Source organism: Cnephaeus nilssonii, assembly GCF_951640355.1.
Source record: "Cnephaeus nilssonii genome assembly, chromosome: 2".
Taxonomy (NCBI): Eukaryota; Metazoa; Chordata; class Mammalia; order Chiroptera; family Vespertilionidae; genus Cnephaeus; species Cnephaeus nilssonii.
In genome coordinates, this window is record NC_137073.1 from 105,426,821 (window position 1) to 105,497,640 (window position 70,820).

General features: G+C 44.9%; 3 protein-coding genes across 11 annotated transcripts; all 3 read left to right on the forward strand.

Moving 5' to 3' along the window:
• Positions 1–330: 330 nt before the first annotated feature.
• LOC307105033 (uncharacterized protein C5orf34) lies at positions 331–18,857 on the forward strand. 3 transcript variants are annotated; one of them, XM_079780422.1, is made up of 13 exons: positions 331–598; positions 2,512–2,745; positions 2,885–2,974; positions 5,348–5,991; positions 7,614–7,715; positions 8,920–9,043; positions 11,975–12,066; positions 13,830–13,899; positions 14,533–14,700; positions 15,219–15,313; positions 16,711–16,809; positions 17,608–17,648; positions 18,552–18,857. In XM_079780422.1, the coding sequence occupies exons 2-13, from the start codon at positions 2,551–2,553 to the stop codon at positions 18,737–18,739; spliced, it is 1,908 nt and encodes a 635-aa protein (XP_079636548.1). In that variant the 5' UTR covers positions 331–598; positions 2,512–2,550; the 3' UTR covers positions 18,740–18,857. The 3 variants fall into 3 exon arrangements, with proteins under 3 accessions (XP_079636548.1, XP_079636549.1, XP_079636550.1); XM_079780423.1 differs by lacking the exon at positions 331–598 and adding an exon at positions 615–2,066; XM_079780424.1 differs by lacking the exon at positions 331–598 and adding an exon at positions 615–1,753.
• Positions 18,858–21,105: 2,248 nt separating this feature from the next.
• Positions 21,106–33,799, forward strand: TMEM267 (transmembrane protein 267). Of its 7 annotated transcripts, none has more exons than XR_013814515.1 (4): positions 21,848–22,431; positions 25,030–25,417; positions 29,966–30,393; positions 32,937–33,799. XR_013814515.1 is itself a non-coding variant. In XM_079790522.1 (4 exons), the coding sequence occupies exons 2-4, from the start codon at positions 25,082–25,084 to the stop codon at positions 32,952–32,954; spliced, it is 588 nt and encodes a 195-aa protein (XP_079646648.1). In that variant the 5' UTR covers positions 21,848–22,431; positions 25,030–25,081; the 3' UTR covers positions 32,955–33,799. The 7 variants fall into 7 exon arrangements, 6 of the variants coding, with proteins under 6 accessions (XP_079646647.1, XP_079646645.1, XP_079646648.1 ...); XM_079790522.1 differs by having other exon boundaries at positions 29,966–30,199; XM_079790518.1 differs by having other exon boundaries at positions 21,854–21,946; positions 22,257–22,431; positions 29,966–33,799.
• Positions 33,800–39,122: 5,323 nt separating this feature from the next.
• Positions 39,123–51,015, forward strand: CCL28 (C-C motif chemokine ligand 28; the record flags this gene model as incomplete). Its single annotated transcript, XM_079780325.1, has 3 exons — positions 39,123–39,186; positions 50,560–50,686; positions 50,802–51,015. 3 exons carry the CDS (start codon positions 39,123–39,125, stop codon positions 51,013–51,015), a joined length of 405 nt encoding a protein of 134 aa, XP_079636451.1.
• Between the last annotated feature and the right edge of the window lie 19,805 nt (positions 51,016–70,820).

Sequence of the window (70,820 nt, forward strand, 5' to 3'; positions counted from 1 at the left end):
TCAGAAGAAAAGGTCTCCGCCTTTGGCCAAGTTCTTCCTCAACAGCGTCACTGAGGTGTAACTGTCGTTTAGATTACTGACATGAGCGTCACTGCACTGACACCCCCGCGCGGGGAGCTCGCCGGCCCCTCCCGACGCTCGAGCCACAGGTTTCACCACAGACGGGTTGAACCGGGACCCTGTGGGGCACCGGAAGTAAACCCGGAAGCGGCGGGGACCAGATTCTGGGTCGGGACCCTCTCCACCTAAACGCCTTCCCTACTTCCGGGTCCTCCCTTCTCCGAGCGCGGCAGGGGCGGGACTTCCGGCCTGGCTCGGCCCGTGGGGGCGGGAAGGTTTGAATCGCTGTTGTTTGCCTGTGTTTTCTCTCCGGAGTCATCGCTAGCGCTCCCCCTGGTCAAGCTACTCGGACCTGGGACCTTATCGCCCTGCGGTTGTGATTGTTTTTCATCGAGCGACTTCACTGGTTCAAATTAAGAGCAGTTCCTCGAGAAGCGGCCGTGGGCAGGCGCAGACGCTGCGGTTCGAGCCGCTTGGCAAATCCGAGCGCAAGGGCCGTTGATGGGCCTCGGTTCCACGACTTTTCAGCTCAGCTGCTGTGAGTTCAAAACGTTGGTTGCCTTGGTGAATTTTTCATTGTAACTAGATGAGGCATTTTGGAAAGGTCAGGTTCCCACTGGTGTCAAGAACAGACTTACGGCTTTTTGATCGTCAAACAGACATAATGTGCTGAGTGTTGAAAACAAACAGGAGTAAGACAGTTGTGGTTGGAAATGCGGACTGGGGCGGATTTAGGCTGTGCCAGGAACTTTATACATTCTACTATTTCTTGTGTATGCTTTTTATTTTTTTTAAAAATCACACCTCATTAAGCTGTTTATAAAAAATACATAAATAACTAGGCCAAAAATAGAGACATTTTCCCAATTGTTATCAGAAAATGTTTTCTTCCTTTTTTATATGCATCTGTTTATTTGTTTTTTTGTTTCCTGAAATAGCAAGTGGACATCATATATACAGGGTGTCCCCCCAAAAAATGTATACACACCTTAACAGCTGATAGCTGAAGTGTATTTTAATAAACACTGCCTTTATAATTATTCAAAGTGTTTGTGTACATTTTGGGGGACACCCTATATATGGCTATGAATATTTATTGCCATTTAACAAGTATGTAAGCAAGTGATGTAAAGTGGTTGGTATGGGCTGGGTTGTGGAAAGTTACCTATGACAGCAATACTGGAAATGGATTGGAGGCGGAAGAAGCTGGATAAAGGTCCCAGATAGTTGCAGGAATTGAGGGGAGAGTTAATGGCCTGAAGCAGAAAAGGAGGAGCCAGGTTCATGAGAGACAAAATCAACAAGACTTGTTTTAAGAGTGTGGAGGGAAACAGAATGAGAAGTCAAATATTGCTAACATTGAGATACCATTAACTCAAACTGCACATTCAAGAAAAGCAAGATTTTTAAAATTTACTTATTCATTCATCACTAAGTAAATCTTTGTTCCACCCTTATTATTTGCCAAGTATATGTGCCAGGGGTACAACTGTGAATAAAACAAATGAAGTCTCTGTTCTGATGTAAGTTTATATCCTAGTGGGAAAAGACCAAAAAATAAATAAATAAATAAAATCAGTTCTGACAGTGATAGATGCCATGAAGGAAGAAGATGACATGGATAAAAAGTGACTGGGAGATGGTTGGGAGCAACTTTTACTGAGCTTCTACAAAGTGACATTCATAATACTAGGTACTGTCATATGTGTTGTCATTTGACCCTCACAACAATCCTGTCACTATCCCCATTTTACAAATAAGGAAACAAAGGACCTGAAGCTTATAGCTAGTAAATGGTGGGTTTGAATGGAACCCAGCCTCTAAGTCCATTTCCATCATACCTGTATGGAAAGCATAGGTGAAGATACAGAGTCACTTTAGAAGTGGAGAAGAGGAACTTGAAACAAGTGAGATGAGGATGAAACTAAGACCTAGGAGGTTAATTAGCGTTTTCAGTAGTGACATGAAGATACTTCTTTAATGCTGGGCTAGGGACAAAAATCCAGGTATGTATGCTTTTCTTTTAGACCTAATAGTTACTTTTGGTCTGCCCTTTCCATGTGTTACAAATGATTTGCTGTATTCTTATTGCAAAGGTGGAATTTGCTTGTTATTCGAAATGCGATACTAAATATATAATTTTCTGAAATTGAACTTCAGAAGTAAAGCTACTAAAATTATACAGGCAGTTAGAACTTGGTGGACTGTGTTCTACCTCTGTGTTATGTTTCCACCCTGGAGTAAAGCCTTAGGGGTTACTCAAGGCACTCTTTCAAGGATGTTAATTTCAAATCATTTAAGTGTGTCCAGTAAGATCAATTTTTCTCCAACAAAAGTAAATGCAATGGCAGTATGTTTTACTTATGGTCTTAGGAAATGCACCAGCTTATCTGGGTAGAACTTTTGTACGTTAAGAGAACTATTTGTGCTACTGTTCCCTGTTTCGCTCAGTCTCTGCCTTGGAAGGACATTTTATCCATAGTCATAGTGATGGCGGCTGAAGTGCGAATGGTGCTTTATGAAGACGATTCCGTGCAAGTGCAATATGCTGATGGCTCCAGACTGCAGCTTTCTCCCTGTGGCTCTGAATTTTTATTTGAAAAGGCACCTCCTGTTTCAGCACATCCTTTAGAACAACCAGAAAGAATTCGTCAAAGGACACACTTTGTTATTAGCACTTACCGAGTAAGTAAAGACGACGCAAACACTGCTCTTTCAATGCTGTTGAGGTGGACGGAATATGGAAGTCATTGGGATGCAGGATTGCTCCATACTAAATGGATTTTCAGTCATTTTTTAAGATTACATTTCCATCTTTTTGTAGGAACAACTACAGAGAGCCCTAGATTTTCGAAACTCTTTCGCCACTTGCCCTTTTTTATCTGAAAACATTATACCTCCTGAAAGAAAAAAGGTAATTTTTTAAAACTAATTTTTGTAAGATTTGAGGACAAGCAGTTAGAAATAGGTAGTTTAATATTTAGCCTTTTTCTTCATGACACTTGGGAATAGACATGTTGCTGTGGAATGAATGCATAGTCACTTAGCATTCACTGCACTAGAGTTCTCATGTTCTGTATACTGATTGAGACACAGAAGTTACATAATTCATTACCCCGTCTTTTTCTTTGTAGCTAGAGATTCTATGTAGAGCTTTTCAGGTTGGTGACTTTTTCGTTCTTGGAGGTGTGAAAATTAAGAAATTATGTGGATATTTTTAGTAGCTTATGTATATTTATCTGCTAATGTGTAATAGAGATATGTAATTACTTAGGGGTATGCAAATTTTATTCGTTTGCTTATACTCTATTTTGAACTTTTGGGAATAATAATAATAACTGTCATTTATTGAGGGTTTACTGTGTGGCATGAACTGGGAGTGATATTAAAAATATTTGCTAGCACCAGTATGCCTTGGGTACCTGCTGACCAAAATGGGAGTCCAACCAGTCAGAAAAGGTATATTGGCTGGATACAGCTCCTTTTGACCGGAGCTAAGTCTCAGAGTTTCCCTAACTTGTCCCTAGAAAGTTTCTGAGTGGCAAAGTCAGGATTTGAACCCCGTCTGTGTGTCTGTTAACTACTTTCTGCTACTGTCATGTTGCTTGCCTGCCTGTTGAGTGGTTTTCTATTACATTGTCTCATGACAAAGAAGCCTTGAAAAACTGTAAGCTGGAACTTGGTCTACAAGGCTGTTTTCCCTCTGTATCTTTAGAGTGACTGTTCATTGAAAATGGGTATCTTGCTGCTGATGCTGCAGTTGGATTATCAGATAGTGTAATTCTAGAAGATGGAACTTTTTGAGCCCTCATCCTTACAGACCAGCTTTACCTTCAATGAATAATGCCCTTAATCTTAGTGTACTGACATAGCACTGTAAATTTAAGAGGCTTTCCGGCAATGGTTTTTGTAAATTTCAAGTTTTATATAAATGGAAGTTGAAATGTATAGCTGTTGGCAAGATTAACTAATTAAGAGACTTATTTGGTACCTGTTATTTCTACCTTACATGAAAAGATGCAGCAGAGTCTGTTTGCTATTGATCAGCATCCATATTTACCTTTGAGTAATTCAGTTTTTAAAAAGGTTACTCTTGCCCAGCCCACATGGCTCAGTGGGTGAGTGTCAACCTATGAACCAGGAGGTCATGGTTCAATTCCCTATCTGGGCACATGCCTGGGTTGTGGGCTTGATCCCCAGTGTGGGGCGTGCAGTAGGCAGCTGATCGATGATTTTTCTCTCATCATTGATGTTCTTATCTCTCTCTCCCTCTCCCTTCCTCCCTGAAATCAATAAAAAAAATATACACTGAGTGGCCATATTATTATGATCTTTGGACACATAATAATCTGGCCACTCAGTGTATTTGTATCTCAAATGGGTACCATAAGTATTCTAGACTTTTGCTGGAGATCAACCACTTATTTGCCCTGAGCTTTTTATCAGCCAGTGCAAAGGGGAAAACTGATCAGGTGCACGATTTGTAGTATCTTTGATATCAAATAAATGAGGTACTCAAGAGAAGTACACTGAGTGGCCAGATTATTATGCGTTCAGAGATCATCATAATCTGGCCACTCAGTGTATATTTTAACAAGTTCCTCTTTAAGTCACCGGGAATTTATTTTAGGGTCTGGTGTGCCAGATGCTGTCTAGGACAGGTACTTTAGTCCAGGTCATAACGCTTTAAGAGAACATTTCCCAAGTGCTGTTCAGTCGTTAAGTACCATTTATTAAATAACTCTCCCCTCCCCCTTGTTTTGAAACCTTATGTTGTCACATGTAACATTTTAAGATATATTGAGTCTGTCTCTGTATTCTCTGGGTTGTCCTGTCAATGATTTTTATGCTAGTTTCATATTGTTTGAGTTAATATAGTGCATTATAGTGCTATAGACATTGATAGCCTTTTTGAGAGTAGAATTTTGGGAGGGGCTCAAAATCTATCTCTGATTCATTGTACATTTAAAAAATATGACTAACACTAGATATACTAGTAATCAGGATGATTTTTTTCTTCTTTTCTCATATTTTTTTTCAGTGTGTGTGTGTGTGTGTGTGTGTGTGTGTGTGTGTTTTATCTCTCTAAAGGTAATCTTAATATCAAATATTCTCTGAAAAGCCATATATAGACTGACACCTGGCTCTGTCTTTTTCATTCTGTCTAGATAGTAAAACACAAAACTTTAAGAGCATTCTTACACAATATGTAGGTATCAGATGTATGGAAAATTTGGTCTGTTAACAGAAAATACTGACCATCTCTTTCCCCTCCCCCTCAACTCAGCGTATCCTCATCGACATCCCAGAAGTGAGATGGCCCAGTCTTGATACTGACGGTGGCATGATATGCATGCAGAGCGGCGCCGTGAAGATACCGTCTGTAGATGGACATGCATACCTCTGTCTGCCCAAATCTCAGCAGGAATTTACAGTACATTTTTGGTGTAAAGTGAGCCAGAAGCCAGGCTCATCTACAGTATTGTCAGAAAAAAATAATCAAGCCCCAAAAGAACAAGTAGGAAAAGCAGACAAAATCCGTGCATATGGAAGTTTGCCAGGACATAGACGGAAGAATAAAGAAAACGAACTTCACTGTCAGATCGTGAAACCCAAAGAACCTTCAGAGAAGAAGCCTTGTGGAAACAGAAGCGAGGGGAAGGAGGCACTGCCTTCGCCTGGTCCCAAGCACAGCTGTGTCCACGCGTGGGTAGAGCAGCGCTGCTCTGTGGCCTCCTGTCCAGAGGAATGGAAATACCCTCTGTCTTTAGCACTTCGCTTTCATAATAAAATCAGCAATATGTCTGGAACTGATGTAAATATCACCCAGAGTACAGTGTTAACGTCTGCTGCTTCAGAGGAAAGAGGAAAAGAGGTTTCTGTTCTTCCCAGGGCCCTGCTGCTCAGCTGTCCTGTCCCACACCTGCACAGGTAATGGAAGAATGACTGACTTGTCAGAACCTGGCCTCCTATAGATAATTTGTCTTTCTAAATCATCTGATACCAGTCATAAGGAAAGTTCATTCAGTTAATCCAAACCTTGTTTAAAACTGATAGTAAATAATTTGCCTAGCAAATGCGTTGTTTCTTAACTCTGTGTTCATGGAATGAATGTTTATGGGAGGCCGACTGTACTAGATACATCGTTAAGCACAGAGACTACAGAGATGACTGAGATACTCAGTTCCCGCTTTCTAGGAGCTTAGAGTCCAGTGAGGGTCACTGTCGCTGAAAAGATTATTGTTAAAGTGTGGTAAGGGATGGCCCAGGGACCTGCACGGACCCCTGTGGGAGCATCTGCTACCACTCAGTGGAGCCTGTCACCATGGTTGCTGGAGTGTAGCTTTGACGAGTTTATGATCATGGGTTCTTTCTTTCACACTTGGCCTCCAAGGCCATCTCTTCTTTGGTTGATGTAAATATGTCCATTGTCAAAGGGGTAGACATGGAGGGCTAGGTAAAAACCTTTGACCTCCACTAACAGATGAATAACCTAATGGTGATAGATTTGTAACAGGAACTTTGCATAAGTAGTGCAATAATAACAATAATAGCTAATGCCAAGCACTCAGTATGTGCTGGGCATGGTGTTTCATCCCCATAGTAACCCCATGAGGTAAGGACTGTCTTGTATCATCCCATTTTGTGGAGGAACATGAGACACAGAAATGTTAAATAACTTGAGCAAAGTCTCACACTAGTACTTGCAGAATTAGGGTCTGATCCCAGGTAGTCTCTAAGTATATATCTGTTACGCAAATAAAATATGAGAATGGTTTTCTGGCGTGTCATGATTATCTGCTTAAGATAGGGAAATTCAATGTAATAAGTATACATCAAAAGAGATTGATGCTTCTAAATCAACAATTTTTCAATAACTTGCCACTGGCTCTAGATTGAAATCCATTACCCTTAAACATGGCTTACAGGCCTTGCATTTTCTGGTCCCTTCCCATATCTGTAGTTCTCCACTCGCTCACCACTCTACTCTCGCAGGCCCTGGAAAGTTTGCTCAAGCTATCATTTGTGCCTGCTCTGTCTTCTGGCAGGAACACTCCTGCTAACTCATGTTCGTGTCCAGGTCTCCGGGTAAGCCTTCCTTCCTGAGGATGGTTATCCCGAAGTCCCTAGACAGGATAAGGTTCTTACACAATCCTATAGTGTTCAGTAATTCCCCTTTCTTGATGTCAATATTTACTGTCTAGCATCTCAGTGACCATGTTTACTTTTTTGGGGTGTTGTATCCCCAGTGTATTTACAGTGCCTGGCCTACCATGGAAACTTTAGTAAATATTGGTTGTTCAAATCCTAAATTTTAAAGATTACTAATATTGTTAATTTAGGTAATTCTGCTGAGATTCAATAGTGAGATTATTGAAAATGCATGGAAAATAAGACTCATTTTAAAATTTAATGTACTTTCATATTTTTACTTTTTTGATCTAATTAATTAAGCAAGGAATAAATCTTATTACAGTCGTACTATTTTGTTGACTTCTCAAGGTAATTTTTTGAGCAGCCAGAATCCATAACTTGTATTTTATCCTTCACAGGTGGACTTTCTGTGATTCACTTTCACAGGGGCAGTCTGATGAAGAAGAATATTCCTACTCTGAACTAGTGAAAGTGGTTTGGTACAAGGGTATTACGTACAGGTAAGGCACCTGTGTTGGAGTTGGAGCTGTGTAGTGATGTCACAGGGGAGGGACTAGCCTTGCAGATAAACTACAAGAGAATACAGTTTGCAGGGCCACCATGCCCCTGTGCTTGGTCAGGTCTCAACACCCTAATTGTATTCGGACACACAGGGGTCTTGTTCCTAATTCACATTAATCATATTCGCAAGATTTTTGTGACAGCTCCAAAGCCAGTGAGGGTTTAGTTTGCTAGTGAAGGAGATACGCATGGCAGCTATTTAAGCCACGCCTTCCAAGCATGGGGGACCTAGTTGTCTGAAATAGTCACATCAGAAGGTGCCTGGTGAGCATGGAATAGAGACGTTAGATTCCTAAGGGAGATTTCAGCCTGCATTCACTCAGCAGATATTCACTGAGCGGCTGCTTCCATTGAATAACCCTACCTCTCCAGGGACTGGAACACTCAGATGAGAGGTTCACTCTGTACACAGTGCTGACGAGTACTGTGAACTGTTTGTTCTCGGGGTTTCCTTTTCCTGCACGAGGGCCCACTCGTTACTGACAACATACTAGTGTTTTCCATACATGTTTCAATAAAATTGACTCAGCTTATATCTTTGTTCCTTATATACCCAATACCTTGATTGTATGTGGCTACTCCAAGTCCAATGAGTCACCTTGTCTTAGGGATAGCTCCTTCTACACATGGCTAATCTCATCATTAGGTATTGATTCTGCTAGTTTTATTATTAAAGAATAATCTTCTTTTCAGGTTCTAGAGTTGTTGTATTTAACTCCTATGCAATGAGCACTGCTTTGGTGACCATTATAGACCAGCCACTGTGATCGGCTGGGGGGATACCAGGGTAATAAGGCAAGATGCCTCACTTCTAGAAGCTGAGCTTAGTTACTGAAGTAGATATACCCACCAATTCTGGGTGTTCTATTCATTTTTTTGTCAACAAAAAAATAATTTAGCTGGCTGGAGGAACAGAGTATGAAATTATCCATTTGCTAGATAGGTTAAAAAATTATACTACTTTACCTTTCTTTCTTTCTTTCTTTCTTTCTTTCTTTCTTTCTTTCTTTCTTTCTTTCTTTCTTTCTTTCTTTCTTTCTTTCTTTCTCTCTTTCTTTCTTTCTTTTTTTTTTGATAACTGACCATGTATGTTTTAATCTCAATTAGAAAAATACTTTTTTAATGATTATTTCTTTTCCATAGACTTACGCATAAAAATGTGAACTCAATAGAGATTTATCCTGGAGATGGATCTGTTTTCAAATCAGAAGGAGCTTATTTTGGGAACTATTTTACATACTATTCCATTCAAGAAGGATCAGAAGAGGTAGGCGGACAATCATATCTCCATTCAAGATTTTTGATCTATAGCTGTTTCTAAATAATTGTGAATATATTTGGGAAATTTGATCTCTATAGAACATTGCTTGCTACTACTTAGTCTGAACAATCAGTGTAACCTTACTGCCAGCATTGGCACAATAGCTGTTAACCACCTTGTTTTTGCTGTACTATCATCCTGTATTCTGTCTTCCATTTACCTAAGCAATTATGTTTAAATCAGAAGTTACATTTCTTCTGTCATAGAACTTATCAATAGGAAATACTAAAACTAGCAGCATTACTTTGAATCAGTATACTTCTTTGAATTAATATTTGCCAATTAAAAAGCACATTCTTTTTTCCCTAGCATGTATTGTTTGCATATTTTAAATACCCCTTAACTCCTAAATCTTTATATTCAACTAAAAAGTTGAACAAGATTGTTTCCTGGTGTTGAAAATAGTGAAGCATAACATATTTAACATGTCAGATCAAAATGTAATAATGTGGATATTTTGTTAATAACTCTTAATTTGCTCAGTCTGACATTTGACATCACCCATTTAAAGGTATCACCACAGTATCATGTGGCTTTGCTTTGCAGGATGAAATAGAATAAAAGCGTTGTTGTTATTACAGAGTAGAGCATGTAAGTGATAAGATTATCAGAGATGCTAGAGCCTGGGGCGAGTGTGGAATATTGAAAGAAATTAAAGTGATGTTTTTCAGTAGTTAGAACAGAAATAGAAAATTGCGGGGGGGGGGGGGGGGTCCAATTCAGGGCCTATCAGGGGAGCCGGCCAGCAGGGGGGAGGGACCGCGGAATGTTGGCTGTGGGAGTGCACTGACCACCAGGGGGCAGCTCCTGTGTTGAGTGTCTGCCCCCTGGTGGTCAGTGTGTGTCATAGTGACTGGTCAACCAGTCATTCGGTTGTAACGGTCGCTTAGGTTTTTGTATATATAGACTAGAGGACCAGTGCACAAATTTGTGCACGGGTGGGGTCCCTCGGCCTGGCCGGCGATTGGGGCTGATCGAGGCAGGTCGGTGGGGGTGGGGGGGACTGCGGGAGGTCGGCTGTGGGAGTGCACTGACCACCACGGGGCAGCTCCTGCATTGAGTATCTGCCCCATGGTGATCAGTGCGTCATCATAGCAACCAGTCATTCAGGCGACCAGTTGTAATGGTTGCTTAGGCTTTTATATATATAGACTAGAGGTCTGGTGCATGGGTTCGTGCACCGGTGGGGTCCCTTGGCCTGGCCTGCGCCCTCTCGCAATCTGGTCCCTCGGGGGATGTTGGAGGGCCAGTTTCGGCCTGATCCCCGCAGGCCAGGCCAAAGGACCACCAGTGCACTAGTTCATGCACCAGGCCTCTAGTAGTGATTATAAGACACTCTTAATTATGATTCCAAATTTCAGAGATTAAATTGTAAAAATAAGTATTTTAGAACTGATGCAATAGGTAGGATAGCTGAAAGAGAAGAACACTTAGGGAACTCAGTGTCCAGTAGAGAAAGACATAAATAATTAAAATGTGATGTCTTGAGTGCCTACCATGTGCTAAGCACTCTACTGATAAATGCTGGGGATACCGAGGTAAACAAAACAAATACAATCCCTACCTTCATGAAGCTATCGCTATTCTAGAAGGGAAGACAGACATGAAGTGAAAACTAAATGAAAACCAAGAAGCCGGAGAGAGGGCACTGTGCTTGTGGACATAACTAGGGGATTTCACCCTGTCTGTGGGACCCCCACATGGCTTTCCTGAGACTGAAGGGAAAGAAGGAGTTAGTCAGACCCACAGAGGTCATGGAGGAGGGAACCGAGTAGAGGGAACAGCATGTGATAATTGACATACCAGAGGTAAATACAAAGTAGAGAAGAAAAAGCAAATTTTGACTTGTTAAAATTGAGATGTCTGTGATATTCAAGTATACAGTCCAGGATAAAAGGACAAAGATTACTTTTTGAGTAGCTACTATACTAAATTCTGATGGTTAAGTATGAGCTGTTCTCTCTTGTGGTTCAAAAGAGATCTCTTCTACTTTTTAGTCCTCAAGCCTTATTTTCCTCATCTAAAAATAGGCACCTAACCACATATTTATTCAATAAGTATTAGCCATTGCTATTATAACTATTATGAAGGAGCTTGTGGAGATAACCCAAGAAGAAATCAGGAAGCCAGAAGAGAAGGCTGCAGACAGAGTCCTGGGAAACACTAGCATTAAAGAGTCTAACAAAGAGGAAATTCAGAAAGAATAAGTTTTTATAATTCAAGAAACCAAGACTATAAATAATATTGTCTTCCATAAACTTTAGTAATAGTTATTCCATTAGTAAAATAAAACAAAATGATAGATTCGTTCGAGTAAAACAATTTTTTGATGTTTAGGTTTTGGGTTTTTTTGGTCTAAAAGGAAAAGCTTATGTGATGTTTCCTGCTAATATGTAGGCAAATTTGTTTGTAACCACATTAATTTTTTTAAAATATATTTTTATTGATTTCAGAGAGGAAGGAAGAAGGAAAGATAGAAACATCAATGATGAGAGAGAATCATTGCTCGCAGACCCCCTACTGGGGATCAAGCCTGCAACCTGGGCATGTGCCCTGACTGGGAATTGAACCGTGATCTCCTGGTTCATAGATTGACACTCAAGCACTGAGCCACACCAGCTGAGCTTGTAACCATGTTAGTTCAAGTGTGCCAAGATTTAAATTGGACAGTAAGTTATAGGCTATGAGAATATAACTTGAATAGAGAGGAAAAATGGAAAAGCATCATGAAATACCTTTAGATTATACCTTTTATGACCTTTAAGTTAAAATAACTGCTTCCTTTGTCACTATGTAAATATGTAAATACAAAATAGCTAATTAATAATGGCCAATGTTTATTATTAATGAGATTTTTCATTTCAAACTAATTTTCAGAGGGAAGAGAAAATGTATTCAGTAAATAATCTTCCTCCAGAGAGACCAGGAAGTCTGTTCTCTGTGTGTTCTCTAATTAAACAGGCCACCAGGTAAGTTCTTCACATTCAACTGAATCAAGGGTTATGTTTGAGCCCTAGCCAGTTTGGGTCAGTGAATAGAATGTCAGCCTGTGAACTAAAGGGTCATGGGTTCAATTCTGGTCAAAGGCACATGCCCGGGTTGTGGGCTTGACCCCCAGTGCGGGGCTTGCAGGAGGCAGCTGATCAATGATTCTCTCTCATCATTGATGTTTCTATCTTTCTCATCCTCTTCCTTCCTCTCTGAAATCAATAAAAATATATTTTTTTAAAAAAAAGAGTTATGTCTGAGAACTTTGATACCTTTTCTGATGGTTAAGATAAGATTAAGAATTTGTAATTAGCCTGGCTGGTTTGGCTCAGTGGATAGAGTGTTGGCCTGCGGACTGAAGGGTTCCGGGTTCGATTCCAGTCAAGGGTATGTACCTTGGTTGCGGGCACATCCTCAGTAGAGGGTGTGCAGGAGGCAGCTGATGGATGTTTCTCATCGATGTTTCTAACTCTATCCCTCTCCCTTCCTCTCTGTAAAAAATCAATAAAATATATATATATTAAAAAAAAAGAATTTGTAATTAGCCCTGGCCAGTTTGGCTCAGTGGATAGAGCGTCCGCCTGCAGACTCAAGGGTCCCAGGTTCGAATCTGGTCAAGGGCATGTACCTTGGTTGTGGGCACATACCCAGTAGGGAGTGTGCAGGAGGCAGCTGATCTATGTTTCCAACTCTCTATCCCTCTTCCTCTCTGTAAAAAATCAATAAAATATATTTTTTTAAAAAGAATTTGTAATTAAAAGAATACTTCCATCTTTGAAACGTAAAATGAAATATGGAGAAACATTTATATGTGGCAAGCAAGTGCTGGAAATAGGTGACGTCTCTGGGTAAATTTTACATCATTATTGCTCCCTGGAATCAAGTGGAGGATTTTATGATACATTTAAAAATTTTATACTTCTTTATTATCTTGAGTAATAAAGATTTCTGAATGTGTACAGAAGAGAAGTATTGTTTGGTTCTTTGGTTCATATGTTTTTTAATTCTCCTAGTTAATTAATCTGTAGCACTCAGAAGAATGAAAGTGAATTGTTGGATTAAATGATTTATTTGTATAAACTATGTCTAAGCCAGTTCCAACGTAGATTTGAAGGAGCAGATCGGTAATATGATTTCCTAGGACATTTTATTTACAACCCACCACTCTCAGACTATGCTAACCCTTTTAGGCACTGTGAATCTATCACCTCATAAAAAGGAGCAACTGAAAATTCTATTTGGAGTCATTGCATTGCTACAAATTCGAGAAATAACCTTAGGTAGGTAAGATTAGCCAAAGGGCCCTAACCGGTTTGGCTCAGTGGATAGAGCGTCGGCCTGCGGACTGAAGGGTCCCAGGTTCGATTCCAGTCAAGGGCATGTACAGGAGGGGATGTTCAGGAGGCAGCTGATCGATGTCTCTCTCTCATCTGATGTTTCTAACTCTCTATCCCTCCCCCTTCCTCTCTGTAAAAAAATCAATAAAATATATGGTTTTTTTTTTTTAACAAAGGAAGAGCTTAACATTTATTAAAAAAAAAAAAAATTAGCCAAAGGGAAACAGTAGTGGTTCCCTTCTAAGGGCTTATTTTTTTCTGGAAGGAGATAGGTCTGGACATATTTCAGTGGAAATGAACTTCTTGACTGAGATGTCATACAGCAGTTAGAATGGTTGCTAGAATTGGAAAATGCCATAATAATTTGCAATTTGCAAATGCTTAAGTTGTGTATTTCATGTTCACAGGATTCTTCAGCACTGTGCCAAGATGAGGCTCTCTTTAAGCCATAACTATCGTATATGCTGCTGGAAAATGGTATCTTAAAATTCTTTCAAAAGCAAGATAATTTTGTTTTTATTGTCTATATTCCTAAATTCAAATTACTTTCATCTAAGTCATGTAAGAAATTCTTTGTAACATTAATATTGATTTATTCAGAAAAATATCCACTTAATAGATAATCGCTGCAAAATGAGGCTTTTATTTATATTTTATTGTATATAGTTTGGTTTTGCTTCTTCTTTTAAATGGAATGGGAAGGCCATAGGAATTAGTTGGATTTGTATGTAAAAACATAGTTATTGTAAACACTGCAGTCTTCTACTCTCTTTCCATACTGTAAAAGTACATTCTTTAATGCTGACTTGGAGGAAGTTATTCTCAGACTTTGATTTCTGTATCTATACTAATTTGGTTATAAGTTTATATGGTGCTGTAGTTCCTAAGTCCTGTCTATGTTCTCTGTAAAGTTCAGAGCAAATGGTGGTTTAATCAGCTTGTAATAGACTGTTTTGGGCATCCACTTGTGAAAAAGTTAAACATACATAAGGATTCTACAATATTCAACTTCTGCATAAGAATCTGAAAGTTGCCTCAGAGTTCATTAATCATTTAAATCTTATAAATGGATAACTCTACTTCCTCCTATTTTTACTTACTTGGTTTTAGGTACCTGGGATAAATGAGAATATGCTGCCTTTGCTTTTGAGAGAATCATTCATACCCAGTGTGGGAAGATTTCTTGCTTATTCTGATGACAAAGTACATGCCATCTTTATAGATGGCATTACTCTAACCCTAAATTGGAAATTTGGCTCTTTTAATGAAAAAAGACAGGTGAGTATACTTCAGACTAAAATCTATTTTGTATTGTTTTTTGTTTTATCTATGGAAATACTGTGGCACTTTTTTTGTTGCCCTTCTATCTCAATTTCTTTTTTTAATCCTCACCCGAGGACATGCAGAGAGAGAGAGAGAAACATCAATCAATGTATCTATACTAATTTGGTTATAAATTTATATGTTGCCTTTAACATGTGTCCTGACCGGGAATCAAATCAACAACCCTTTGGTGCATGGATGACGCTCAACCAACTGAGCCACCCAGCCAGATCAATTTGTTTTTTGAAGTATGACATCTTTCAAGAGGCTTTATTGATCTGATTAGATTTCCTAAAAAAATCAAATAGGTGTGGCAAATATTTATTTTTGTAAAGAACTCTCTACAGAGAGAGGGACTAGTATTTTTTAAATTGTTAAGTTAGAAGAGGGTTTTGTTTGGGTTTTGGGGTGGTTTTGTGTTGTTTTTTTAGTTTTAGAATGATAAAACTTAACTTTCCTCCGTGTCTCTTAAGATAAATCAAGGTCTCAACTTAGGTTGGTGTAAGTTAACTTTTCCTGATGGACACGATCAGTTAATTCAGATTGAACACCCCGGACCATATGAAAGGTACTGAAAAGTAATGTAAAAATTATTTTCATTTTAGTAAAAAACTTTTAATTGACAGAGTGGAAACATAAACAATATCTACATATTTTGTTTTAGTTTTTACATGTGGATGTGAATAAAGTCATTTCAACAGGTTCCAGAGTTTACTGTTTTATTGGCATCTATAATAACAAAAAAGATTAAGTCAGCTTTATTCATTTCCATTTGTATTTGAAGTGATTTTTCACCATAATGAATATGTTAGATCTAACTGGCTTGCTGGAGAAGTTATTGTTAGATGTGTTAACCAATTAATCCCCTAACCAATTTGAAATAAGGTTTGCAACCACAAATAACTAAACTTGTATATTACTATAAAGTAGAAAAAATTAATGATTATTCTTAAAATGGAGATTCTTGAAATCAGCTTTTCATGACTGCTTTCTTTTAGTTTATGTAATACGTTTTTGTAATAATTGTACTTGTGATGTTCTTAACATTTTAGGATTTTACTTTGAGAATTATAATGTTCACAAAAGAATTGCTTTTTTTTTATCTCAAATTTATTTTTCTGTTGAGCTTTATTGCATTTTGGTCTAAATGCTCCAATACTCATTGCTAGTTTGAATAATTTGCCTCAAAAAGACAGTGTGTATTTAGCAAACATTGCTGTTTGTTTTAGCCAGTCACTTCAGAATAATCATTTTATTAAAATTGATATTTGTTTTGCATATTTGGTGAGTTAATATGTAATTATACATATAGGTGTGTGTGTGTGTGTGTGTGTGTGTGTGTGTGTGTGTGTGGTGTGTATACGCATTAATGGGTGTTTTCTAGTTTAAATTTTAAAAAGCAGATGCTCACTTAGTCTTATATGTAAACACATGTACATGATAAATTTAATGAAATTCATTTATTTTGAAAAACTAAAAGGAGAATTTAGACATTTGAATTTGAACTTTGTTCTGACTCTTAAATCTCATCATTATTAATCATGAATGTGAGTAAATCATTTTCTCCTTGATGAATAATGAAAAAAGGTGCCTTATTTCCAATGAAGCCCTAGCTGGTTTGGCTCAGTGGATAGAGCATTGGCCTGTGGACTGACGGCTCCTGGGTTTGATTCCAGTCAAGGGCACATGCCCAGGTTGTGGGCTTGATCCTCAGCAGGGGGCTTGCAGAAGATTTTCTCTCATCATTGATGTTTCCCCCTCTCTCTCCATCTCCTTCTCTGATATCAATAAAAAAAAGATTTAAAAAAAAGAAGATTCAGAGAATTTCTCAGTAAATGCCTTACTTGAAAATATTCTCTTTATCCCTTTTCCCAAATTGTTTTGATTTTTCAATCATTTTTGAAATTTTTATAAATAGAATACAAGTTCATTTTTCAAATATTTCTTTTAATGTATTTAATCTAGATATGTGTCAACAGTAATATCATGGTGCAGAAGACTGACCCAGACTAGTCAGAGAGAGATGCCCACACATCCTTCATCTTCTGTTCTTGAAGAAAATTGGTATTTGTATTTCTTTTAAATTTAATCTGTGTAGAAGAGCCAACTAATACTCAAAATTAAAATGTCAAATGGTAGGGGAGGAAAGGGAGGGAAATAAAACTTATTTCTTCGTTTGATTAAAAAAATAAATGTGGGGGGAAAAAGTCAAATGGTAAACTCTAAGACTTTTTTCCCCCAAGAAAATCTTTTCTTAATTAAATATATTTAACTCTATGTTTTTGATAGCTTAAGATTAAAAATAATTTTTCTTTAATCAGATATCTAATTTATTAGGTTTTTCTGTTTAAAATTCTAACCTTTGTGAAAACAATCAAGTATGCTTATTTGAAATACTAGAGGCCCAGTGCACGAAATTTATGCACTGGATCGGGGGTATCCCCTCAGCCCAGCCTGCACCCTCTTACAATCCAAGACCCCTCAGGGGATGTCCGCCTGAGTGATCGGGCCTAAGCCAGCAGTCAGACATAACTCTCACAGTCTGGGACCTTTCACTTCTTACCACCTGCCGGCTCACTGCTCCTTGGCGCTGCCACAGAGTTGGGAGAGGCTCCCGCCACCACCATTGCACTTGCCAGCTGTGAGCCTGACTTTCTGGCCAAGCGGTGCTCCCCCTGTGGGAGCGCACTGACCACCAGGGGGCAGATCCTGCATTGAGCGCCTGCTCCCTGGTGGTCAGTGTGCATCATAGTGACAGGTTGTTCCGCTGGTTGTTCCGCAGTTCAGTTGATTTGCATATTAGGGTTTTATTATATAGGATTGTGTATAAAAAAGAATCAGATAACTACCTTTTCTCCACAGGTGTGTGGCTTCTGAACTTGAAAAGATACAGAAGTTTAACTGTATCCTTTAAACATAATGTATTGTCCTGCCTAATTACTCCCTTTCCATTCTAGGTTTAATTCATAACCCTATAGTTTATATTAATCCACACATATATTGTGGAGCTTCAATAAATACTTAAGATATTTGAGAAGTAGCTTGTCCGTAGAAGGTACATGATATTGAAGATTTTTGCATGTTCATCGGTGATATTGACAAGTATTTTTGTTTTCTTGTAGTGTCTTTGTCTGGTTGTAGTTGTCAGGGTAATGCTGGCCTTATACTTTGAAAGTATTCCCTCCTCTTGTATTTTTTGAAAGAGTTTGAGAAGGATTGGTATTAATTCTTCCTTAAATATTTGGTATAATTCACCATTATCTAATCTGGGGCTCTTGTTTGTTGGGAAGTTTTGATTCCTGATTCAATCTCCTTCTTCTTACTAGTATTCCATCTGTTCAGGCTTTGTTTGATTCAGTCTTGGTAGATTGTATGTTTTTGGAATTTATCCATTTCTTCTAGATTGTCCAATCTATTGGTATATAATTATAATAGTCTCTTATGATCCTTTGTATTGTGTTGTATCAGTTGTTATTTCCTCTTTCATTTCTAATTTTATTTATTTGACTTCTCTTTATTTCTTGGTAAATCTAGCTTAAAGTTTTACTGCGATTTTTATTTCCTCCCTTTCACCAAACCTCCATCCAAACACACACCTACATACTCTTTCCTTTTCCCTTTACTCTGGTTTCTTCATCAATGAGGAATAGACTTGATAAATTCTGAAGTACCAATTTTATTATGAATCCAAAAGATCTTCCCCCCAATGGAGAAATCCTATTTTAATATGAAGTCAGGCTTTCTGCCATTAAAAACACTTGTATAATGAAAAATGTGGGCAAAAACTCCTTGACTAAGCAACTTAGTGTTACTGGAGAACAGTGGTGTCCTAAACCAGATTTCTAACAAAAATGAACAGTCTTTTGATTGTAAACCAAACTATTCAGAAAACTTGCTAGAAGAAGTTAATGAAAAGAGAGTATCAGTGGCATTGAAAAGAACCTCTGAAATTATTCAGGATATTGATTGTCTTCTATCAAGCTCTAAAAAGTGAAAAATGAAATTATTACAATATATAATTAAATTGTAAGGATGTTTCAAATCACTGGTATAAAATTACTAGAAAACAAAAGAATTGTATATATGACTTCTGTACAATAATCTGAGAAGTGACATTTAACTTTGGATGTATTTTACCTAACATGTAAATTTAAAATGTGTATTTATAAAATGCTTTATTAATAAAGAACTATTTTGAAATTTTGAACTGTTTCTTATTTCAGGTTTATGAGAAAAAAAATTATGAACATACAGCTTTATCTTGTGAAGCATTGACTATTAATCAAGGATTTTTTAAAAATGCAGTATTGTGTGCATTTGTCATTTGCTGTTTAGTCTCTCTATTCCAAACAGTTTTTCAATTGAACTATCAGAAGAGAATTAGATCTTAAAAAAGAAAAGTAGGTAATATTGCTCCAGGCTAAGAACCAAGTACTTCAGCAATGACTAAATGTCATTTGAACTGTCTCGGGAACCAGATATGTTCATTTCTTTTGAACAGCTGAAAAGACTTATTTTACAAAGTGTGTGAAACTAAACGAGAAATGAGCTTACCAAAAGGGCTATTTATTATACCTTGTCTGTTGGGAAAGAATAAAATCATACATCTAAAAAGACTTCAAGTACCCGGCCAGTGTGGTACAGTGGACGAGTGTCCACCTATGAACCAGGAGGTCACAGTTCGATTCCAGTCAGGGCACATGCCCAGGTTGCAGGCCCAATCCCCAGTAGGGAGTGTGCAGGAGGGAGCCAATCAATGATTCTCTCTCATCAATAATTCTATCTCCCTTCCTCTGTGAGATCAATAAGAACATTAAAAAATAAAAAATTCAAGATTATACCAAATATAACCAGAAATGTTCTACTTCGGATTACTGGAAAAAAACTAGCTTTTTTCACATAAAAGGGAAAAAGTAACAGAGAAAACAAGGAGAAATGTAGAGAGCAAACAAAGCAAGCTGAGGGTAGTACATTAGGAGGGGTAATGTCAGCGATATGAATGGGCACAATGCTCTCTCTTTAGTCCTTTCTTGCTGGGTTCCTTGCCACCTTCAGGTCTCATCCCAAATATCGTTTCAGAGGGGCCTCCCGGTTATTCTATTACATCACCCTAGTCATTTCCTTTACAGCATATACTGTACTTCAATTGTCCAATTTCTTTGTGGTTTCTATCGTCCACTAGAATTTGAGCTCCATAAAGTTATTCTGTAACCAAGCATAGTTCCTGGCATCCTGAGAGCACTCAAGTCTGTGTTGTACAAATGAATCAGTGCCTTTGGGAAGTTGACTGACTACAGAGGAACTGTGGTCCTGTTTTGGTAACGGAGCCATCTATGTTGTTCCTCAGCTCTAGAAAGCCTAGACCTGTGGTTGGCAAACTCATTAGTCAATAGAGCGGCAAACTGCGGCTCACGAGCCGCAGTTTGCCAACCACTGGCCTAGACTACAGTAAGAAATGCACCATGCTAAATTGGTACTGTATTCAGACAAAAAACTTGTCACCATGACTCAAAGCACTCAATGTTGTGGTTAATGTGTTTGGTGATATTTTCAATTAGCTTTTATGCTGTGTGGATAAAATGTGTAATTTTCCTTCTTAGTTGACTCTTTAACCTTTAGCTAAGAACCAACAATGTGACGAGCCAAGGACAGTTCTATAACTGAGATACTGAGCCATGCTTTAAGATTCTGTGGGAGGCCTATGAATTTGCTCAAGATTGAAGATTCTATGGTCCCTTTCAACGATCCTATATAATAAAGAGGTAATATGCAAATTGACTGTCACACCCTCACACAAGATGGCCGGCAGGGGAGGGTAGTTAAGGGTGACTGGGCCGGCAAGGGAGGGCAGTTGGGGGCAACTGGTCTGGCAGGGGAGGGCAGCTGGGGGCGACCAGGCCAGCAGGGGAGGGTGGTTGGGGGCGATTGGGCCGGCAAGGGAGGGCAGTTGGGGACAATTGGGCTGGCAAGGGAGGGCAGTTGGGGGTGATCGGGCTGGCAGGGGAGCAGTTAGGCGTGGATCACTGTGGCAGGGGAGTGGTTAGGAGATGATCAGGCAGGCAGGTGAGCGGTTGGGAGCCAGCAGACCCAGATTGTGAGAGGGATGTCTGACTGCCAGTTTATCAGGCCTAAACCAGCAGTCAGACATCCCCCAAGGGGTCCCAGATTGGAGAGGGTGCAGGTTGGGCTGAGGGACAACACCCCCCCCAGTGCACGAATTTCATGCACCGGGCCTCTAGCATGAGTATAATCCCCCTGCTGCCCTTGCTTTCCATCTGACAACAGTTTTGAGAAATGAGGTAAGGAGGAGAAAGAAATGTTCCTCTTTGAACCTCTTTGTTCGGGCCAGTACTTCCTAGAGCCAAATGTCTCCCTGTGCGTTCTTGGTGCTGAGAGAGAGCACTTGGAGGCAAGCAGACGGGCATCTTGTGGGCCTCGTTAACTAGGGTCAAGCTAACCCAGTGGCAGTCCCTTTTCCAAAGGAGCATTCGGCCACGCCGTCCACAGGGAAGAGCAGCAGAGCGGCGAAGAGTCATTATCCAGACATCCCCAGGGGGCGGTGAAGCGCCGCGGAGGAGCGGCAGGGCGGCCGGGTCCCTCCAGGGCCATCGCAGGACGTGAGGGATACTTCTCCCCGTTCGGGGTCCTCGCGGCCGCTGGCTCCCGTGTCCGGGCACCAGGCTTGCGCGTTCCGCGTCGGTGCGGTTCATTCCGCGGCCCGGCCTCCCGGCCGCCACTCAGGTCCGCGGCACGGCGCCGGCTAAACCGGAAACGAATCCAGGTTCGACAGAAGGAACCGACAGGCACTGGTCACTTCTCACCCCGTCGTCCTACAGGTCTCCTGGGGGGACAGGACGGGCCAGAACTCGAGGTCCCCAGTCCCTCCACCAGAGCGCATTCGAACAGCGGCTCCAGCTGGCTCGGATTGGCGCCGCATCCCGGCGTGCTCTCGGCGGCGCGTGGGCAGGAGCCGCTCTGGCCGCGGCGGCGTCTCTATGGTCCGGGCGAAGCGGGGGGGGGGGGGGGGAGGGGCGGGGCTTCCATGGATACGGCGGCTTCCGCCGCGAGAGCCCAGGGTGGGTGCGGCTGCGCTGCAGCGAGAGACCGGTGGGAGGGGGTTGCGAGGGACGCTGCGAAACTTCGTCCTCCGGTGGGAGGCCCGAGGCGGGGACCACCTGAGCCTGAAGTCTGGACGGTCCAGGTCCCACATGGGGAGGGCGAGCGGGTGCGGCCGGCGCGCGGACCCGAGAGCCAGCGGGGTGGCCGGCGGCCGGGGCCGGGACCCGCGCGGAGCGCCCTCCGGCTTCGCCGCCCCTTCTAGGTCCCCCAGGAGCCCATCCCTGGCCTCGGCTCCGCGCCCCTGGCGTTTCCCTGGCCCCGGGCGGGGGGCTGGGGGTCCCCGGGTCTGATAGAGCTGCCCATTGCCCTCGTTACTGGCGGCAGAGCCCCCGACGCCCCCGGGTCCTTGGAGGCGTGGAGGCGACGAGCGTGACAATGCCCCTTCCCTGCAGACGCCGCGGCTTCCTGCCCTAGTTCTCAATCCACATGTTAGCAGTTACCGCATCGCACCCACCTGATGGAAGGATGACTTTGGGAATCAAGTTGAAATAGGGAATTGTATGTTTTATTCGTCATGGTCATAGGCTCCAAACATTTTATATGCGGGCTGTGAAAGTTTCCGTGCAAGTGAGCACCCTTTGTGTTTCCTTGCTTTGCAAATGAGTCTCTTTTGGGTGTTGTCGCATTAAAGAAATATAAGCTTCGCAGCAACTCCAGTTCGGTGGAGAGGACTTATTTGTGAAGCATAATAAAGACAGTTTTCCCATTTTAGGTTGTGCTTTTACTTGGGGCTTTTGTAAATGTGATTGGGGAGAAGAAGGGGGTGAAGTAGATGATATTTACATTGGGAATCTGTTAGCTCTGATTTGTTTTCTTTTTTGGTTTTTTGTTTTATTAGCTCTGATTTGTTTTCTTTTTTGGTTTTTTGTTTTATTAGCTCTGATTTGTTTTGGCAGAAATATGTCTAAGAAGTTATTGACAGTACATAACAGTGTATAATTAAAGTAACTGCTAATTAAGTGTTTGTGGAGTTAAGGGAAGGGAAGATGACTGCGATATATACTTTGAAGGCCCCATAATTGATGGCATTTTACCGTAATGGGCAGTTTGGCTCCTGCAGGTCAGAGAGAGAAATGTGTGATGTGGAAACTGGCTGTTATGGCAGAGAAGTCCTATCCAATTAATATCTTTAGTTGTAGGCTGAGGATTGCTGACCTGCTTATCCCTTTTATTAATGTAATAATGAAATATTTATTAAGCACCTCAGCACATTAGATTTTATGCATGACAGGTTTAAAAGAAAATTGTAATTACTACTCTTAAGGAACCTGCCCTCCCCTCTCCCCCCCCCCCCCCCCCCCAGTTGAGCATGTAAAATAAACAGAAGGCTCTTTTACAGTTTAGGAGGCTCCTGGAATCCATTTTATTTGTAGGGGGAGGAGCAGGAATTAGAAAGGGGTAAGAATAAAAATGGGTCACTTAGGTGTCCTGGTCAGAGACAATAAATAAGAGGAAGTACACTTATTAAATTTATCTATCTCATACTGAGAATCTAAATATCTGCACCAAAAAAAAAATAAATTAATTAAAAATAAATAAATATCTGCACCAATAGTTGGAGAGGAATAGATGTCAGAATTGTCTGTTTCTGGGACCACCATACCTTTTTAAAAATAGCAACTTTTTGTTACCTACTGCTGCATAATGAATTACTCCAAAACTCAGAGGCTTAAAACAGAAGATAGTAGAAGATAGTTCCTTTTGTCTCCATCTACCCCTCCCCCCTTTTTAATCGATTTCAGAGAGAGGAAAGGAGAAAGAAAATATATATATATATATATATATATATATATATATATATATATATTTGTTGTTCCATTGACTGGTACATTCATTGGTTGCTTCTTGTATGTGCCCTGACCCAGGATCCAACCAACAACCTTGGCATATTGGGACAATACTCTAACCAACCGAGCTACCTGGCCAGGGCTCACTCTGTCTCTTACTAGAGAAATTTAAGACATTCACATTTATTGTGGTATTTGTGTTTGATATGTTTGGCTCCAATTGCTTTTCTTTGATGGGGGTGGTAACATTTTCTTGTTTGCTTTTTTCCCTTTTCTGTTTTGTTGTATTAATCGAGTTTTCTTTTTCCTTCTCCCCTCTCCCTAGAGATTTAGAAGTCCTGTTCCTCAATTCTTTTTTCCCCAGAAATTGTACCTAGGTGTTATAATTTCTAAGGGAAAACTCTTAAAATTCATGATTGTGACATAATTCCCATAATTTAGTTATGTTTAGAATCCTACAGTAATGATCCTTTTTCTCTCAGAACTCTGTACCCCACAATATTTTGGTATTGTTGATGTTAATCACATTCTCTTTTGCAGATAACCTTGGGCGGGGGGGCTTAAATACTCTTAAAGTGTTTTCTCTTTATTTTTTAAATTTCTTTTTCTTTCAATACCCAACTCAAGCTTTGGGAAAATTCTTTGAAAATATTCGTATTCACTTGTGGTTTTTGAAGCATTCATTTAATATGCATTGCTTCTGTTAACCTTTTAGTTGGGCAATCAGGATTTTCATCTTCATGATCTCTTTCTTGTTTTCATTTTGTTCCTTTTACATGAAAGTCTGCTGTTATTTTTGGCAGTAAAATATCGTGATGAGCAGTTTTGCCCAAAGGAAGGGGCTATTATCAGAAAAAGTATGGAAGGTAGTTGCTGTGTACATAGACAATGGATGCCCACTACCGGACAGTAAACATTTCTGAGAGATAGATGACCTCAAAGTAATACATTACAGTCAGTGGGCTTCCTTAAATTTCCCATGCTACACATTACCATCTAACCTGCTTTTCCTACAAAACTATCATCTTTGGGCCACATAGCTTATTATATATAATGTAACCTTTAATGCTCTCACCACACATAAGAAAAGTCGACTATGTGAGCTGATGGATGTGTTAACTAACCTTACTGTGGTAGTCACTTCACATTATGTATATTAAATCATTACAATTGTACGCCTTAAACTTACACCGTGTACTAGATTGATTATATCTCAATAAAGTTAGAAAAAAATAAAATTACAGTAATTTAAAAAAAGAAATACCAGTTTTTACAACTTGGTTTTCTATTTATAAAATTATTGCTGATGATGTTTTGTTTAGATATTGTATGGCAGCCCATAATATGCATTTGTGTGTTTGTCTCCTTTCTATTTCAGGGTGACTGGGAATGCCAACAAGGATAAGTGGCTCATTTCCTGATGGCTTTTCATGTGCACGGACACGTTGTTTGTGATGGCCTCCGAGACCGAGAAGACCCAGGCTTTACTCCAGTCTTGTAGCACTCAGTCTCTTCTCTCCAGCCTCGGTCTGGGGATATTCTGCCTCGTAGCTGACAGACTTCTGCAGTTTTCCATAATTCAGCAAAATGCCTGGCTTCGCGCCCTCTCCGATAATGCAGTGCATGGTGTGATTGGCATGTGGTCCTGGGCAATAGTCATTGGAATCAAGAAGAAGACTGACTTGAGAGAAATCTTTCTAGCTGGATTTTTAGCCTCTGTTATTGACGTAGACCACTTTTTACAAGCTAGGTCCCTATCTTTAAAGGTAAGAGGCATATCTGTTTAATTTTCCTTTGATTTTGTTAGCACCATTATATCCAACTTTGCAGCATCGTTTTAGTTAGAACTAGAAAAGACTGACCTTGTTTTAAAATAAGAAAGCCCAGCCCTGGCCGAGTGGTTCAGTTCGTTAGTGTCATCCTGTACACCAAAATGTGGCAGGTTTGATTCCTGGTCAGGACACATACCTATGTTGCAGGTTCAATCCCCAGTCCAGGCATGTACAGGAGGCAACTGATCAATGTTTCTTTCTCCCTCTCTCTCTTTCTCCTCCTTCCTTTCTCTCTCCCTCCCTTCCTCTCTAAAAAATCAATAAAAACATATCCTCTGGTGAGGATTAAAAATTGTAAAATAAGAAAGCCCATTAGCTGAGGCCGGTTTGGCTCAGTGGATAGAGCGTCGGCCTGTGGACTCAAGGATCCCAGGTTCGATTCCGGTCAAGGGCATGTACCTTGGTTGCGGGCACATCCCCAGTGGGGGGTGTGCAGGAGGCAGCTGGTTGATGTTTCTCTCTCATTGATGTTTCTGACTCTCTATCCCTCTCTCTTCCTCTCTGTGGAAAATCAATAAAATATATTAAAAAAAAAAAAAAAAAGAAAGCCCATTAATCCAACTTTTTTGACCACTACTTACTTCTTGACGGTGTGCACAGACCGTGGGGTCATTCTCAGGGCTGCTCCATCTCTTTCTGTGTTAGTGTGTTCTGTCTTCGACCATACTTACATTTCCCCCATATTCTTCATGTCTTATCGTTCAGCATGCAGATCTGCATGCTCGCAGCAGTCGCCAGCCGGTGGTCTGCGGACCACTAGTGGTCCGTGAGGTCCGCAAGGTGGGCGACCGCTGGTTTACCGCTGCTCCATAGCAGTTGAGTGGCTTTCAGATGATTCCAGAATCTCCGTTGGGGGGCATGCAGGAAGCAGCTGCGCTCTCACAACGATGTTTCTCTCTTCTCCCTTCCTCTTTCTCTAAAACTCAGTAAACTATTTAAAAAACAAACAAAACAAAGGTGATTCCACCCCTGGGGAATGACTTTAATGGATTCATTCCCTGAGTCCCTCTCGGGGCCAAAGGTGTGCATTTCCACGGGCTGATTAGGGCACAGTCCCTTGTGGAGAAATGGAGGCATTTCACTAAGGCGTCGGGGGTTTAGCCAGACAGTGACTATTAGTCTTGCAAATGAACTAAGCTTAAACTAGCAGTTCAGATAATATTTTCTCAGTGTCAACAGATTCGCCTACTTTTACATGTTTATGATCTGTAAACGTCAAGGAAAGAAATATAAGCTCATAGAGGAAGGACTTTGCTTGGCTCCCCCTGGCTTAGAACAGTTCCTGGCTTACCTCCTAAGTGTTCCGCAGGTATTTGTCGAGCAAAGGATAACTGATTGCTTCTTCCTGTTCTGTGTCAAGTACTGTACGAGGGATTTCTCAGAGGTTGTCTTACTTGTTTAGAGACTTAACCAGTACGGAATCAGTAATCCCCGGTTAAAGACTAGTTTTAACTTTTTTGCTGTAAGCGGAGGCAGCACAAGATTGGGGTCAGAAGACCTGAGTTTGAATCCTAGGATGTAATGTTAGCACACCTTTACTTCTCTAAATCGCAATTTCCCCATCTGTAAAATGCGGATTATAACGTTAATTACCTCAAAGGGTTGTTGTGAGGATTAAATGAGCATGTTAAATGACACACCTTAGCAAATAGTTAACAATAATGGTTAGAGATTGGGATAAGCTATGAAGCATTATGAAAAGTATGGTTCATAAATGCATTCATCGAGAATTTAACTACTTTATTGTAAGTTTTAACCTTTTGCACTCGGATGTCGAGTGTGACTCGACACGGTTAGCATTAGAATAAAGGAATCGAGAAAAAAGCAAGCAAGTGCAAAGGGTTAAGCTATTTGGGCCATATGCTGTATTTATTCTTTGGTTCATTTAGAAGCCGTGGCGTTAAGAATACAAGCCAGAGGGTGAGGCAGACCTAGTATCAACCCCAGCTCTGCCACCAAATCCACAACATGGGGAAGTTACTTAGCCTCGTAAGTCTCCATTTCCTCTTTATAAAATAACCCCTGACTCATGGGATTGTTAGTAGAATTAAATGAGATCGTGCCCGTAAAGTATAGCATCGTGCTGATATTGATCCTTTTTGTTTTAAGTAATACACTTACATTTTATTGAGTTTATTGGCGTGACAAAACCATACAGGTTTCAACTATACAACTCAACAAAGCGTCATCTGCACACTGCCTCGTGCGCCTGTCACCCAAAGCAAAGCCTCTTGCCATCCCCATTTTCCTGCCTTTGCCCTCTTCCCCATCCCCCCACTCCTGTCCCTCTGGCTAGCACCATCCTGCTGTCTGTGTCCATGTGTTATTTATATATACATATATATTTTTAATCCCTTCACCTTTTTTATCACCCAGCCCCCTTATTGAACCTTCTTTTTGAGTGAAGTATTAAAATGCTTTCACATTCACCATAAGATTGTATATGATCATCAGTAAATAAATATCAGAACAGAATAAATATTTATGAGACTCATTTTTGGTATCTATTTTTACTTCTATTTTTAAGTGATCTATTTTTACTTCTATAATTTCACGATTATGTCCTCTTCTTCTTTCATTAGTCATTGTTTTTCTATGAGTAAAAAGTCTGCATTGATATTTTAGAAATCAGCCAAGCAGCAGAAATCTCCCATTTCTTCTTCAGCATCTGTTAGTGTAAACAGACTTCCCAGGATGTGCAGAGGGATCCTGCTCTGCACACACGGAGCCTAAGCAGCGACTACCAGAGGCCTCCTCGGCCCCTGCTGTTGGGGAGCATGATATTCTGGCGTGGAGAGCTTACAAACGAAGATGGAGACAAAAATCGAATAATCATGCAGAAAAGTTATGTGTTCTGACAGATTAGAAATAAAATAACCAAAAACGTGGAGGGGAAGGGGAATGTAGAGTAAACTCTGTGCTATTCCGTCGGTAGGACAGGGTTAAAGAATACTGTTTTAAGCAGGGGTTACATGGTTCCCAGTTTCCAGGGAGTCTGGTTTAGCAGTGTGACAAGGTGCAGTCTCTTTAATGGATGACTTTATTTTTTAATGTGGGGGAGGATTGTGCCCTCTAATTTTTTTTATAGATACTTAAATATTTTTCTTTGCTATTTTCTCCCTCCTCCCCACCCCCACCCCCAATCTCTGATGGGTACCTCTCCCTTTCTTGTCACCATCTTCATCCCCAGAACCAGTGCCTTTCCAAGCCTCGAATCATGCACACTTTTCAATCCTTTCTCTGTGGTCAGTGCTCGGACCAACGGGACCCTTTTCAGTATTCTCGTACGTAGGTTGTGCTTTCTCTTTGTAGTGGTAATTTTATTATTTTGTTTTTGTTGTTGTTAATCCTCACCTGAAGATATTTTCCCATTGATTTTTAGAGAGAGTGGAAGGGAGGGGGAGGGACAGAATCATCAACGTGAGAGAGACACATTGATTGGTTGCCTCCTGCACATGCCCCCACCAGGGCCAGGGATTGAGCCTGCAACCAAGGTACATGCCCTTGACTAGAATCGAATCTGGGACCCTTCAGTCCACAGGCCGATGCTCTATCCACTGAGCCAAACCAGTTAGAGCTGTAGTGACCATTTTAGATCAGTCTCCTGTTCTCATCTTTCTTCAATCAGTCTTTCCTGGCTCGTGGTGGGAGTATGAGAGAGAGAGCTCATGATTTGGTATTTAATACTTTAGAGTAGTTGAAGTTTGAGCATTCTCTGACTACTGTGTGTGCTGAATGAGGTTTTATTTATCCTGTTCTGTAATGTTTTTGAGGATGTGTGGTTGATTCAGATTTAGGCAGTTTTATCTAGTTGCAAATGAGCCTATAGACTGCGTGGGAACAAAGACTTAACTCGGCTCATTCAGGGGTTGAGTCTGAATTTTTCATTTGTTACCTTTCTTTTGCAATGGTTTAGAGATTTTACTGAAGTTCATTTAATTCAACTTTAGAATACTTATTAAAATAATATAATATTTCTAAATGTTGTAAATAAATTCTGAAAGTATTCAAAGCTAATATAAAGTGATTACTACAAAACTATTCCCCTCTTGTGCCTTTATTAATTGAAGAACATTTTATTTGGTTGTGAGATTATTTTTTTTTTGCAACACTCTTAGAGGACCCAGACAATTCTTTAAAACTCCAAAATTACACAAACTTTATACATTTAGGATTTAATATGGGTTTTATTGATTTTTAGAGAGAGATGAAGGGAGAGGGATAGAGAGAAATGTCTATGAGAGAGAAGCATCATTGATCGGCTGCCTCCTGCACGCCCCCTACTGGGGATTGAGCCCACAACCTGGGCATGTACCCTGACCGGGAATCAAACTGGTGACATCCTGGTTCATAGGTGGACACTCACCCACTGTGCCACCCTGTCCAGGCAGGAAAATATTCTAGAGTATTAAGAAGCATGTATAAAATGTTGTTTGCCAAGAAGGAAATGATAGAGGCATTGCTTCCCCGCCCTCCCCACAGGCTGCTTTGACTCTTCCACGAAGACCCTTCCTTCACTGCTCTACGGTGATACCCGCCGTGGTTCTGACCCTCAAGTGTACCATGCACCTCTTCAAGCTCAAAGACTCCTGGTGCTTCCTTCCCTGGATGGTCTTCATATCCTGGACCTCACACCATATCCGAGACGGCCTTCGCCACGGCCTGTGGCTGTGCCCATTTGGAAAAACTCCTCCCTTGCCACCCTGGCTTTATGTCGTAAGCACAGCATCTTTACCTCACATCTGTTCCATGGTCATGTATTTAACAGGGACAAGACAGGTGATGTCTTCAAAACACGGAATTCGTATTGATGTCTGAGGTAACCATGCAGCGCCTCAGAGAAACAAATGGTTCGGACAATGATAATTAAGGATATCCAACATTAAAGGGAATTTTAGAAAACATATTAGGTACTTATATTAATTACTATAATTCCTGAATCCTCTTGCTCAGGAGGCATGTACAATTTTTTAAAATGATATGTTTGTTGTAATTCTGTTTTTTTCTCTGTAACAGTTTCATGCAGTATTAGAGTTCCATTTATTCCATTTCTATTTTTATTGTTTCTTCTGTGTATCTGACTTTACTAATAGCTTGATTAGATTAACATCCAGTTAAGTTTTCTGGAAGTAGAGTTTTAAGGTAGTTGATTTCCTGATGAAAAATAGTTCAAATTTTAGGGTGAATAGTTTGTGGAAGATTAGCATGATGTTTGGATCCTCTTTTTCCTGAGATACTGAAACAGTGAAAAGGCCAAAGTTAATGAGACCGTGAGTAAGATGTACTAGTATAGTGAATGCTAACACTTCCTTCTGCCCATCTGTGTGGACCCCAACGGGAGTGGAATTGCCAAGTGCTTTGGTGAGTTGTGGTTACTGGCAGGATCAGCACCAGTGCAGTTGTGCTGAAATTATTATGACATTCATAAAAGGCAGTAACCAAGATTAGATCTAGGTTATCTATATATATAAAACCCTAATATGCAAATAGACCGAATGGTGGAACAACTGAACAACCGGTCGCTATGATGTGTGCTGACTACCAGGGGGTGCGCGCGGAACATGGCAGGTGAGCGGGGGTGCCAGACCAAGGCAGGGCACCAGTCGCTGTCATCGGGACGAGCCTCTGGTGGTTACTGAAAATTCTTTGCTCCCGTGCGCCGCGGTCCCACCCGGCACTCGCACCCGCTGCTGGCACCATTGCTGGCACTGGCTTGCACCTGCTGCCAGTGCTAGAGCCACCGCTCGCACCCACTGCCGGCGCTGGGCGCCAGTCCCCATCGCTCAGCACCGTCAGCGGGTGCGAGTGGTGGCTGCCAGCACCAGTCACCCCTGAGGGCTTCTCCACCTCCCCCTGCTCCTGAGGGGCGATCAGGGCAGCAGCCGCCACTCGCATCCACTGACGGCACCGGCTCCGCTTGCACCTGCTGATGGCGCAGAGCGAGTGGGGCTGGTGCCAGCAGTGGGTGTGAGCGGGGCTGGTGCTATCAGCGCATGGGAGTGGTGGCGGCAGGAGCAGGGCTGCCGGCAGACGGGACCAGGGGCCATGGCAGGAGGGGGCAGTCAGGGGCGCGGAGGATGGGCCGAGACCCACCCCTGTGCCCACCGCAGCCTCGAGGCCCACAGTTCCTTTCAAGGTGCACGAATTTGTGCACTGGGCCCCTAGTTGTCTCAGAAATCACTTTAGGAAATTATTGCAATATGTCGGTTATAGTAACATCTTCCTGAAGTATTATTATGTCAGTATCTTTGCCCAAAAATCTCATGTGTTAGGGCTTTAACTGTTTTGAAAAACCTAACTAAATTTAACAAAATATTTGCTAAGAATTAACATGAACAAAGTATTGCTACTTGGCTCATAATATAGAATTTGAATTCACGCACAAAAAAGAACTTACCAGTAATGTCATTTTGAATGTGAACTCCTGGATGTGTCATAGTTTTAAAACAATTTCTTTATACACTCCTCTAAAATATTATACCAGTTAAACAGTTTTTTAAAATATCTGCCCAATACTGAGAGACAAAACAGCTTTTCTGAAAATAAAACTGTTTTAGAAAATTTGATTTTTCCTTTTTTTCTTCTAGATTGGTCATCTGTTAAAAATGGCCAGCCTGTATTAGAGAAGGGAATTGGGTTGCTGTGAGTTTTACATCTGCAGCGTGTCATGTTACTTTGATATAAAAGCCAGGGCCCCAGAGGCACCGCTTTTGTTTGCACATGTGCACCATCTGCTGTCTTGGTATTTGCTTACACATTTTGTGATTTTTCTTGCTAGTGACTGTGTGCCTTCCTCTCTGAGAAATGATGCAGCAATGCCTTACTGATCCAGCAGGTTTTTCTCATTAAGTTAAACAGTTCTGTAAATTGTTATCATGGTTCAAGCTCTGTAGTGCAAGCATGTCAAACTCGTGGTCGGTGGGCCGCATGACAAGGGATGCGGCCCACCGACCGCGAGTTTGATATGCTTGCTGTAGTGTTTTTTGTTGTTGTTAAAACCAACTGACTGCATTCTATTATATTTTACAATCTACTAGACCAGTGGTCGGCAAACCGCGGCTCGCGAGCCACATGCGGCTCTTTGGCCCCTTGAGTGTTCTAACACCACTTCTTCAAAATAGACTCGCCCAGGCCGAAAACCAACTTCTGCTCATGGGCCACGAAGTTTCAATCGCACCCACATGTGGTATTTTGTGGAAGAGCCACACTCAAGGGGCCAAAGAGCCGCATGTGGCTCGCGAGCCGCGGTTTGCCGACCACTGCACTAGACCTTATAATCTGTTATTATCTTTTGAGAGCAATCATTGTGGCAATTTGGTTGGTTTAATCGTAAATATTATATTGTGGGGGTAAATTTGAATGATTTCAGAAACCCGTGGACATAAAGCATATATCTTGTACGACTTTTTCTGACTAAATTATAAAATTCTATTTTTTTCTTTCTCCATGTTAGGCAAAGGAATGTCTTTAAAACGTAGAGCCTTATTTAAGAATGCCACATCGGCCTTTGGGGGTTGTTCTACCTTCCTGTGAGAATGGGAGTTCACTTTGACCACGACTCTTTGCTTCTACAGTAACTGCAGATTGTAAGTGTGGGTTTAGCTCTGTTCTTACCTCTGCCATCAGAAATGGTTCTTGTCCTAAAGCTGTGGCTGCAGCGTCTAGAAATATAACAACCAACTTCCCATTCCCAGCTGCCATTGTGTTCCTTTCTTAGTGAAGGAGTTCGTGTCAATACTTGAGATGGAAACTTGGCTTGTACCTCGTTTGTGTTTGTTTTCCCAGGGTTTCTCCTCCGGACTCCGATCATGAAGCCATAGCCCATAAGGGGTTTCTTTTCCTAATTACTGATTCCCTCTCCTCATTATGTGACTCACCAAACACGAAATTGTACCGACACAGGACCTCAGAGAAATCTACTTATTATTTTGCCTTGATGCAGATTAGCTTATAAGTCATTCCACAATGATGAATATTCTTAGTCTTAGGCTCTCCTGAGAAACGCTGTTTGCCACTTCTCTTCACAAACGGTTACTATATTTTTTTAATGTCTGTTTCATGTGATAAAAGACATACTGTATTTAATCCTAGTGAAATATGTTAGAATGTGGTAAGGGGTGGATTTTGATTTAGTTTTGTTATGAATTTACAGATATTATTTTGTTATTAGGTACTTTTTGCCTCAGAGACATCAAGAAATGCTTATTTCTAATTATTGCAAGTTATTATAACTATTGTAATGATGTTATAGAAATAAACCTTTATTTAAATGTAAACCCCAAAGCATTGAATCTAATTAAAATGTAAGAGAAAACAGCAATGAGTTGTTTTGATTCTCAGTTTGGCAAACTTTAGAAAGATCGATAACATTCAGTGTTGGCAGAGTGTAAGCATATGGGCATTGTTGGTATGACAACAAACTCATACTTTTCTTGCAGAGGGAATTTGGTAATGTGTTTTTAAGCCATTTTACCCAGAAATTCCAAATTCCAACTCCAGGAATTTATTCTAAAGAACTAAACAGGTACATATACAAAGGAAAAAGACTTTTTTTGGCTGCTTAAAATGAAAAACAAACAAGCAAACAAAAACCACACACCTAAAAACCACTTAAAAGTCTTTAACTAGAGACTTAGCACCTAACTGATGGTACAAGCAGTGGAATACTAATGGGTGAAGTAGCCCCCTGTAATGTATGCAAAATTATCTGCATTAAAAAGTAAAAACCAGCAGTAGAGCAGAATGGGCCCATATTTGTAAAGTAGGTATTCCCATTTTTCTATCGTAAGTGCAGCCCTTGCCCCACTGGTATGGCTCAGTGTTTGAGCACCAACCTATGAACCAGGAAGTCACGTTTTGATTCTGTTGGCTCCATCCCCAGTAGGGGGCGTGCAGAAGGCAGCCGATCAATGATTCTCTGTCATCATTGATGTTTCTATCTCCCTCACCCTTCCTCTCTGAAATCAATAAAAATAAATAAATATATATTAAATAAATATATATATATATTAAAATAAGTGCAGTCCTCAGGCTGTGGAGCAGGTCTGGTCTGAGTGAGCAGCTGACACTCACTGTTCCTCAGAGGCCTGGACCGTGGCCTCTGGGGCTGATTGTCCCAGTGGGTCCGCAAGCTGTTGACCTGCTTCTCAGTTTCCACTTGTGATTCACCACCTCCATTAGACCCACATGCTGGACTGTTACTTAACTTTATTTCCCCAGACTCCAGGAATATTCCAAGACCCATATTCGATCCAAGCCACAGCAGGAGGCTCCCAGCCTTCCCTGATCTGAAGAGTCCTGTGAATAATCATTCTCCGCAGTTACTTTGTACTTTGCATAAATCCAAGGCATTGCCACGTGTCCCCCTGACATTTGTTTACGTACCAGGAATAACGATAATAATTAAAGGGTTTCGGAAGCATTGGACCCTTTTGACTGACCTCGCAAGGAGCTGTTGGGTTTACCTACGCAGCGATACTCCTTAATGTTGCTTCGGAGGTCTGGGTAGCCATCCAATCCCATCAGCCCCATAATCACCTGAACACATACTCTGATCTTCCTCAGACATTCACACACCTGTTCTCAATACTGATTTGATTTCATTAGAACCCCACCCCCTCGCCCAGGCTCCAGGTCAGTGATACCATCCAATCACATAAAGCGAAGGTAGGGAGAAAAAATTTCCCTAAATATTCGGGTGATGCTAAATAGCGTATAAAATGCGGATAGTGCCCTAACTGGTCAGGCTCAGTGGATAGAGCGTCGCCTGCGGACTGAAAGGTCCCAGGTTCAATTCTGGTCAAGGGCATGTACCTTGGTTGTGGGCACATCCCCAGTAGGTGTGCAGGAGGCAGCTGATCAATGTTTCTCTCTCATCGATGTTTCTAACTCTCTATCCCTCTCCCTTCCTCTGTAAAAAATCAATAAAAAATATATTTTTAAAAAGTGCGGATAGTGTGACATAACAGAGGGCAGTCAGGGTAACGTCTGTAAATGTCAGTGGTCTTCCCTGGCTGCCTGCGGCCATGGTACAATCACAGGGAGTGGCTGGAGCCTTTTCAAGTATCCTGAGCCCCTGCTGTGAGGCCGCGTCTTCTTGGAGAGCCCTGAGTAATTGCCAAGCTTCCCTCTTCCTTGACCTCAGGCTGTTTGCCCGGCTGTAACAATGGCCTCAGTGTCAGGCCGGTTTCTTGGCTGGCAGAGACGCTGGCGTTTCCCTGGATTCTGAGTGGATTGGCACAGGGCTGCTGTTGGCCAGTCCGGCCTCACCGAGAGTGGCACGCTCCGGGGCCAGTCCTGGAAAGGGCTCTGCCGCTCCCAGGGCCCGAGGGCCAGAGCAAGTCACTCAGCAAGCCTCATGCTCCCATCCTGACACAACCATCCAGGTGAAATGGGATTAAAATAGCCTCCGGGGAGCTTTGAACAGGCAAACATACCACAAAAGAGTGAGAAGGAAGGATGGAAGGGAGAGGGGAAGCTGTTTGGCCCGCTTTGAGGTTATAGTGTATGTGTATCCTGTATTACCCTGCTTTTACTGCTGTAACAAATCACCATAAACTCAGTGGTTTAAAACAAGACCAATGTATTATCTTACAGTCTTTATATGTGAAATCCAGCATGGGTCTCAGCGGGTCTGAATCCGGCATCGGCAGGGCTGGTTCCAGGGGAGAAGGTCCCTCAGCTCCCAGAGGCCACCTGCATTCCTGGGCCTGTGGCCCCTCACCCCACCCTCAAAGCTGGTGCTCTGGTCGGCTTCCTTTCACACGGCATCTCCCCGGTCCTCCTGCCACAGCCCGTCTCCCTCCGACCACCGCGGGGGAAGGTTCTCTGGCTTAAGGACCCTGTGATGATTTGGGCTCACCTGGACAACCCAGGATAAAGGCCGCATCGCCAGGTTCCTAGCCACATGGACAAAGCCGCTGTTGCTCCGTGAGGCAACACGTTCACCGGTTCCAGGGACGAGGGGGTGAAGATCTTTGGGGGCCGTTATTCTGTTTACCCTTGTTTTCACTTTTTATGTTGGTGGTGGTGGTTATGTTTGTTTAATGTGAGCTGGCAAGCCACCCCTCACCCCACATACCGAGACTGCTCTCTTGACTCCCGTGCCCTGGACTGGGATCTAGCCCAGGTCTTTGGACAAGTCGCTCATCCTCTCTGATCTGATGAGAAACAGGCCAGATGTTTCCCCAGGCTCCCTTCCCGCTCTCACTGCCTAGAATCCCTGCTCCTTGTCCCAGGAACAGCGGGCTCCTCGAATTCCTGGGAAATGACCTCCAACTCACCTTGTCAGAGTTAAGTTTAATCTTGGGATCGTAATGTCCTTCTTTCCCCCCTTGCTATTAACACGTATAGTTGTATTTCTCTTCTGTCTTCTCCATGTAGAACTATTGAATCTTTATACAAACCCTTTTTCTATTCTCCATAAAAAAATAAAAATTTAAATTTCTACAAGTCTTGGCCAATTGAGCATTCATAGTTCCTTTGGGTGAAGATGAATATAATACTCGCCCTCACCTAGCACTGGCTCAGCCAGCCACCAAACAAATGTTTCAGGTGCTCCTATGTAGCAGAGCTCCTAGTAACGACGAATGTTCTAAGGGTGGACAAGACTCTGGGCCGCTCTAACTCTCCATTCAAGCCCCAGCTCAAGTGTGTGCTGTCTCCGCTCAGTCTCCAGGGAAGAGCGAGGGCTCCCTCCATGCAGCCTTCCGCAGCCTCCTGTCTGTGGTCCCCACAGTGGGGCAGGGCTAAACGCTTTTCCCTGCCCACCCTCATTCAGCTACGTCAGCCCCACCCCGTCCCAGAGGCCGGGGGAGAAGCCTCCCAGTCAGAACACATTTGGGCATTTACCACTTATTATGAGTTCATGTGGAATGCTCAGTGCTAGTTTAGCACAGCAGCCCCAGACTATTAGTTACCAAGAAGCCAGTGCCAAGAGGTGTTAGTGAGCAGACAGGACTTTCTCCTCTCACCAGGGACGCAAATGGAAATTAATCTTGGGGTGTTGAGCTGACCACAGCCTCCCCAACGTCTCCACCTGGTGCTGAGCAGCCATAACTGGGCAGAGGGATGGAAAATCCTCCCAGAGGCCTGGGGAGGATTGAGAATGATTTCCCCAGGGCGGCGCCAGACCCCAGGGGAGGGAGCACTGAGCCCGGAGTGTTGGGGGAGAAGGCTGTGGGGAGAGAGGGGAACAGTGCCCACCCTAGGGTGCCCTCTGCAGGCCCCCAGAGAAAGCCCTGCAGGAGGCCCAGGTGATAAGGCCTTGCCCAGAGGAAGAAGGACTCAAACTGTGTGTGTTCCCTTTGGGGAGAAAACCACAAGGAAGTATCAGGAAAATTGACAGATGACGTACTGCAGAGGTTCCCAAATTTTGGCTGACAGTTGGTGTTCTTAACGTCTCAGTGATTTTTCATGGAACCACGCTGCCAAAAGAAATAGCAGCTAATTCCTGTTATCTAGTTAGATCCAGATGACCTACTGGGAGTAGCTGTGTGGTGTCCAACGGCTGTCCCTGTGTTTCCCTCAACCATTTAGACCAGGCCACAGCGTCCTAGGAGTTGGTTGTGGAAACCTGTGGTTCCCCGGCACACAGCTTGGGAACTGCATTCCTAATGTTAATGCAATGGAAGTCTTCAAATTGAGGACTTGGGTGCTAGGAAGCCTCAATCCCAGGGTCTGAGGACCTGTCTTGATTTCCCCCACTTCCAGAGAGTAACCAAAGACTCACCTATGGATCACGGAAGGATGGAACCTACCACAGGAATCAACATTGAAATTGTTGGTTCTCTTCCTCTCCCCCCTGCACCAGCCTGGGTTCCTGAAGGGCAGGGACATCCTCTCCGTCTCTTACTCTGTCTCCAGTGCAAGGTGGGGGCTCAGTACATTTTTGCTGAATGAATGAATGAATGAATGGCTGAATGGTTACGTCTGTTTTCTTAGAGGATAAGAGCTGATCAACAGCTCTACCTCCCACACCTGCTCAAGGCTCCTTCCTACCAGGCCCAGCCCACAGGCAAGAGGTCCCTGGACCTGTGCTAACTTTCTCCTATGGAAACGAACAGCTTCACTGGAAAGGCAATTTGGCTGCAAACCAAGACCAGAGTGGGGTTGAATGGTTTCGTATCTTTCTACCAGATAATGTTTTTTATGACTCGTCACCCTTGTCCCCAGAAACTTTTAGTTTCAACAAGCAATTTAAAAACAGATCTCTTTACGCAATGGTTCCCCGTGGAGGCGTCCATCAGAACCACCTCGGGAGCTTTCTAACATTCAAATTCCTGGCCTCCTGCTCCAAAATTCTGATGCATAGGTCCAAGGAGGAGTTTCTGCAGGTAGCTATTTTTTTTTTTAATTGTTTCCAAGTGACTGGCCCACACCCACAAATCACAATAACCTCACCAGCTGTCAGATGGCCACGGACCTCGCCTGAGCCCAGTGGCTAAAAACAGGTCTGGCCTTAACAAGGAGCCTGGTGGCCAGGAGAGAAACCTGAGAAATAGGTTCCCGAGCACCTCCCCGGGCGGGGCCTCCTGGCTTCCTTTTCCTTCTGCTGCTTCTCTGCACCAAGGACACCTTTAGCCCCATTTCCCGGCCTTCCAGCCTCGCCTGCGGTGCTGCCTGAGCGGGACAGGCAGGAATGCAGCAGACGGGACTCGCCATCCTGGCCTTGGCGGCCTGGGCTGCCCTTCGCCCCTCAGCAGGTAAGTGGGGTGCCTGCTTCCAAGCCCCCAGTGGAAGGGGGTGCCTCCCAGAATAGAGGGGCTGCCAGCAATTTGGAGCAGGCATTTCTGTCCTCAGCTAGGAATGTCCAGGGATCTACAAGAGACTGGCATGTTCCTGATCCATTCCTTGATCTCCAAGAATTTTCAGGAAGGAACCTCATGTGAACAGGAGTCTTAGTGATTGGCTTACCTGGCAGATGAGGTCAACTGTGAGCGGCGTCTTCTTTTCCGATGAGAGAGTCTTAGAAAATCCCCAGGGGGCGGTTGGGGCAGAGCCCCTCTCATTCACCCGTCGCCCCCTCACCATAACCTGCGACACTGTCTGGGTGCAAGGTGCATGTTCCTGGAAGAAGACAGACCTTTTAGGGTTTGGGGAGTTGCAAGTTTTCTGGACACAGTCAGCTCTGTAGATGCTGAAAACCGAAACTTCAATCAGACCTTAAAAAGGGCTGCGGGGCCTAGCTGGTTTGGCTCAGTGGATAGAGCATCAGCCTGTGGACCCAAGAGTCCCAGGTTCATTTCCAGTCAAGGGCACATGCTCAGGTTGCGAGCTCGATCCCCAGTAGGGGGCGTGCAAGAGGCAGCCAATCAATGATTCTCATATTTGATGTTTCAAGCGCTCTCTCCTTCTCCCTTTTTCTCTGAAATCAATAAAAAAAATTTTTTTAAAGGGGGGGATGCGGGAGGCTGACCTATACAAATTATATCCAAGAGAACTTAAGCAGTGAGCGGCTAACACATAGATGGAGATGATGACTGCGTTTGGACTGGAGGCGATCTTTCCTACTGTGTTTAGGAAACCCGGACTTAGGTGCTTAAAGCTTGACTGAGCTGTCACTCTTCTCCCATCTCCTTCTCTGAACTTTACCCTGCAAAGATTCCCTACATCCAGACCAGATGTGAAATATGAGTCTTATTTGGTCTGCTCTTAAAAATGTAAAAGCCAACAGACCAATTTCACACCCACTACTCACACATACATGTATGCAAATTGGATTTTAAATCTACTCTTGACCAACCAGATCTGGCCACAATGAACTGCCTGCTTCCTGGCGGCCTGTGTCTGGGGACTCTGGATGTATGGTACTGAGCACAGGAAAAATCCCATCCATCTCTTCTTCATTCCTATCAGCCTATTTTATTGAGACAAAGACCAACGGTTTTCATTATATATTTTTCTGTAACATTTTTCAGGAAAATGCACCATTGAAATGTTAGGACTCCCTTTCACTGTTTCTCAAGGGTCGGCCTGCCGAGGCTTTATCTAAACTAGGGCGTTTGGGCAAATGTTTACTCACATAAATATCTCCCTTCAGCCTCCCGATCCGGTTCCAGCTGTCCCCGCCGCAGCAGGGGCAGCACCGCCGGCAGGACCGGGGAGGGAGGGCAGGCAGAGGGCACAGGGCAATGAGAAGCCCTGCCAGGCCCAAGGCCCAGGGTCCAGGGACTGAGTCCTGGCAGAGAGGGAGGACAGGAGCACACAGAGGTGTTTGAAAAGGAGCAGTGGTGCCCGGCCGGCATGGCTCAGTGGTGGAGTGTCGGTCGACCTATGAACCAAGGGGTCACGGTTCCATTCCTGGTGGGGCTGTGGGCTCCATCCCCAGTGTGGGGTGTGCAGGAGGTAGCAGGTCAGTGATTCTCTCTTGTCATTGATGCTTCTATCTCTCCCTACCTCTCTTAAATCAGTAAAATTACATTTTAAAATTTTTTAATTAAATTAATTTATTTTTTAAAGCAAAGGAACAGTGATGATGAAAGAAAGAAAGAAAGAAAGAGAGAAAGAAAGAAAGAAAGAGAGAGAGAGAAAGAAAGAGAAAAAGCCAAGGAGACAGTAGCTTTTTGGGTTAATCTCAGGGCTTTTCCTAAGGCCGTTCGGGCCGAGGAAAATCACATTGTCTGAGAAGCCCCACCTCTGCCCTTTAAAAGTAAGTGATGGGTTAAAATACGGAGGGGAGGCCCGAGACCAGCTGTGGAACTGAGAGGGGCAGCCCACTGCTTTCTGTGGCCAACTTCAGGGTCTGTGTCCCGGTGCCCTGTGGAGGCTGGCAGGGATTCAGCTGGGCAGGGTGGGGAAGGCCAGGGAGGGAGAAGGGGAAAGAGGGAGGGAGACTGAGTAGAGCTGGGAAGGAGGCCTGGGTGGCCTTGGCCACTGTGCAGGCTGGGGGAGGGAATAGGGAAGTGGCCTGTGCCAGTTGGGGACACAGGGAAATACATGTTGTTCCTCTAGGCATTAACTGTTCCCTTATCTTAATGATCCCTTTAATGGCCACTCTGGTGTGATGGCCCAGTGATTGGCATTCCCAAAGTGTTCTGCACCCGTCAGGAAGCCACTGACTTGCCCACAGTGAAAAGCCTTGGATTCCACCCAGAGACAAGAGGGCACACTCCACACCCGCTGACACAGCTACCGGCTCCCAGAACTCACTGTGGAGCCCATAAAAACGTCTCTCGAGCACTCTCTGGGCCCCGAGCCAGGGTACTTAGAGCCACGGCCTGGGGCTTTGTGGGCCTGGCTGTGTCCACCAGGTGCAGGCTGGGGATTCGGCTTCGCTGAGTCCCAGACTGGCTTCCTTCTGACGGGCAATCCACTGCCTCAGGTTAGGATGGCCCCTCGCTGCACAGATACTTGCTGGAGACAGCGCTGTTGGCATCCTTAAAGAAAAGTAGCTTTTGTTCGTTTTAATCACAGGAGACTCACTAGGGAGGGTTCCCAAGGATATACATTTGTGCTCAGAAGTTGTTCTGCACAGTTTTCAAGGGAGTGATCCTGCACCCTGTAGCCTACCCACTGAGCTCCAGACCTTGGAGACGGCACAGCCCTGGCTCACCGAAGGGCGACAACCATCACTTGGTCAGCCCTCCAGTGTGCAGGGGAAAGTCCTTCCCACCGAGTTGTCTCAGTGGAGGCGCGCGGCTCCGAAGCCACCGGCAGGGGGCGCTGCTGGCTGCTGCGCTCTCCCAGAGCCTGGTGCTGGAGAAGTGCCCTCGCTTGAGCCTGCTGAGAAGAGCCAGGAAAACCCTCTCCCTGCGATGTCTCTCTAGCGCCCTCTGCCGACAAAGTGCAGCGGCACGACAGCTGGCGAAGGAAAAGGATTCCAGGGGCCCATCTTAATTTTAATTTCACAGAATTGGCCAGTAAGGATGACTTTGAAGTGGAGGGGCAATACATCGACACATTCCACAGGCACCGGATAGACACCTGGATGCCTACTATGGGGCAGGGACTGTGTGCTTTTTTTCTGTTTGTTTCCACTTACTGAGCATTTACTATTTGTCACCCCTGTCCTAAGCACTTAAGGGTACACACTCATGCAGTCTTCACAGCAACCCTGTAAAGGAGTGCTATCACCCACCCCTAATGTTACAGATAAGGAAACGGAGACACAGAGAATTAAGTAACTCAGCTAGTATGTGGCAGAGTCAGGAATCGAACCTGGTTGGCTGCCTCCATATGTTCAACTGTGCAGTCAGGCCTCTCAGTGTATCTTTGCAGCCTGAATCACCCACCCCCTTCTGGACTACCCCTTAGCCACTCCAGTGTCCATGCTGTGGGACGTGCTGGGGGCCAAGTGGCTTCATATTAAGGTAAAGAAAAACCCTCCTCACTCTCCATTACCCCAACATTATCCCAGGTTCCGGAAAGCGCCAGGGAGGACTTGACCAGTATTTGGGCTTAGCATTTCATGCATCATGGCTTGGTGAGTCCTTCCTGCCTGCTTGGTGACAGCAGAGGACACCTTTGTTGGTAGGCATCCACGTGTGACGTGTGACATGTCTCCATGAGGCATGAAGTCCACTAGAATGGGGAAGTGTATCTCTAACCAACCGCATTCGGCTCATTGTGTTTATTTATGTATTGCCTTCTTAAATCGCAGTCATGGGCTTGAGATACTGCCCGCAGCCAAGGGAACCTTCTCGTCATGTCTTCTTTACCCCGGGAGTCCTTTCTCCAGCAATGGCAGGTGCCTTTGCCCTGTTCCCATGTTGCTGTGCCCTTTATACCAGTGCATTTCCGATAAGCCCCCGACTGATGCCATTGCTGCAGCTCTGGGGACCACACTTGAGTAGCAAGAGATTGTGCAACACATCCGAGGAAGAGAGGAAGCTGGTTTACGTCTCTACGTAACAGGATCCTTTCCCTAAAACCCAAACCTAATTTTTATACCGCAGGTTTGATGTGTAGTGCCTTAGTGTTCCTCTTAATATGTCTTGAACACAGAACTCTCTAAGGCAGTGGTCCTCAACCTTCCTAATACCGCGACCCTTTAATACAGTTCCTCATGTTGTGGTGACCCCCAACCATAAAATTATTTTCACAACTGTAATTATGCTACTGTTAATGAATCATAATGTAAATATCTGTGTTTTCCGATGGCCTTAGGCTCTACAGCATCGGTTCTCAACCTATGGGTTGTGACCATTGGAAAACACAGATATTTACCTTACGATTCATAACAGTAGCAAAATTACAGTTATGAAGTAGCAACGAAAATAATTTTATGGTTGGGGGTCACCACAACATGAGGAACTGTATTAAAGGGTCGCGGCATTAGGAAGGTTGAGAACCACTGCTCTAAAGCCTTTAGTGACCAAGGGTTTGGGGAGGGGCTGGGGGTGAAGGGGGTCAATGGACAGAACCAAATCAGGGACATTCTTAGCAAGGCACTCATTCCACTTAATACTGGAAACCACAATGATAACAACTCAGAATCAATAGCAATAGCACCCTAATTAATAAGACAAATAATAATGCATTTCATGAGATCCTAATATCTTTAAAACATGAAGTATAATGGACACATAATTTATTTTATATTGAGTTGACCCCTAATTGCTTGAGGGTAGAGGGATGATATGTTTCTAAAAGGCACTATGAAGTTTTAGAACATTTGGTACATAAGACCTTGATAATCTTATTTTCTTTAAAAAAATGAAAAATATTTAAATGGCATTAAAAGCCTTAAACAAGGTAAAATGAGACATATATGACTACAACATAACTTAGTTCCGCTCAAGAGACGTTTATTTAGCATTAACCGTAGACTCTCTGCTGTGGTGTGGGTAGAAAGATGTCCTGAGGCAGTCTTAAAAGACAGTCATATAGACCCTTAATGCTATATATGGGAAAGCCAGGGAAGCGCAGGGTTCTGTGGGACCAGAGGTTCGTGTGGAGAATGGGCAAAACTGGGAGAAAGGAGGCAACTGGGGAGCTCAGTAGGCCTGGAGCCAATGAATGAGGTCTTGACCTTGGGCAGTGTCGGAGGGATGAAAAGGGAGAGGCAAATCTGAGTGTCAAGGAAGTAAACTTACAGGAGTTTGTGGCAGGCTGTGGAGTGCGGGAGGTTGGAATCCCATGCGGGTTTTGGCGTGGGTAACTGTAAATGATGGTTAACTGAGATGAGGAAAGGAGTGAAGCTGAAGTGGCAGGAGAGAATGTCTTCAGTTGAGTATTGAGTTAGGGGAGCCTGTGAGACATCCGAGTGCATGTTTGACAGCAGTTGGATGTATGTCAGGGTCTTGGGGTAGAGGTTAAAGTAGACAAAGATATTTTGAAGTTACTGACAAAACATGAGAAAATGTAGATGGGGAAAAAAAGTAGGAAGTCATGGATGGAGCTTTGAGAAGTGCTAATTATTGAGGAGTGGACCAAGGAGAGGGGACACACCAGCAGATGTTACCCACGGAGACTGCCTGGTATGGGCTTCACTGGCCCGTGACATTATGATGTTCTGATCCTCCCCTCCCACAACCAATGTTGGTCTTGCCTGACAGTCATGACAGGTTTCTCCCATGATTCCCCAACCCAAATATTCTTGATAATTCTGAAATTGTGGGTCCTAGAGAAGAGTCCTTTCCCTCTAAGAATTGGGGCGAGGTGGATTGATAGGGTAGAGAGGCTGGTCTCCCACAGGGTCAGAGGCCCTACCTGCTGGGCAGGTGCTGCTGACCCACCCCCTGCCCTCTGGTGCTCACCTGCGCCCCCCAGAGGACTGGCCTTGGCCAGCAGGTGCTGCTCTCATAAATCACCTGTCAGAGGAGACTCCAGGTGGAGCTGCTGGGCTGACACTCTGGAGTGTCCTTCCCAGAGCAAAGGGGCATCTCCGGAGAGTTAGGAGTGGGTGGGAGTGAAGGGGACCACGCCTCACAACAAACCTCAGATCTTTGCTTGTTCATACCTTGGGCCCCGCTGCTTTACCAAGCCCACTCTGCGAGACCTCTCTCTTATTTTCTCACATTTCCCTCTTGGGAACCCCTACTGCTTTAGACAGGCCTGTGTGAATTCCTGTTTTAGGACAAAAGCAGGTTCTTTCCTTGGGGTTCCTGGCCTCCTGCAACGGTGGCATTCAAGGTGGCCTTTGTAGGAAGGCTTAGTTTTCCTAATTCCTTATCAGCTTGCTTCCACAAACAAGTAAACGTATCATATGAATAAAAAGGATGTCAATGCAGAAGAAACGTCAACTAATTCCTTTTTCAACTTTATTGCCTCTGCTAAATCTCTCCGATGTGGGAATCAGAGGAAGTTGCTGACCTTTCTTTAAAAATGGAAATATTCGGACTGAAGACTGCATGATAAAACCTCTAGGGGGCGACATTGCCCTAGCCTAGTCCAAGCCACCCTGATACCATTCTTCATTGCCTGACTCCTCTGGCCTTATATGTATTTCGGAATTCCTCATTGGGGCACCAGTCACATCCGCCAACATGACTATTTCTCGAATTGATGTCAGCACTCAGACAACTCAAACTCTTAAACACACAGGTGTGCCTATGGCTCTGAAAGCCATTTCCTCTTTTATAGTTTCCTGGGCCACAACCCGGCAGTGGTCTGTGTATTAGCTCTTTGAAGCTAGTAACTCTTTGTCTTCCTGCCTCCATTCCTAGCATAGTGACTCACACAGAAGAAGTCATATACACATAGCTAGTGACGCACTCGGTGAGAATTCACATAGTGATTCTTATATAGTAAGATGGACACATGGATAAACTCCCAAATTGAGGGGGGGATATTAAAACAGTTTGACTTGGGGAATAAGCAGCACAGCATAGCTAGAGGAAAAAAAAACACAATTAGTTTTAAGAAACAAATGTATTAATAAATGTAAGGACAACCAATGTGCTGTTCTCCTATAGCACTTTTTATAAAGTTGAAATATAATTCACATACCATAAAACTCACCATTGAGTGGTTTTCAGTGCCTTCGCTGAATTATGCAATCATCACCTCTGATTCCAGCACATTTCATCACCCCCAAAAGAGACCCTGTTCCTGTGTAAGCAGTCACTCCCCACCCCCCATCCCAGCCCCTGGACACCACTAATCCACTTTCTGTTGCTATGGATTTGCCTGTCCTGGACACTTCATATAAACGGAGTCAGACAGTATGTGGCTCTATGAATCTGGCTTCTGTCCCTTATAATCCCATCAGATAGTGAACGTGCCTGTCAACACGTCTGCTGTGTTGTGATTACTTGTTTAACTGCCTTCCTCCCTTGAGGGCAAACACTCTGCCTGGTTTATTTCTGATGCAGAGTCCACGGCTGGCACAGAGGGGCCCTTGATGCCTGTTTGCTGAACGAAGGATGCTTTTCCTGTTCCAGTGAATCTGGTTGGGTGGTGTGGGGTGTGCCTTATACACACTCCTTACACCCATAACAGCTCGGAAAGTTCTCACTGGCTCTAGATTGAGAGGGAAGCAGAGAGATCCTTGTGGCATGAAATAGCTTGCCCCGGGCAATGTTAACATTTTCCTTTCTTGGGCTGCTGCAGGTCTGGTTGACACTAGCTGAGAACAGAAGTGAAGCTGAGCAGAACTTAACAATTTATTTGGCTTATGTGGGTGTATTTCAGCTATATATTTCATTTAAACACATGGTTTAGTAGTCGTTGAAGACATACATTTTTGTAAAGGAATTCGTGTAGATATATAAATAATGTCCACTTGGAGGTTGTATGTATATGTTAATTCCCTGAGAATTGAGAGATAGATGTCCTGGGCTGCAGCTAGGTTGTCACTGATTTCTATCAAGCCGGGATTCTGTTCCAAAAGGAGCAGCACTGAGCTGTTAGGACAGGCGGGGCGGGGGAGCAGGTGCAAGTCTTTCTTTCTGGAGGGAAAGAGCTCCAGTGACCATGACACAGATCATCCTTGAGGGTCTGGGACCAAGGTCAAGGCACTTTCCCCAGGCCCTGGACAAAGCCTGTAGTCCAAGCCTCCTCCTTGGACTGTTGTTGACAAGTCCAATCTTGCCAGAGGAGACCTGTCCCTGTTTAAGATTCCTCAAATGTGACTTAGATTCTGTGAGAATAAACAGCCTTCTGTTCTCTTCCACACCAGGGTTCTGGGTATGAAGTTCCTGCTACTAGGAATGTTCCTCTCCCCCTTTCAACCAGTGAATGCTGACCCCTCCTCCAAAACTGAGTCCAAACTTCACGTCCTTTGATGCCTCCCATCTTTCCTGGGTGGTGTTTCTATAGGATTCGTTCCAATCTGCCTAGCACCGGAAGTTTTAAAAAATTACAAGTATTGCAGGCTAGTTGAAAATTTGTCCCCTTTCTAGAAGTAATCTTTTCTTATAAATTGGGGCTAAATATTTCCACATCTTTTCCTCAGTGTATGTATGTATCCTATATAATAAAGAGGTAATATGCAAATTGACCCTCATGCCATCACAAGATGGCTGTCTACAATCAGGCCGGGGGGTGGGGGAGGGTTAGTGAGGGACGACCAAACGACTGAACAAGCAGGCTGCATGGGGCAACCAGGCCAGCAGGGGGGTTAGTGAGGGATGACCAAACGACTGAACAGCAAGCTGCGTGGGGTGACCAGGCTGGCAGGGGGGGGGGCTGTTGGGGGTACTAGGCTGGCGGGGGGGGCAGTTGGGGGCAACCAGGCTGGCAGGGGGGGCAGTTAGGGGCAACCAGGCAGGCAGTGGGGGGGCAGTTAGGGGTGACCAGGCAGGCAGGCAGGTGAGCGATTAGGAGCCAGCAGTCTAAGATTGTGAGAGGGATGTCCGACTGCTGGTTTAGGCCCGAATTTCATGCACCAGGCCTCTAATAGTTTTAATAAAGATGGAATCATTTGTAGTTCTTATATTGAAATTTGATTTTTGCACTTAATAAATTCTGGAATTCGTCTGTTAACATATATAGACCTACCTCATCCTTAGAGTGTACCGTTATGTATTTAACTACTGGTAGACATGCAGATGGTCTCTAATGTTCTGCTCTAGGGAATGCCTGTGCCCCTGTCTTTATGCCTGTGGGAGCCCCAGGAGCACAGATTTGAGAAGCGCCGTGACAGTGCGCCAACGCGGTTATTCCTGAGCATTTCGCTCCAAGCCTGTCTCCTCTACCACGGCCCCTGGAGGACAGGGACATACTGTTTTATGTATGTTTTGCATCCCCCAGTGAGTATCGTTGTGCCTGGAACTGTTCGTTGAATGTTTATTGAATAATTAAATGAATAGCCCTAGCCGGTTTGGCTCAGTGGATAGAGCGTCGGCCTGTGAACTGAAGGGTCCCAGGTTCTATTCTGGTTAAGGGCATATGCCAGGGTTGCAGGCTCGAGGCAGCCGATCAATGATTTTCTTTCATCATTGATGTTTCTCTCTCTCTCCCTTCCTCTCTAAAATCAATAAAAACATATTTTAAAAAATTAAATGAATAGATGAATGAATAACAATGGAAAGTTTTGGTGCCCAGAGAGTGAGTCACCTAGATATCCTTATTTCATTTCCGCTCTACTCCCTCGCTGTGAGGAGCCTGTCTCCAGGTGGGCGGAGCATGGACTCAGAGGTCTTCTCCCCTCCCAAGGGCAGGCGCTTCTATTGCTTACAGGTGACAACACAGAGCGGCTTACTCATTTCTATCAGCCTCTCATTCTAACTGTTATTACCAGGCTGCACCTGCAGCCTCTTGGTTTTCATTTCTAATTTTTTAAAAGAAATGTATTAGCCACTTGGTGAAATGGGAAGCCTAGGACCGTGGTCTGCAAACTGCGGCTCATGAGCCACATGCGGCTCTTTGGCCCCTTGAGTGTGGCTCTTCCACAAAATACCATGGCCTGGGAGAGTCTATTTTGAAGAAGTGGCGTTCGAAGAAGTTTAAGTTTAAAAAATTTGGCTCTCAAAAGAAATTTCAATCGTTGTACTGTTGATATTTGGCTCTGTTGACTAATGAGTTTGCCAACCACGGGCCTAGGAGAATGCTGTGCGCCTGTGGCAGGCAGAAATCTGCACACACACACTTAGCAGGGGTGAGATTGCCCTTTACATTTGCGTTCCCCTCGTCCCCTTACCTCTGGGTAAGGTCAGCCCCTCCCAGCTTGACTTCCTGCCGCTGTCTCTCCCCACTTTAGTCCATCTTGCTTATCACTGCAACAGGGATTTTCCTAAAACCCTTCTCTTTTCTCAAATCTTTAGTGGTCCCCATTTCATAAAAGCGAACCCCCTGAGACTGACATTAAGGCCTCCATGGTGTGCCTCGTGCTCCCGGGCACTCACCTTCCCAGCTGCTCGATCCAGACAGCGGTCTCTTTTCTCCACACCTCGTGCTTTCCAGTCTCAGGACTCTGTTGGTTTGTGTAAAGTATTACATATGTCCCCTTCCCCCCATTGGCCTCTCCCAGCCTGTCCCCTCCCACCCAGGCCTTCATGGGCTCCTGACCATGCCCTTGCTTTAGTCTGGATAAGTCTCCCTTTTTCTCCACCCATGGAATCCTTCAGGATTCGGCCACGTCCTTCCCAGGTGGGGACTTTTAAACCTGCTCTGGGGCCCACGTGGGGCTCTCTTCAGAGCTGTGTCAACCTGCTTCTTCCGTCTTTTATCAAGTGAGTCTGCAGCCCCAGCACATGGCTATCCGGAGCGGCCTTCATCTCTTCACTCGGTTTGTGCTTCCTCTGTACTTAGTTTTATCTCTCCCCCCCCTCCCCCCACTTCAGTGTACGTTCTGGAAGGCAGAGCTGGGGCCTGCTCCGGGCCTGCAACCAGAGCCACCCATCGGTCCCTGTGTGCCCCTGGCTCAAGTGGATTAACATTCTGTTTCTCTGGAGTCTTTTTTTAAAAAATATATATTTTTATTGATTTCAGAGAGGAAGGAAGAAGGAGAGATAGAAGTATCAATAGTGAGAGAGAATCATTGATCGGCTGCCTCCTGCACACCCCGCCCTCGGGATCAAACTCACAACCCAGGCATGTGCCCTGACTGGGAATTGAACCATGACCTCCTGGTCCAGAGGTCGACGCTCCACCACTGAGCCACACCAGCCAGCCTCTCTGGAGTCTAAGATGCGAGCCAGGCCGTTGTTCTACAAACTGTAAGGTGTGGCGTTTTCTTTCTTGTCCTCTTTCAGCCATACTCCCCATCGCCTCCAGCTGCTGCACTGCGGTCTCCCATCACGTCCCCAGGCGGCTCCTGGACAGAGTGAGCGCGTGTCGCCTCCAGAGAGCTGACGGGGACTGTGACTTGGCGGCGGTCATGTGAGTGCCCTTCGGCGGGGAGGCCTGCACCTGCGGGGTCTGAGCTGGGAACTGGCCGTGAGCCAGCGGCTCCTGGTTCTTTCTCTCCGTGACGTTTGTCTCGCCTCCTTGGCAGCCTCCATGTCAAGCACCGGAGGATCTGTGTCAGCCCGCACAGCCACGCCGTTAAGCAGTGGATGAGAAAGCAAGCGGCCAAGAAACATGCCAACGGCCACGTTTGCCACGTGAAGAAGCACCATGGCAGGAGGCACAGCCAAGGGGCACATCCGGGGACACCAGGCGCGCGGCCCCCGAGCTCCGTGTTACAGAGCGTGCCAGCGGGCCTGTGAACGGGTTCCTGCGGGAATCTGGCCGGGGCTGGGTATGCACTGATCATGGGAATGTTCCTTCTTGGAGGCCAACAGGGCAAACAAGCCCCAATGATACGGTATGCCAATGTAGCCAATGATACACTCCACTGGGAAATGAAATGATAATGAAAAACTGCATATCATATTTTAAGAGCGCAGCAAATAGATACAACTTCTTCAACTTTTTTTTTTTTATTAAGGTATTATATGTGTACATATCTTACCATTGCCCTCCCCACACCCCACTCCCATAGATGCCCCCACCCTCCAGAGTTTTGCATCCATTGGTTATGCTTATATGCATGCATACAAGTCCTTTGATTGATCTCTTATCTCCCTCACCTCTCCCTAACCTTCCCCTTGTAATTTGACAGTCTGTTTGATGCTTTACTGTCTCTGTATCTATCTTTTTGTTCAAGTTTATAATGTTCTTTATTATCCATAAATGAGTGAGATCATGTGGTATTTTTCTTTCATTGACTGACTTATTTCACTTAACATAATGTTCTCCAATTCCACCCAGGTTGCTGCAAATGATGAGAATTCCTTCTTTTTTTATGGCAGCATAGTATTCCATTGTGTAGATGTACCACAGTTTTCTGATCCAGTCATCTGCTGACGGGCACCTAGGCTGTTTCCAAATCTTAGCTATGGTGAATTGTGCTGCTATGAACATAGGGGTGCATATATCCTTTCTGATTGGCGTTTCTAGTTTCTTCGGATAAAAATATGTATTTTATTGATTTCTTACAGAGAGGAAGGGAGAGGGATAGAGAGTTAAAAACATCGATGAGAGAGAAACATCGATCAGTTGCCTCCTGCACACCTGCCACTGGGGATGTGCCCACAACCAAGGTACATGCCCTTGACCGGAATCGAACCCGGGACCCTTCAGTCTGCAGGCCGATGCTCTATCCACTGAGCCAAACTGGTTAGGGCTTCTTCAACTTTTTTACTGTAAAGTTTTCCAAACCTACAGAGAAGTTGAAAGAATGGTAATATGAATCCCTGTATACCTGTCATCTAGATTAATCATTGTTAATATTTTGCCATAGTTGTTTTTCTCTCTCTCTTTGTGTGTGTGTGTATAAAACATTATATATATATAAGTATATAAGTTTTTTTGTAAACCACTGGAAAATAAGTTATAAACATCATGATACGTCACTCCTAAATTTATTTTTACTGGTACAATTTGGCATCCCTCAAAAATAAAGACATTTTCAATATGATCACATTATCAGCTTTATACCGAGAAAAAAAAATTAGTTTCTTATCTATATACTAGAGGCCCAGTGCATGATTGAATCATGCACGTGTAGGGTCCCCTACACACTTTCACTTTCAATCACGGAGGAGCTGGGTGCCTGTCTGCTGGTGCACCAGGCCTTTCAGAAGCCTCCGCCGTGCCGGAGGCTTCTGAAAGGCCTGGTGCCTGAGCGGACAGGCACCCAGCTCCCCCGCTTTTGATGGTCCCCGGTGAGACATGAGCTCGCTGCCCCAGAGGCCCCTTCTGTGCCGCAGCACAGCCATGGCGCAGACGCTGAGCTCGCGCCACCACTGGCGACGCGAGCTCAGCGTCCCGCCGGCCCAATCAGCCACCCCGGCCACCCCGAGTCCCGCCCCCCTGCGCCTCCTGGCCAATCGCGGGCATAGCGAAGGTACGGTCAATTTGCATATTTGTCTATTATTAGGTAGGATTTCACATTCCATACCTAGTGTGAATAACCACCGTTGAAAATGACCGATTGATAATTTGATGCTGGAGAAAAGAAAAAAAAAAAAGGTCTGCTTTGCTCCAGAAGCCATCTACCCCTGAAGTCAGTTCTCACGGCTCTCGGGGAAGGGCCTGGAACTGGGTCCCATGTGGGATGATCTCACTCTCCCTAAACAAGAGCCTACACCTTGTGACTCCTACCCACCTTCCCCACACTGTGGGTGGGTCCTCCTTTGCCTTCCTGTCCGCAGAAGCTTCGGGATGTAGAGCCCCATTATGAGATGGTTTCATAATCAGCCATTAGGTGTCAGGAGCACGTGTCCACCTGGGCAGGTGTCAGGTGTCCTGTGCTGCCCAGCCGGCCAGTCCCCGCGGTGGTGTGGCCAGGATGACAGGGAGGTGATAAGGGACACACAGAGGTGCTGAGCCTGGTGTAGTCTAAAGTATCACCAGGCAGCCTCTGTCTAACACTGCTCATCAGCACCACCTTAGCAGGTCATTTATTTGCTCTCACCAATAATCCCGTGAGCTTTGTATTGCTTTCTCCACTTTTTGGATAAGGAGACCTCATAGACGCTAAATAATTTGCCCAAGGTCACACAGTCAGTGGCAGAGAGAAGCCTTGTGCCCAGGTCTCCAGGCTTTTCCTGTTCTCTTATCAGCCCCGGCAGAGGGCCCGGCAAGGTGTGGACACGTAGGTGGGGCAGAGGGAGAGGCGTTCAGATAGAGATCTGTGCACCTAGTGCTTCACAGAGGGCCAGAGGATGCCTGCCGCCAGCGTTACCTGCAGCCTGGAAGTAAGCAAGCTGCTACAGGCGGTGCTGGTGCTGCTACAGGCGGTGCTGGTGCTGCTACAGGCGGTGCTGGTGCTGCTACAGGCGGTGCTGCTACAGGCGGTGCTGGTGCTGCTACAGGCGGTGCTGGTGCTGGTGCTGCTACAGGCGGTGCTGGTGCTGCTACAGGCATGCTGGTGCTGCTACAGGCGGTGCTGGTGCTGCTACAGGCAGTGCTGGTGCTGGTGCTGTTATAGGTGGTGCTGCTGCTGGTGCTGCTACAGGCGGTGCTGGTGCTGCTACAGGCAGTGCTGGTGCTGCTACAGGCGTGCTGGTGCTGCTACAGGCGTGCTGGTGCTGCTACAGGCGGTGCTGGTGCTGGTGCTGCTACAGGCGGTGCTGGTGCTGCTACAGGCAGTGCTGGTGCTGGTGCTGTTATAGGTGGTGCTAGTGCTGGTGCTGCTACAGGCGGTGCTGGTGCTGCTATAGGCGGTGCTGGTGCTGCTACAGGCGGTGCTGGTGCTGCTACAGGCGGTGCTGGTGCTGGTGCTGCTACAGGCGGTGCTGGTGCTGCTACAGGCGGTGCTGGTGCTGCTACAGGCGGTGCTGGTGCTGGTGCTGCTACAGGCGGTGCTGGTGCTGCTACAGGCGGTGCTGGTGCTGCTACAGGCAGTGCTGGTGCTGGTGCTGCTACAGGCGGTGCTGGTGCTGGTGCTGCTACAGGCGGTGCTGGTGCTGGTGCTGCTACAGGCGGTGCTGGTGCTGCTACAGGCAGTGCTGGTGCTGTTATAGGTGGTGGTGGTGCTGGTGCTGCTACAGGTGGTGCTGGTGCTGCTACAGGTGGTGCTGGTGCTGTTATAGGTGGTGCTGGTGCTGCTACAGGCGTGTTGGTGCTGCTACAGGTGGTGCTGGTGCTGGTGCTGTTATAGGTGGTGCTGGTGCTGCTACAGGCGTGTTGGTGCTGCTACAGGTGGTGCTGGTGCTGGTGCTGTTATAGGTGGTGCTGGTGCTGGTGCTGCTTCAGGTGGTGCTGGTGCTGCTACAGGCGGTGCTGGTGCTGGTGCTGCTACAGGCGGTGCTGGTGCTGGTGCTGCTACAGGCGGTGCTGGTGCTGGTGCTGCTACAGGCGGTGCTGGTGCTGGTGCTGCTACAGGCGGTGCTGGTGCTGGTGCTGCTACAGGCGGTGCTGGTGCTGGTGCTGCTACAGGCGGTGCTGGTGCTGGTGCTGCTACAGGCGGTGCTGGTGCTGGTGCTGCTACAGGCGGTGCTGGTGCTGGTGCTGCTACAGGCGGTGCTGGTGCTGGTGCTACTACAGGCGGTGCTGGTGCTGTTATAGGTGGTGCTGGTGCTGGTGCTGCTACAGGTGGTGCTGGTGCTGCTACAGGTGGTGCTGGTGCTGCTACAGGTGGTGCTGGTGCTGTTATAGGTGGTGCTGGTGCTGCTACAGGCGTGTTGGTGCTGCTACAAGTGGTGCTGGTGCTGGTGCTGTTATAGGTGGTGCTGGTGCTGCTACAGGCGTGTTGGTGCTGCTACAGGTGGTGCTGGTGCTGGTGCTGTTATAGGTGGTGCTGGTGCTGGTGCTGCTTCAGGTGGTGCTGGTGCTGCTACAGGCATGTTGGTGCTGATACTGGCAGTACTCTCTCCATAGATGAGAGCAGGCCTCAACCTGATTTTACTGAATTCCCCAATCTGAGGCAATGGAGAATGCTGCACTCTGTCACGTTTGCATTGCAAATCTGCCTCACCTGGTTCTTCTTCTGTCAATTTAAAGACAGATTATGTAAAAAACATCCACATTCTTCCACACAACCCTATCATGCGTTTTAGTGTGATAATCCGATGACACAGGGGAACTGAGGAAAATGGTTCCTTATGTCCTAGTCGGTTCCGGCTGCTATCACAAAATTCCGGAGACTGGGTGGCTGGGGAACAGCAAGCATTTATTTCTCCCAGTTCTGGAGGCTGGGAGTCCAGGGTCGTGGCCTCGGCAGGTCCGGTGTGAGATCAGTGTCGTGAACTGGGGGGACCTGGATAGGCCTGTTTGTTAGGATGCTTATCCGTGTCCCTTTGCTCTCAGCGATAGGGATGATTAGGGGACTGGTGTGTGGTCGGCAGATGTCGTGAGTGAGCTTGTATGTGACCCAGGAGAGCTGCATCTCTGGGACCCAAGCATGCAGCGCCTCAAGCTGGCCTGTGGCCCTGGTCCAGTAAGGCATCGTCCCCTGCATCCTATTATCCTGGGAAAGCGCAGGCGGGCAGAAGCCATGTCCAATGTGCTTCCACCAACATCCTTGTGCCTAGCCCCCGTGCCTGGTCCACGGAAGGCGCTCAGTGAATATCTATCTGAGCATAAAAGTTGCTCACAAAGAACACGGAATCTGACATTCAGTAGCCACACCCGTGGTTGCAAGCACAGCGACAGAGCTGGCAGACACGAATCTCTCTCTCTAGCTGGTGTTTGGAAAGCGTGGGACTGAGTTCTTAGACTCTTCGGGTGGAGGACATAGAGAGGACATATTCTTGTCTCGGGGAATAAAGGTAAGTTGATTTGCAGTCTATTACTTGGAAAAACAAAAGAAATGTGACTGTGTTCATACCCGAAGGCGGTGGAGCATGAGACGCCATGTCAGAGATTCGAAGCATGTGGATGGAAGGTGAGGCCTGGGAGCTCTGACTCCGGCAGAGACAGGCCTGAACAAGGCTATCGTAACTGGGCGTGGCCCTTAATACAGTCACCTCATTTTTTTTTTTTATGTGAGAAATAGCTCCTTCATCCAAAATGGGCTCAAGTTACTTGCTAGGGGTAAAAGGAGAAACTTGGCACTTACAATTCCCCAAAGTAAGTTTCCAAACCAGGCACGTTTCCCCATATTTCAGGTGGAGACATCCGAGGCGGTGAAGAAAGAGCAGTATACGGAGCGAATATGCTCACAATGACTGCTATGTAAATAATGGAGTAAAATATTAGTTTTAAGAGTCTTGTATAAATTTTCATGGCATTAGCACCTGTTATTTAAACACACACACACACACACACACACACACACACACTTTTAAAACTGTAAGTGAACCTGTTGTTGTTTTTTATAAGCTAACCATTCCTGGAAACGCTAGCTATTCCATTTATGTTTATAAATTGAAATCAACTGTAAATGAGGTGGGCGAGTTTCCTATTTAAAGAAATTCCTCCCAAAAGCCTTTTGATGAAGTGGACATTATTTCGGAACGCTATGTTGACATCTGATTTTCGGCCTGTGCAGCGTTTGTGGTGGAAAAGAACTCTCTGGTCGGACAGCCCTTCACTGAAATCCCTGTACACATGCCGGGCTGTGGACCTGCAAAGGGAGAGGGAGAAACCTGGCTCCAAAGATGGTTGTTGTGGAGTCAGAGAAGGAGACAGGACAGCAGAGGAATGATCTGGCCCTGGCCGGGGTGGCTCAGTTGGTTGAGCATCATCGGGTGCACCAAGGTTGGATTCCCGGTCAGGGCACATGCCTGGGCTGTGGGCTTGATCCCCAGTAGGGGGCGTGCAGGAGGCAGCTGATGTTTCTCCCCGCCTCTCTGTCTAAAATCAATTTTTTAAAAAGCATATTTTAAAAAAGAAGAAGAACCATCTGTCTCTCAGAAGAACTGTGAGAGATATTCGACCCACCGCCCGCTGTGGGTTTCAAAGCTCAAGGAGGAGGCTCCAAGCCTGTGAAGCTGGGAAGCCTCTAGAAGCCAGAAAGGGCAAGGAAACGGATGGTCCCCCAAAAGGAGCCGGGACCTACGGGCACCTTGGATTGAGCCCAGGGAGACTCATTTCAGGCTTCAGACCTCCAGAACTTTAAGATAATAAATGTCTGTTGTTTTAAGTCATTAAAAAGGGGGGGGGGCGGTGTGGGCTAGAAGGGGTCAATGAGTAAAAATGGGAACACCTCCAACACTTTCAACAATAACGATTTTTTAAAAAAGATCATTGCGAAGAGGTCCCGCAGAGCACGGTGCTTGCCACATGAGAGGAGCTCGGTCACTATTACGTTGTTTTGGGGACGGCTGTAATCTGGTTCGTTCAAAGTGAGGACAATCTTTGAGAGGAAAGGCATTCTCTTCTACTCGACTTCCACACTCTGATTCCCAGCACTTGAGCGCCTGTTAGACAATGCAACCTGGCCTTGGTCGTATCTCGAACAGCTGGGGAAGGATCTGCCTTGTGCTTTAGAAAAAGCAGCGAAGGGGAGAGCAGTGTCTTCACACAGCCTGAGTGGTGACATTGGGGCTGTCACTGACAGAACAGAGGGCGTCTGTGCCCCTAGCAGCAGCAGCTCCATGTGGGTCGTGGGTAGCGGAGGCAGCACTGAGGCAGCAGAAACAAGGCCAGAGCAGAAGCGTGAAACTCACTGGTCCCCAAGCACCACTGGAGCAATGCCCTTGGGCCCGGGGGCGGGGGTGGGTGGGGTGGGTGGGGGGGTCACATTGAAGCGAGGTAAAATCTGACCATTCGTGGTGAGATTACAAGATGTCTTAACTGAGCATCAGAATCATGTGTCCCCATCTTTGAGTCTCACGTGCTATTTGTTTCACAGCATGGAAATCACTTCTGTTTTAGGATTGGACTTGGACTAGGGAGAGTCTAGAAAATGTCAAGAGCCTCCCTCCCCTTGCCTTTTGTTTTGTTTTGTTTTTTAATCATAAGGACCTCTGAGACCGCGGTTGGGGGTGGGGAAGTTAGAGAGAGAACACAAGGGCAAAAGATAAAGTCTAGCTACAGCTATTTGAAAGGAGGAGATGATTTGGGGAGCTTCATAGTGTTTTTATTTGTGTTTTTGTTTCATTTCCCTCCGCTTCCACTTGCCACCACCGTTACTTTCAATGACAATAACTCTTATTGGCTTTCCTGTCATCCACATCAGGAGTGGTGTCAAAGAAATGGTTCTTCGCTCATTATATCTTCCTTCTCTTAGAAATTGCCCTCTTTAAGGAAGTGCCTTCAATTTCTCTTCTTGCCCTTCATTGGCTCCCACGTCGCCTGCTGTCATCCGAGTGCCTGTGACCAGGTTTCCTGCTCTCTGATTGGGTGCAGTTTGAGCAGCATGTTGCCCGAAGCAGGGCAAGCTAGGGCAGGATAGGGCTGCCTACTCACTGTCATCCCAGCAACTCAGATTTTGTCACTCAGAATAGCATATCTTTCTCCTCAGAGCAAAGATTGTTTATTTGAGGAACTGTGAAAACAAACCAGCATTCTCACTTTAGCATTAAAACAATCTTAGAATTTAAGAACACAGTAGGAACTCTGAAAATCATCTCACCCAAACCTCTCATTTGGAAGATGAAGAGAATGAGGACTAGAAAAACTGAGGTTAACAAGGATAAGCTCAAAGCCAAGTTTCCTGATTCAGAGGTCATATGTGCAGCTCCTTCACAAAATTGTTTTTAAAAATATATTTTTACTGATTTCAGAGACAAAGGGAGAGGGAGAGATAGAAACATCAATGATGAGAGAGAATCATTGATCTGCTGCCTCCTGCACGTTCCCTACTGGAGCGAGGCCACAACCTGGGCACGTGGCCCCACCAAGAATCGAACCGTGACCTCCTGGTTGATAGGTCGATGCTCAACCACTGAGCCACACCAGCTGAGCCTTAGGGAAATAATAATCCAGGTCAAATACATTCATTTCAGAAAATAGTTATTAAGGGTCTACTTTGGGCAAAGCATTGTGTCAGATGCTGGAGGCCATAGAAACATGAACCGGAGCAGTATCTGTCCCCAAAAGCTTCCAGCCTGGGATGGGTAGGCAATATCACCTATACGGGAGGTAACTCTAATGTAAGCAAGAGTGACATTTGTTCCATAAGAGTTATGGGGTAGTGAGGATGGAGGTCTGACATCCAGTAAAGGATGGAGGACTTGACCTGGCTTGGTGCACCTCCAATGTAGAGACAGAGCATAAGACAGACTGGAGGAAGGCTCACTCCTTGAATGAGGCGGGAACAGATGGGGAGCCCAGAGTGTTCTCTAAGAATATGGGGCGTAGGCCTGGCCGGTGTGGCTCCGTTTGTTGGGTATCATTCCTTGCACCGACAGGTTGCTGGTTCGATTTTCAGTCAGGGCACATGTTCAGGTTTTGGGCTCGATCCCAGGGAGGGGGCATGCAGGAGGCAGCCCGTATTAGATGTTTCTCTAATATCAATGTTTCTCTCTTCTCCCTTCCTCTTTCTCTGTCTTTCTAAAATCAATGAAACTATTCTTAAAAAAAAAAAGAATATGGGGCTTACCAAGCATAGCCAGTCAATGAGTGAGGCAGGAGGAGCAGGACATGCAGCAGTGTAAGGCCAGGACTGCGAAGCACAGCGGCCAGTTTAAGAACCAGGGAGACCCAGAGAGGCCCTGAGCAGAAACTCGGGGTACAAACTTAGGGTGAGGCAGGGAGATTCAGGGGGCTCATTACTCTGAACTATTCTTTTGATGATGAGCATCAAGATGATACATAAGGAAATTAAATTGGTATAATGGATATAAAATTCCAAAGTGAGTGCTAAGATAAGATGCCGATTTTCAAAGGAAACACTCAAGCACAGGTTTCACAATTCTAAAAATACTCAACCCGCCCTGATCAGTTTGGCTCAGTGGATAGAGCGTCGGCCTGTGGACGAAAGGGTCCCGGGTTCGATTCCGGTCAAGGGCATATACCTTGGTTGCGGGCACATCCCCAGTAGGAAGTGTGCAGGAGGCAGCTGATCGATGTTTCTCTCTCATCTATGTTTCTAACTCTCTATCCCTCTCCCTTCCTCTCTGTAAAAAATCAATAAAATATATTTTTTAAAAAATTAAAAAAAAATACTCAACCCGTAATACGGGTGTGATGGCCACTTTCATGTGTCAATTTAGCTAAGCTACAGTCTTTATTCAAGCAAAAGGTAACCTGTTGTGGAGAAGGTATCTTATACTTAAAACCCACAGTCAGTTGACTTGAAGGGAGATGTCTACACCATCTGGCAGGCCTGGTGCCGTCAGGCGAAAGCGATCAGAGCAGAGCCGAGGCTTCTCTGAAGAAAAAGCAAGCCCACCTGTGAGTGCAGCTTCCAGCCCCCCACCCCCTTCCTGCTGGTCTGACCTGTGGGTTCGCCTCCACAATCACGTAAGCTAATTCCTTGCAATCAATCCCTTAATACAGACTAATATAGCTCTCCCTGCTAGGGGCTCAGTTTTTCTGGTGGAACCCTGGCTGATACAAGGGTGGTAGTGAGTTGAAAGAGGAGTGCTTAAGAGAAAATGTAGAGAGGAGAATTTCTTTGGAGAGAAGTCACTTCCTCTTCTCAATCTAGGCGGGGCTTCAATGGGACCACTGAGAGTTGGGCACTTGTTTCCCGAAGTTGGGGCCAGCCTGGACCGATAACCCCTGCTGAGGATGAGAATTGGTCGGTGGGTTAGCTCCTTGGGCACAGGACCCACTAAGACCAGGACAGAGACCTCCAGTCGGCTTAAGAAACGTCCAAACCTGTAGAGAATTCTTATAAGAGTTTATTTGAGCCAAACTGATAACATATGCTGGGGAGCATGCTCTCAAATGCTCCAGAGAATAATAGTTTTACAGCTCCTTTTATGCATTTAAAATTAAGGGAGGAACATAAGGAAGGTTCCCTGGAGGTGGGAGGAAGCAAGGCAGGGACTGGGTTACAGCTCAATAAGATTATGCGCTCTCTTGAGGGTGGTTACAGCTTATTTCAAAGGTATGTTAACCTAGATTCACAGAAACAATGAGCAGGGCTTGCTTAAACCATAGAGAAACCTTTTACTAAAAAGTTACAGGCCTGCCCTAACTGGTTTGGCTCAGTGGATAGAGCATCGGCCTGCGGACTGAAAGGTCCCAGGTTCAATTTCAAGGGCATGCACCTTGATTTCGGGCACATCCCCAGTAGGAGGTGGGCAGGAAGCGGCTGATCGATGTTTCTCTCTCATCAATGTTTCTACCTCTCTATCCCTCTCCCTTCCTCTCTGTAAAAAATCAATAAAAAATATTTTTTAAACAAAGTTACAAGCCTCACAGACAGCAGTGTGGTGATTACTAGAGAGGAATGGAGTGGAGGAAGGTAGAAGAGTATAAAGGGGTGATAAATGGTGATAGAAGGAGACTTTACTAGTGAACACATGGGACAATATACAGATGATGTCTTATAGAACTATACCCCTGAGACCAATATAATTTCACTGACCAATGTCACTCCAATACATTCAATAAAGAGTACCCCCTCCCAAAGAAAAGTTACAGGCCTGTGAGTTACTTTCCACAGAACCCCCTTTTTTCCCATCCACAATATGAATTAAGCATATGTTGACCTAGTGAAGACTGACTAAAATGATCATACATGGATTTTCTAAAAAGCCATAAGTCCATAAAGATAGGAAGCCTAGAACAAGAGCCAACAGGAACAGACTTTTGTTAGGAAGGAAATGGAGTGATAAGAACCTCTCAGTACCACCTAAATATATAACCAGTTATCTGAAGGGAAGGTATTCTTGATCAGCGGCATCAACCTCTGAACCAGGAGGTCACGGTTCAATTCCCAGTCAGGGCATAGGTGGGCTAGGGGGCGTGCAGGAGGCAGCTGATCAGCTGATCAATGATTCTCTCTCGTCATTGATGTTTCTATCTCTCTCTCCCTCTCCCTTCCTCTCTGAATCAATACAAATATATTATAAAAAAATAAATTACTGGGTGTTTTCTCTTTCCTGGTTGGATCCAGACTGATATTGGATTGGGGGGGTGGGGAATAGCAAAATAGACATATTAAACTTTTACAATTTTACTCTGAAAGTACATATGGAACAATTTGTATAAATTTGTTAGGAGTCTGAGGGGCCATAAATAGAACAGTCCTCTTCTCTTGTCAAGTTCTGAAACAATTGTGGGTTGAGATTTAAGTGTTGCCTTTGAAAGCCAAGGTAAAGGACATGGTGTAGGTGTGTGGAATCTGTGGGCTTCCTAACCCTGTGCTCCAGAATCACAGACTCAGCCTCCCAGGGACAGGCCGTGGGTGGCCAGGGCGGGCCTCTTTCAGCCGCTACATCAAACTACACCATGGTAGAGAGCCACCGAGACCACCCCTCTCTGCAGGCCTCTCCTCCCAGCAGCGGGAGAGGACATAGCTGCTGTCTTCTCCCAAAGCCTCTCGCTAAGTAAGTAACTTATTTCTCCCAGTGGAGATGGAATGAGTAAGCCCAAGGAGGCCAGTAACATTACACAGTCATGCCCTCCACACGACTTCCCTCAACCTCAACAAGGTCTATGCCATTTTAACGTTATTTTTCTAGGTTTTACAAGAACAAATTTATAAAAGACTCAGATGAAGAGGGTGAAGGGGTCAAATACAAGGTGATAAAAGGAGACTAGACTTTGGGTAGTGAGCTCCCAGATGAGTACACAGACATTATATTATAAAGTTGTACACCTGAAATTACATGATGTTATTAACCAACTAGAGGCCTGGTGCACAACATTTGTGCACTGGGGGTTGGGAGGAGTCCCTCAGCCTGGCCTGAACCCTCTCACAGTCAGGGGCCCCTCGGGGGATGTCCGCCTGCTGGCTTAGGCACGCTAGCCAGTAGGCAGACATCCCCCGAGGGGGCCTTAGCGCAGCTGCGGATGTGGGAGAGGCTCCTACCACTGCCACTGCGCTCGCCAGCTGTGAGCCTGGCTTCTGGCTGAGCAGCGTTCCCCCTGTGAGAGCACACTGACCACCAGGGGGCAGCTCCTGCGTTGAGTGTCTGCCCCCTGGTGGTCAATGTGCATCATAGCAACCGGTCATTCCGCCGTTTGGTCGATTTGCATATAAGGGTTTTATTATATAGGATGTTACCCAGATAAACTAATTTTAAAAAGAGTCAGGAACAATTGGATTATAACACATATCCATTAAAATCTCATGTTCACAATCTCCCAATATCAACAAGGAGAATCAAATGACTGTAGAGGTTATTTTTTTTTAATTTATTTATTTATAAATATATATATTTTTAATTAATTTTAGATAGGAAGAGAGGAGAGAGAGATAGACACATCAATGATGAGAGAGAATCATTGATCAGCATGCCTCACATTAGGGATCAAGCCCACAACCTGAGCACATGCCCTTGATCGGAATCGAACCCAGGACCCTTCAGTCAGCAGGCCAATGCTCTATTCACTGAGCCATACCAGCTAGAGTGAGGTTATTTTTAACAAAAAATTAAGTACAATAAATTCAGCAAGGTGCAACCCATAGAAAGTTAGCCATTGTATAAGACACTGTTTCTGGTTGGTTTAAGCAGAAGAGGGATTTACTGAAATGATATTGGGCATCTTGGAGAATTTCAGGGAAGGCTGAAAAACCAGGATTGGAAAATGGGCAGAAATAAAGGGAGGCTAGGCAGTCCCCATAGCAGCCAGACTCATGCCGGTCGGGAAGGGCCTGCTGAACATGTGAGGGCTGTGGCTTGAACTGCTCCTCTGAACACACTTTGGGCCTTTGCCTCTGGAAGATGGACAGTGCAGCCACTTTCTCTTAGCAACACAGCTTCAGATTCAAAGTCCCAGGTGGATGCACCTGACAGGCTAAAACCAGGTCAAGTGTTGTCACCTTAACCTTTAGGTGATCTGGGAAAGTGATTATCCCCTGTTCTCATCTGATTGTGGGAGGAGAACATCAAAGAACATTCATGGGGAATTCTTTAAATATAGGCAAGAGGTCCACCTGCTAAGAAGCTGGGAGAAAAACAATGACAAATGTACACAACAGCTTTTTTTGGCATTAGTGCAAATCATTGTTGAGGGCTATGGGAACGGCACCAGGTGTCAGACTGGTGGGGTCAGACGGGACCTGGGTTCAGCAACCTTGGTACTTGAGTTCTGGCTAGGAAAGAATTCAGAGGCAAGATTCAAACTATAAGAGGACATTTATTTGTAAAATCACAGAGGTAGAAGAAGTAATTTGTAGAAGAAATGGGCTGAGGAAACAAGTTATAAAGGCAAAGGAAGAGCCCTTGGAACTTGGGAGTGAGGAAGCTAATGGTAACATATCTGGGGGGGAATGGGGAGGTGGAACTCAACTGTTTGCTCCTGGGAGGGAGAGTGCACTGGGTCCTCTGTCCTAAGAGTTTTAAGGGTAGAGATTTTAGGGGAGGTTCCAGGGGGAAGATCTTCTTAATAGAATATTCAGCAGCGTTCCAGGTGTGTCCTTTCATGATCTGGGTCTCCACTAATTGATTGGTAGGCACCAGGACAGGGGCTCTTTGTTCAATGCAGCTGGTCCTGAGGGCAGCCTTGGTGTTGCTTGTTTGGTGTTGCTCCAATTTATAGCTGGTGGGTCAGCTATAGGTAACAACTAGACTTAAAAATATATATATATATCTCCTATATAATAAAAGCCTAATATGCTAAGTGTCTGGCCGTTCAACCAATCAAAGCATAATATGCTAATGATATGCTAAGGCTGCTCAACTGCTTGCTATGATGTGCACTGACCACCAGGGGGCAGATGCTCCGACTGGTAGGTTAGCTTGCTGCTGAGGTCCAGCCAATTGGGACTGAGTGCGACAGGCTGGACATGCCCTGGAGCCCTCCCACGATCCCTCCCTGGCTGGCCAGCATCCTGCATCCCTCCCCGGCCCCGATTGTGCACCAGTGGGGTCCCTCGGCCTGGCTTGCACCCTCTCACAATCCAGGACCCCTCAGGAGATGTCAGAGAGCTGGTTTTGGCCCAATCCTGCAGGCTAGGCCAAGGGACCCCACTGGTGCACGAATTCGTGCATTGGGCCTTTAGTGTGTGTGTGTGTGTGTGTGTGTGTGTGTGTGTGTGTGTATTAGAGGCCCGGTGCACAAAATTCGTGCACAGGGTGGAGGGTGTCCCTCAGCCCAGCCTGCACCCTCTCCAATCTGGGACCCCTTGAGGGATGTCCGACTGCCCTCACACAATCCAGGACTGCTGGCTCCCAACCACTCACCTGCCTGCCTGCCTGATTGCCCCTAACTGCTTCTGCCTGCCAGCCTGATCACCCCCTAACCACTCCCCTGCCAGCCTGATTGATGCCTAACTGCTCCCCTGCCAGCCCGATTGCCCCTAACTGCCCTCCCCTGCCATCCTGGTCACCCCTAACTGCCCTCCTCTGCTGGCCTGGTCCCTCCCAACTGCCCTCCCCTGCTGGCCTGATTGCCCACAACTGCCCTCCCCTGCCAGCCATCTTGTGGTGGCCATCTTGTGTCCACATGGGGGTGGCCATATTTGACCACATGGGGGCAACCATCTTGTGTGTTGGAGTGACGGTCAATTTGCATATTACTCTTTTATTAGATAGGAGATATATATATATATATATATATATATATATATATATATATATATATATATATACACACACACACTAGTGGCCCGTGCATGAATTCATGCACATTGAAAGAAACTTAATTAGAAGAAATATTTTAATATCGCTATTTGCCCTTTCTCTATAATAGAAGTGTCAACCAAATTCACGATTGACAATGACAGATCAAAACACAAGTGTGCAATTGGTGCCAGTGAGAGCTTTATATGTATCATGCATGAGTAAATCAACTTACCCTTATATAGAATATATAGAATAAACTTGCTTAATTAGACCTGCTTTCTGATTTAGCTAAACTTTTTCCAGCCCCGTGAAGCACCCCAACTTCTCTTTCAGGTAATTGTCAGCAACACAGCAGTAAATATCAACATAAAGCAGATTATTATTGTAGATCATGCAGGGAGAACAAAGAGTAAAATACTTAACTGTAGCAGTGTTTGACTATATTTTGTGCAGTGAGAAAACCCAAAGTCATTTTCAAGGTCCACCATTTTCTTCTTTTCAGTTGGGTCAAGTTTCTAAGCTTTCTAAATCTCCATTTTCCAGCTAATGAAAAGAAAATATTCTACTGAGTCCCCTATCTACCTACTCCACGACTTCTGTGAGGATCAAATGAGATGAGGCATGGGAAAACACTTCATAGACATTTGGTTAAAATGTTTGCACTTGGCTATAAAGCAAGTCATGTTCCTGGGCTGAAGAAACTCCAAGGAGGCTAGTTGCTAGGGAGAGGAAGCCAAGTGTTGCTTTGTGGGTGCCAGGTCCATAGTGCCATTTCTTTGTAAATGGCCAGTGTGCGTCACGGCAGCTCCTGCGTTGAGCGTCTGCCCCCTGGTGGTCAGTGCACGTCATAGCGACTGGTTGGAGGGACACTTAGCATATTAGCCTTTTATATATATAGACTAGAGGCCAGGTGCACAGATTTGTGCACTGGTGGGGTCCCTTGGCCTGGCCTGTGCCCTCTTGCAATCCAGGACCCCTTGGGGAATGTTGGAGGCCCAGTGCACAGATTCGGCCCAATCCCTGCAGGCCAAGCCAAGGGACCCCCACCAGTGCACAAATCCATGCACCAGGCCAGGCGAGGCCGAGGGACTCCACTGGTGCACGAATCCGTGCACCGAGCCTCTAGTATGCATATAAGATCTTTGGTTAATCTCTTCCCACCGTCCCCCCTCCCCTCTTCCCTCTGAGCTACCGGTCAAACAGTCAAATGGTAGGACACTTAGCATATTAGCCTTTTATATTTATAGATATTGATTTCTGAGAGGAAGGAAGAGGGAGAGAGATATAGAAACATTAATAATGAGAGAGAATCCATGATTAGTTGCCTCCTGCACACCCCTCACTGGGGACCAAGCCCACAACCCACGCATGTGCCCTGACCAGGAATTAAACAGTGATCTCCTGGTTCATAGGTCAATGCTCAACCACTGAGCCATGCTGCCGGGCAACAATCACCTAGACTTTTGATTGGCATCTGATTTGGGTTTGAGTGGGAGGCAGTCTTGTAGGACTGGGTCCTTAACCTGTGGGATCTGATGCTATCTCCTGGTAAATAATGTCAGGATTGAGTTAAGTCGTAGGATGCCAGCTAGCATCAAAGAATTGCTTCATGTGTGGAACACCCACGTCTGGTGTCAGAGGTAAATCAGTGTTGCAGGAGAGCACTGGGTGCAGAGGAGAAATGCAGGAGTGTGTTCCTCCTTAGACCTCTGCCCTAGAAAGTAAGCTCTATGGGACAAAGAGTTTGCCTATCTTGTCTCCTAACTTTGTAGGGTGGGAATCTTAAGCAAGGAAGAAGCCTTTCTGAGAAAAATGCCAAAGCCCAGGAAATCATTTTTTGAAAAATGAAGAGCATAGTAATAGTAAACGACATCAACTGACTTCTTGGATCCAATTATCCTTGAAATAAAACCAACTGCCTAGCCCTAGCTGGTTTGGGCTCAGTGGATAGAGCGTCAGCCTGTGGACTGAAGGGTCCCGGGTTTGATTCCAGTCAAGGGCACATGCCCAGGTTGTGGGCTCAATTCCCAGTGGGGGGCGTGCAGGAGGCAGCCACTTGACGTGTCTCTCTCACATGGGTGTTTCTCTCTGTCTCTCCCTCTTCCTTCCACTCTCACTGAAAATTAATGGGAAAAATATCGTCGGGTAAGGATTTACAAAATAAATAGATAAAATAAAGACTGCTTTTCATGCATCCTCCTATAGGAGTAACCCTTTCAGGGGTGAGAGATGGGCAAGAGGAGGGGTGAGAGGTCAAACCCTAGAGGGGAGCAGTGTTGGAAACCACTGGATTGTTGGGGCGGGAGCGCTAAATCAGTAGGGTTTTCAATCAAGTTCCCATTCAGAACTTTCCAGGGAGGTGAGTTCTGGAGAGAGGGACCCACCAGACCACTTTGGAGTGGAACACTTGTCAATGTGCAGTCAGGCAGGGCCGGCCCCTCAGTTCCCGGGTCGTGTGGGAAGATTACAGAAGCTCCCGTGTCATGCAGAGGAAAGAAGAGAGCTGAAACTCTGGTTGGCAGGATTGTGAGCTTTTACTGCAAACAGGGCTGAGGGAGCCTACAGCTGAGGGCTGCCAAGGGTGGACACCTGGGTAGGGCATCAGATGAAAGCTGTGAAGCCTTAGGATTCGGCAGCACTGGGACAGCCAAGACCGGGTCCTGGTCAGCAAAGGGAGGCCAGTACCAGAACCCACAAGTAGGGCTGAGCCCCCTCCTCCTATGTAACAACGACCCAGTAAAAGCTCATAAAACCCAATGCCAGCTTGCCAAGTGGAAGGTTTCAGGAGAAATAGCCCAGATAGGGAGTTCAACTTTGAGTTGCTCGAATATTGGGGCAAAATAAAGCTGTTTACACCTGAACAGATGGCCATACCTTTATTGACAAATTTGAAGGGTCCTCCCAACCCACCCTCTCCTACTCTTTAGTGAGTTAGAGCCTGGAAACCCGGCCCTTTGCTGTATTTCTTTCTCTCTCCTCCACTCTTTAGACTCTGCACTCTTTAAAGGACAGAGTCTGTTTTCCAGTTGTCTGGCATAAATGGAAGCTGCTTATGTCGTTTTACGTTTTCTAGCAGCCACATTCCAAACTAAAAAGAAAGAGGTGAAATTAATTTTGAGAATATATTTTATTGAATCCAATATAACAAAAGTATTATCATTACATGTAATCAACATAAAAATTATTAACATAGCCCTGACTGGTGTGGCTCAGTGGATAGAGCGTCGGTCTACAGAATGAAGGACTGAAGGGTCCCAGGTTCGATTCTGGTCAAGGGCATGTACCTTGGTTGCGGGCACATCCCCAGTAGGGACCGTGCAGGAGGCAGCTGATCGATGTTTCTCTCTCATCGATGTTTCTAACTCTCTCTCCCTCTCCCTTCCTCTTTGTAAAAAATCAATAAAATGTATTTTAAAAAAAATTATTAACGTGATACTTTCTTCCTGCCCGCCCCCACCCCCAAGTCTTTAAAATCTGGTGTGTATTTTACAGTTTTAGCACACCTCACTTTCAAATGCTCAAGAAACACCTGTAGCTAGGGTTTGCCTTGCTGGACGGCATATGGCTAGCACAATCCCCGCCACAGAGCAGGTAAAAAGTAAATATTGATTCAATGGATGCATTTATAATACTGAATGTTATCATTACATGTTCCTACCTCCTGAGAAGCATGTGTTCCTTTCAAAATAGGGCAGATTAGCGCTGTCCCTCTCGGAGCTCACCGCCTCCCCTGCCCCATCCGCTCCTCTCCCCCGAGGTGTCTTACCTTTGCTTTCCCCTCTCCTGAGCGCCAGGGCCCTTCTTTTGCTCCTGTAACTTGTTTCCCGAGCCCACGCAGCCCAGCTGGCTCACTTCTACTACCTCTGTAACTTTCTGAATAAGCTTCCTTTTGTAATTTGAAAACACACACACACAAAGTAAGGCAGAACAATAAATCATTTTTGCCTTGGATGCATAGCATCTACAGGGCTTAGCCAATACTACTTGACATTAAATTTAGAAACAATACAATAAAACATACATCTTACCATGCCTTAAAAATGCACATTCAAGTGCAATGTTGACTTCACTATGCTTGTGTCAAATTGCAGCTAAGAACAAAACAAAACACACACAACGTGCAGTCCCTCCCAAAATAAATATATGTTTACTTTGTCCTCAATTGCATGGCCATACCTAATATTTGTGGAGCCTGGAATAATCTCTTATGATATTTCACAGAATCTCAGAGGCTTGCTTTAAAAATGCAATTGATCTGTTCTGTATTTAATCACAAACCAATTTTGTTATTCATTGTTCAGTGTTATCCAATGACCAATGACCATGTTCACTTTGCCTAATTGAAGGTTAATTTGATCAAAAGGACAGTCTGTGCCTTGAGGGAATTTCCTGTTCTATGAGATGATCGACCTCATGACTATCTGGCTAATCATTTCCCATGTGTACTCCCGACGTTGGAACTATTTGCTGTCCCTTTCTAAGGACACAGCTATATCCTCTTTGTCCTTAACTGCCTTTCAATGCATTCCAACATTCCAGGAATGTTCAATTCCTCTCTCAAAATAGCTGTTGATCACAACCAGGCTGCATTTATCCCTTTATCGACTAGTTACTACAGGAAGGTATGCAATAGCATTGATTCTGGAACAAATAGGCAATATTGTGGAGAGAAAACCATTATTGAGTGGTCCTTTCCCCCAAATAACTTAATGTCACTACTTCATAGTGGTTCCATTGTCCATGTTGTTAACATAAAAAACCACTGAAACCTGTAAAAAATTTTTGTGAGTTTATTTGAGCCAAATTGTCAACATATGCCAGGAAGCAGAATCTCAACGAATTGAAATAATGTTCGTTCCGGAGAACGGCGGGTTACATCTGTATTTATATATTGCAATCAAGGAAGAGACGTAGGTGGGTTACATGAAATCCACTGGTGATAGACTAGAGAG

What these genes read in the sequence shown, in the direction of transcription:
- LOC307105033 (XM_079780422.1), top strand. Translation starts at nt 2,551, where the DNA reads ATGGCGGCTGAAGTGCGAATGGTGCTTTATGAAGACGATTCCGTGCAA. An exon ending in CTAATTAAACAGGCCACCAG is followed by an intron (nt 12,067 to 13,829) that starts GTAAGTTCTTCA and finishes TCATGTTCACAG; the next exon opens with GATTCTTCAGCACTGTGCCA. An exon ending in CACCCCGGACCATATGAAAG is followed by an intron (nt 15,314 to 16,710) that starts GTACTGAAAAGT and finishes TATTTAATCTAG; the next exon opens with ATATGTGTCAACAGTAATAT.
- TMEM267 (XM_079790521.1), top strand. Translation starts at nt 25,082, where the DNA reads ATGTGCACGGACACGTTGTTTGTGATGGCCTCCGAGACCGAGAAGACC. An exon ending in CTAGGTCCCTATCTTTAAAG is followed by an intron (nt 25,418 to 29,965) that starts GTAAGAGGCATA and finishes CCCTCCCCACAG; the next exon opens with GCTGCTTTGACTCTTCCACG.